This window comes from Benincasa hispida, chromosome 11 (assembly GCF_009727055.1).
Source record: "Benincasa hispida cultivar B227 chromosome 11, ASM972705v1, whole genome shotgun sequence".
Taxonomy (NCBI): Eukaryota; Viridiplantae; Streptophyta; class Magnoliopsida; order Cucurbitales; family Cucurbitaceae; genus Benincasa; species Benincasa hispida.
Window position 1 is genome coordinate 28,615,054 of NC_052359.1, and position 72,089 is coordinate 28,687,142.

General features: G+C 33.2%; 2 protein-coding genes across 3 annotated transcripts; both read left to right on the top strand.

Moving 5' to 3' along the window:
* Nucleotides 1–27,400: 27,400 nt before the first annotated feature.
* Nucleotides 27,401–34,396, top strand: LOC120090955 (PHD finger protein ALFIN-LIKE 7). Of its 2 annotated transcripts, none has more exons than XM_039048681.1 (5): nt 27,401–27,736; nt 27,918–27,950; nt 30,997–31,225; nt 33,564–33,693; nt 33,781–34,396. In XM_039048681.1, exons 1-5 carry the CDS (start codon nt 27,640–27,642, stop codon nt 34,060–34,062), a joined length of 771 nt encoding a protein of 256 aa, XP_038904609.1. In that variant the 5' UTR covers nt 27,401–27,639; the 3' UTR covers nt 34,063–34,396. The 2 variants fall into 2 exon arrangements, with proteins under 2 accessions (XP_038904609.1, XP_038904611.1); XM_039048683.1 differs by having other exon boundaries at nt 33,784–34,396.
* A 15,329-nt stretch (nt 34,397–49,725) lies between these two features.
* On the top strand, nt 49,726–55,846 carry LOC120090471 (protein STICHEL). The gene is made up of 6 exons (XM_039048165.1): nt 49,726–52,517; nt 52,631–52,850; nt 53,506–54,069; nt 54,416–55,118; nt 55,312–55,393; nt 55,486–55,846. The coding sequence occupies exons 1-6, from the start codon at nt 50,382–50,384 to the stop codon at nt 55,585–55,587; spliced, it is 3,807 nt and encodes a 1,268-aa protein (XP_038904093.1). The 5' UTR covers nt 49,726–50,381; the 3' UTR covers nt 55,588–55,846.
* Nucleotides 55,847–72,089: the final 16,243 nt, after the last annotated feature.

Sequence of the window (72,089 nt, forward strand, 5' to 3'; positions counted from 1 at the left end):
TGTTCAAGTCCCGGAATCAGCCCTTAAGGGAGTAATTTATCTACTTACCCCTGCTTCGAGAAATGAGTGAATTCCGTCTTGTGTAGCTAAGTTCCCAGCTACCCAATCAGACGAATTTCCAAAGTAGTAGGTTTGAGTCGGCGATCTGGCCACTTACACCCATGCAAATCAAAGGACTGCCCTCATAGGCAGGAGTTCCTGACTCACTTAGGATTAAGGTCATGTTTTCTATGGTCATCCTAGTGAAATGAAAGTCTCTGTCATGAATGATATTATATAACGAGATTAAAGATTTCGTGGTCCGGTCTTATACAAACTCCTTTGTATGGAGCATCCCCGCTCGCATGTCTAATACATGAATGCTCAGGATCAGACCATTTGTAGCACTTTACAACACTTGTAACATCTATAAAGAAGGCCACACTCGTAGCGTCACCAGGATAAGGTTTCATCCTTTATCCATATACTACAGACCATTTAGGTTATCACTTAAAGCACAATCCACTTGTATGTCTCCACATACATGCTTAAGTTACAACAACAAACCAAGGATCTTAGTTTATTGGTTTGTGGTTAATGCAACTAAAATATCTCATATTTCATAGACAGTAGTGAATAAAATATCTCATATTATTACATCACATAGAGTTTGTTCATACAGGTGTTCACAAACTACAGGACCCTACGAGATTTAGGGCATTAACCCCAACAATCTCCCACTTGTTCTAAAGCTAGTGGAGTGTTCAAGAAAATTACAAGTACAAAACAATAAACTAGGGCACAAAGGCCCAGTAAAAACATCTTCTACTTGCCCTAGTCCAGCCGCGAACGGTCCCGTAGACCCATGCTCTATAGGTAACCTTCAAACACTATAGCCTTAAGAGCCTTCATAAACGGATCAGCAATGTTGTGCTCCGAAGCTATCTTCGTGACAATCACGTCCCCTTGATGCACAATCTCTCTGATGAGATGGTATTTCTGCTCTATATGCTTGCCACGCTTGTGACTCTAAGGCTCTCTGGAATTCACCACAGCACTACTATTATCATAATAAAGGGTGATGAGCCAAGACATGTCTGGAAAAACTTCTAAATCAGTCAAAAACTTTCTAAGCCAAACGGCCTCCTTAGCAGCTTCATAAGCCGGTACATATTCGGGTTCCATGGTGGAGTCAACGATGCACCCCGGCTTAGTGCTTCGCCAAACTACAGCTCCTCCGTTAAGAATGAACACTAATCCTGAAATGGATTTCCGAGAATCCTTATCAATATGAAAGTCAGAATCTTTGTAGCCTGTAAGGATTAAATCCTTAGAACCATACACAAGCATGTAGTTCTTTGTTCTCCGAATATACTTGAGGATGTTCTTGAGGTGTCTTAGGAAATTGCTCCTTAGACAATGTAACTCAATGCCGAAAAGGTAAAAGACCCATTTTGGAGTTCTGCATCGAGTACTTGATCAACATCTTGTCAATGTACGATGCCTGATAAAGTGCTAGCACTTTGTACTTTTGATCCCGTAAGATTTGTATCCCAATAACAAATTGAGCATCTCCCAAATCTTTCATTTGGAATTAGGTCGCTAGCCAGTTCTTAACTAAAGTTAGTAAACCTATATCATTCCCTGAGTAGGATATCGACTACAAATAACACTAGAAAAATTACTGAACTGTTAATGATTTTCTTGTAGACATAAGGCTCATCAACGTTTTGGTCAAAGAAAGATTTGACCGTAGTATCAAACCTTACGTTCCAAGATCGAGATGTTTGTTTCAGTTCATAAATGGACCGATTCAGCTTACAAACCTTTTGGTCCTAATCTTGGGCTATGAATCCCTCGGGCTGCACCATGTAAATAGTCTTCTCAAGATTACCATTCAGAAAGGCAGTTTTCACATCTATTTGCCACATCTCATAGTCATAATATGAGGCAATGGACAAGAGGATGTGGATAGACTTAAGCATGGCAACAAGCGATAAAGTCTCCTCATAATCAACTCCCTCCACCTAGGTATAACCCTTTGCCACAAGTCTAGCCTTGAAGGTTTGTACCTTTCCATCAGCACCCCATTTCCTCTTGTAGATCCATTTACAACCTATAGGATTAACCCCATCAGGTTGATCTACAAGATCCCAAACTAAGTTGAAGTATATAGACTCTATCTCGAGATCCATGGTTTTGACCCATTCATCTCTGTCAACATCCTCCATTTCCTTCTTGTAAGACAACGGATCCTCAACCTTGCCATTAGCAACCATAGCTAAGATTTCAGTTAAACCCATATAGCGAACAGGTGGGTTTGCAACTCTCCCACTACGTCGAGGTTCCCTCAAATCTGGAGGTGGATTTGACCTACTAGATGAACTTCCATCAACAACTCTTGTTGATGTAGCAGGCTCTTTAACAACTCTTGTTGAAGTTTCAGTAGCTTCTCTGGAAAGTTCACTCAACACAATTTTCCTTCTTGGACTGTGCTCCCTTATATGATCCTCCTCAATGAAGGTAGCATTTATTGACGCAAACACCTTGTTTTCCATAGGATCATAAAAGTAACCCCCTCATGTTCCTTTGGGATAGCCTACAAATCGGCACAACATCGAACGTGGTTCCAGTTTCTTAGGATTAGCCTTAAGCACATGTGATGGGAAACCCCAGATGCGGAAGTGACACAAACTAGCTTTATGCTCGTTCCACAACTCCAAAGGTGTTCTGGCAACACTCTTGGAAGGAACATAGTTGAGGATATAAGTTGTAGTCTCTACTGCAAAACCTCAAAACGAGTCCGGTAAGGAAGCGTAACTCATCATTGACCAAACCATGTCCAACAAAGTTCTGTTTCTCCTCTCCAATATACCATTTTGCTGAGGTGTACCAAGTGCTGATAGTTGGGAAACAATTCCATGTTCTATCAAATAGTTCTTGAACTCAAGAATCCAAAAACTCTCACCCCAATCAGATTGAAGTGTCTTAAATCCATTTATCTAATGCGTTTTCAACTTCAAACCTTGAACTCTTTGAACTTTTCAAAAGGATTATGACTTATGTTGCTAAAAAAAACATACCAGCTCGAAAGAGGATCACAAGTAAAAGTGATTAAATTCTTCGTAGCCTCTGCTAGCTTGCCATTCATCGAACCAAATGTCGAATGCAACTAATCTAGAGGCTCTTTGGCTCGATAACATTTCCCGGTAAAAGGTTTTTATCATCTTGCCTTCAAGGCATGACTCGCACACAGGTAAAGATTTCTTTCTAAACTCGTTTAGAAGTCCAGACTTCACTACCTCTCAATCTATTGAGATTGATGTAACCCTAATCGAAGGTGCCAAACGTGGGCAATTTCCTTAGGAGAACTTTAAGTCGTTTATTTGAGTTACGATAGTTTTAAACATTTCTGTGTTATGACAGGGAATTGTTGCTTACGGTCTTAGCACATATAAATTATTTTCCAATTAAGAGCTGAATCATATCTCAACACCATCTTTCAGAATAAACACTGTTTAACTGAAAAATTGAGACGTGTATTTACATTCAAGCCAAGAACTTTACAGAATAAGTTCCTCTTTTAACTCGGAACTACATACACATCATTTAAATGGATAAACCTATTATGTAAAGTCAACGAAGTTCTCCCTCTGCCATAAGGCTGAGACGACGTGCCCGGTGCCTACTCGCCATTCGTTCATCTCAGCCAGCCTCCAGCTTGCCGCAGGATTAATCCCCTGAAAAGAAAGAACAAACAGATTAGTGGCCCTACGAGTTCTATAATCTTGCAGAATCATCATTCTCCACTAAACAAGTTTCCAAAACCAGATATAAAAAAAAAAAATCACATACTAAGCTTGTTTTGGCCTTGACCTGTACTCTTTGCCTTCATTGCATAGTCAATGCCATCCTTGAATAATGAAGGCCCAAAAGATCCATTTTGGCAAAACTTTGGCTGCAGTGCGTTGTCGCCGAAGTGTCCACCATATGGTGAGTCATGGCATTGTGAACGATTATGCATTGTTGGCAGCATCTGTACACATAATCGAATGTTTGGTCGTGCCTCTTTTATATAGATTTGGCTCATTCCCAATAATAGTGTCTGCAAATCATTCTTGAGCTTCTTCCATTGATGATAGGTGTAATCTTCAGGAAAATTTTCACAAATCAAATAATTAACGATGTCCGCATACCAAGACAATTCTTCTATGTAGAGCAACTGCTCATCCGGGAACATGGCACTCACCTCAGATTCAATGCGGTTAACCTCAGGATTTTCCAATCTAGACAAGTGATCCGTAACTTGATTCTCTGTCCCCTTCCGATCAATTATTTTAATATCGAATTCTTGAAGGAGGAGAACCCATCTGATCAATCTCGGATTTGCGTCTTTTTTTATCATTAAATATTTGATTGTCGAGTGATCGGTGTGAATGAGCACCTTTGTTCCCAACAGATATGCCCTAAATTTCTCCAACGCAAAAATCATAGCCAGCAGTTCTTTTTTAGTGGTGGTATAATTTATTTGAGTAGGGTTTAGAGTTTTACTCGCATATGTGATGGGGTGCAAAATAGTTTTCTTCTTTTGCGCTAATGCAACCCCCATCACATACCCGCTTGCATCGCACATGATTTCAAATGGCATTGTCAAATCCGGCACAATTAGTACGAGCACGATAATCAGCGCATCTTTTAATACTCTGAATGCGTTGAGGCAGTTGTTGTCAAACTCAAATTTTCTGCCCGCCTCTAACAACGCACTCAGTGGTCGTGCAGTTTTAGAAAAGTCCTTGACGAATTGTCTGTAAAATTTAGCGTGCCCCAAGAAGCTTTGCACAGCCTTCACGCTGGTTGGAGGTGAGAGTTTTTCAATTGCTTCAATATTTGCTTTGTCCACCTCTAACCCTTCTCGGGAGATTTTGTGTCCCAACACTATACCCTCCTTAACCATGAAATGACACTTTTCCCAATTGAGCACCAGATTTGTCTCTTCACATCTTTTCAGAATCTTTTCCAAGTTGGCTAAGCAGACATCATAAGTGTTCCTATAAACGGAGAAGTCATCCATAAATATTTCCACAGAGTCCTTGAGATAATCTGAAAATATCACCATCATGCACCTTTGGAACGTGTTTGGCGCATTGCAGAGGCCAAACGGCATGTGGTGAAGAGCAAACGTCCCATATGGGCAGGTGAATGTGGTCTTGTCTTGGTCTTCAGGAGCTATCATGATTTGATTGTACCCGCCATATCCATCCATGAAGCAATAAAAATTGTTCCTTGCTAATCTGTCTAGCTTTTGATCGATGAATGGTAAGGGGAAGTGATCTTTCTTTGTGGCCGCAATCAATTTGCGGTAGTCCATACATATGCGTCATCTAGTGATGGTTCTTTACAGTATTAATTCATTGTTCTCATTTGGGACTACCGTCATTTCGCCCTTCTTCGGCACACATTGCACGGGGTGGGACCTCACGTGTTATCTTGCAATGGTATAGATAAATGCCCGTCATTCTAGCCATTTGATATCTCCTTCTTGACGACTCTTCATCGTCAGGGCTTGAGTCTGCGAGTTGATTTTCAATTGTTGGCTTTTGTGGTCGTCCTTTCAAGACGAATGTGCTTGCATGCCCAATTACGCGGGGGCTAATCCATCTTGATTGTCAGCGAGCGCTTCCAGCCAATTGCTTCGTATATTGTTTCTTTGAGAATGCTCATCAATCGCATTCTTCTGATCTTCGTTTGAGTCGCAGAGGAAACATTATCACGGAAGCTTCTCATTCTGCCCTAGAAATGGATACTTCAAATGGTGTGGTAGGTTTCTTTTAATTCAATGTTGGTTGGTTCCACTTGAGGAAGGTTGCGTTGTTATTGTTCTTTCTTCCATCTGGCTCTACTTCTTGCGTTGTTGATCATCTTCTTCTTTCCTTGTTGTGTTTTTGTTGCGATCGCATTGCAGATGGCAACAAACGGATGCGATGGCATCCTCTTCTTCCATACTCTTTCATCTAGACTTCTTTTTCATCGATATATTCAACGGTCATCATCAGAATTCTTGCAGGTCTTTTTCATCCGGGAATTTCCATGTTGGATACGATATTATTGTTAAATTGGCTTCTGTCCGTTTATGCTCTAATGTTGATTTCTCCCTTGTGCATTATCAATTTGTATGCACGACCCGTAATAAAAAAGGTTCGCCTCAAAAATGATGGGGCACATCTTTGTCAAGCCTTCATTAGTCTAGGTATGATGAAGTCAGCTGGCATAAATAAATTTTATCAATTCGTGATCAGCACATCCTTCACTCTTACCTCTAGTTATGAACCAGAAACCTGTCAGCCAATTGGAGAGTCATGTGTATGTGGGGCATGAGTTGCCCAACATTTTAATTGTCTAAAAATTGACAACGGCATCAAATTTATGTTGGCCCCACAAGTCACACAAGGCTTGCCCAATATATAGTCCTCCTATGGAACAAGGAATAGTGAAGCTCCCAGGATCGCTCATCTTCGATGGGATAATGGATTTGGAACTTTGCGTTAATGCCATCGTGGAAAATTTTCCAGTGCCTCTTTTCTTAGTTACCATGTCCTTTAGAAACTTGTCATAGGCAGGCATTTCCTCAATCGCTTCACTGAAAGGAATGTTGACATGTAATTGCTTTAACATAGATACAAAGCATTGGTATTGTACCTCTTCATTTTTCTTCTTTCTTAGCCTATGAGGGAAAGGTGGTAACTCTACTTTCAAGGTTCCCGTTTCATTTGACTTTGAGGTCGATGCAACCTCAGGTTCCACTGCTTCATTTTCTCTTTCTTCTTCTTGTGTTATCGCAATCTCAGGCTCAAATGCGATGGAAGTTATTCTACTATGCTCCTTCTTTTCCCCTCCACAGTCTTTCCACTACGCAATATCACAACCTGACATTGCTTCTTACCTGATCCCCCTAAGTTGCGTGGAAGTTTGGTAGAGCTTGACAATGCCCCTTGCAGTCTACTTTCTAGCTCACTTGCAATCTGGCCCATTTTCAATTCGAGGTTGCAGATGGACATAGCCTGACTTTGAAGCACTGTCTCGTTTTTCTCTATATATTGCTTCAACAGGCTTTCCAGAGAAGAAGATTGCGGTGGTTGTTGTGAGCTACTTGTTTGATTGCTCTGTTGACCGTTGTTGCGTTGGAAGAATCCTGGTGGCCCTTCTTTTTGCTCCACAGATTGAAATTTTTGTTGTTGATTCTTCCAAGCAAAATTGGGGTGGTTTCTCCACCCGGGGTTGTAAGTATTTGAAAAAGGGTTATTCTTTATAAAATATATAGACTGTGGATTTTGCAGGCAATCTTCCATCACATGCCCATCACCGCAAGTCGTACACCTTGCGGTGTTTTGACTGATTGCGTTGATTTGCCCACCTTGCGGTGTTGGGCTGCTGATCGCCATTCCTTGAATCAAATTCATCATTGCGGTCATTTGGTTTTGTAAAGAAACAATGGCACCGTTATTTTCATCAGAATCTTTAAGTCTTAATCTCTAGTCACTCCCCTCCAGTCTTCATAGTTCTTAGAGATGCGGTCCAGGATATTCTTCGTCTCATCGTAAGTTTTGTCAAGCAGACTATCAGCAGCTGCCGCATTGGCAGCGGTCTGCAAAGCGAGATTCAAACCGTGATAGAAAATTTTCATTTGAAGACAATCTGGTAGCCCATTATGCGGACAATCTCGGACCAATCTTTTAAACTTCACTCAAGAATCACTGAGCGATTCGTCCATATCTTGTTCAAAATTTGTAATAAGCTTTCTGCATCTTGCGTTCTCGGTAGGTGGAAAATACTTTTTTATGAATTTCTCCACTACCTGCTCCCAATAAGTAATCTCTTCTGGTTCGAGCGAATAAGCCCATTTCCAAGCCTGATCACAGAGAGAAAATGGGAACAACGTTAGTTGAACTTCTTCAGCAGAGATGTTCGGGAACACAAAAGTATTACAGATTTCAATAAAACTTCGGAGGTGGGCATGCGGGTCCTTGCCACGCCTTCGTCCGAATTGACCTGGAGTCTGGATCATCTGCAGCATCACCGGTTTCATCTCGAATCTGCTTCTGTCGAGGGTAGGCCTCATGATTCCCGGAGAGAAATCATAGAGGTTTGGTGATGCATAGTCCCTAAAGGGCCTATTGCGATTGTTTGCCAACAGAATCAGATTCGCCATGACATTATTATCATTTGTTGCTCCTCCTCCAAGTTGCTCCGACATCTCTTCTTTATCGGATTGTGGTTGCTGTTGGCGGTCTCTCAATCTTCGTCTAAAAGTCCTCTCAATCTCCGAGTCATAATTCGCCAGAGATTGAGAGTCCTGCAAAGAAGTAAAAAAAAAAAATTACCATTAACAAACTATTTTGCCGTAGTCCCCGGCAACGGTGCCAAAAACTTGATGCGTTATTTTATTAAGTGGAAATATGCGTGATATGCACTGATGGATTGCATTGTTCATTCAAGTTTCTCCAGCAGAATTCAAGTGTAAATTCCTCTGAGTTTCCTAGTAAGTCCAGGGTCGAACACAGGGACTTGTGAAAATAGATTGCGTTGATAATTTTTTTATGAAAACTTTGCGGTAGCCGGGAAAATAAATAAAGTGTTTGGTTGTTAATTTCATTGATTAAAAGAAATAACAAATGCGGCAGAGTTTGAAAAGAGTTGATAAATGGGAAATGCGACGAATATGTGGTGAACGGATTGAGAAAGATTTCGGCTAACACTCCCTAGAATGCGTTCATGCTTTGCGATCATGCAACATGCATACAACAGTAAACCACCTCTCGGTGCGAATACCACGGCTTCTAAGGCTAGAACGCATGCGATAATTATGCGATAAGTCTACAGGGTTTACAGATAAACCTCCATCTCTATTTATGCGATGACAACATGACATTCACATAAATATGCGACCACATAATATCATTCTCATTCCTAGGATGCATGCGATGCAAGTTGACAAATAGAGCTTATCTCTAAGTCCTTATCTCTTGTTTATGCAAGCCTAATCTTGCTCTGTCGAGTCCAGATTCTAACCTAGCTCTCTCGAGACATTAGGTTCTTTCTTTAGACTCTCTCTCGAGTAACTCTAAAGGGTAATTTGCACAGCATAAAACAAGACAATCGCAAGCAATGAACTTCCTAGGTCATGTTAGCTTAGTTCTTCTCAACCCATTCAACTAGTTTAGCTACTCATGCATATTAAGAGAGTAAGCAGATGTAGAAATAGGACTTCCATTGAATAGATACGAAGATGAAGTACAAATAATAATGCAAGTATAATAAAGAGTCTGGTAGCAAATTCTTACTGCCAGGCGTTTAGACTGTTTCTACTCGTGCTCTAAAGATATTCTTGCTCTCGCGAGAGTCAGCCCGCTCTCTGCCCTTATGCCCAAAGGTTCTCTCTCGAGTTGCCCTGGGCGATCTCTGGCGCCACCATTCTTCTCGTGCTCTGATAACTTGTAGAAATACAAGTTATTTATACTGCTTTATCTAGATATTGCGGCCAAAAGATAGTGAATATGCGTCAATTGTATGAAAATTAGCTCAGAATTACAATAATTATGAATTATCGCAATTACACCCACTAACATCTTTAAGATGGAAGAAAAGGAGATTTTACTCTATTTTGCAGGAAACCTAGTCACCGCTTGCGCTCAAGGCTAAAAAAGAACTGATCAACGCATCTCTATCACAATGCGCCCGTCAATCAACAATGAAGAGATGATTAACGCAATGACGACGCAATGCGACAGTCGATCCAAAGCTGACTTTCAACCGAATGCGATAATAAAAACAAACACCGCATGCGAACTCACGATCAAAAGATGCAGTTGAGCAACGCAAAAGCGGAGGATTGAGACATGTGTACAACTAACGGTTGTGCAGAATTGACGGTTTGATTGCATAACAGAAGGAATAATATCCCTCCATCTTCGAAATTTTCATAACAACAATTGAGGACCACAAGGCCGGAGTCAAAGATTCTCACCTATAAATACCCCATAGATTTCAGAGAAAAATATGCTACTGGATACGGAGTAATTGCTGCTAAAGTGTTGAGAGAAAAGGTTGAGTTGGGTGCTTAACTGAAGAAATCCGGGAAGAAGACGAGACAAGGCCGAGGGGTGAGTCTCAGTTCTATTCTGCTGAATACCCGCCGAGAAGCTCCGTGCTGAGAACCCTGTTACCGGTTGAGCAAGCCTGAGAGGGAAGCTCATCCATCCAATCTGGCAAGAAGATCTCCACCCGAATCGGTGCCAAGTTGTTGGCGCTTGTTTGTATTTGTTCTATCTCTTTTCATCATTGTATTTTACTTTCTTTATCTCTTCATTCACACACCATGTATCAAACGCTTAATAGACATATTGAATGTTTCGATTGCTTTCATATTCCATTTTCTGTCTACTTTCGTTCCTCCGTGAATCACTTTCTCCATGATGTCTTCTTAATCCCCTGGTAGTTAATATGAATTAAACGAGTACTTAACTTATGTTAAAGAGATAACTGCGTTTAGCTAAAGCATGTTAGACGGCATCTTCACTTGCGAGAGTAGAAGTGAAGATGCCATTCTGATCTATTGAGAGAAGGTTAGAATAATTCGTTAACTAAAGCGAGTAGTACCTCCAGACATGGAAGCAACCTTACATTCATTACATTCGTCTCTGATTCACCACAGACATGTGGGAGCGCGGTCGATCACTGAAAGGTGTACACCAAGAGAAAAGCGGAACTGTACTTATAACTTCAACGCAATTAAGAAACTTGCGCTATTTATATTAGTTATCTTTCTCTTTCTGTTTGTACATAAGAATTTTCGCTGCATTCCATGCTCTTTGCATAACCTTCACAGCCAGCCTGGACCCCAGCATCTTGTATCATGAAGCTTGTATCTTGTATCATCTAGCTTAGGTTTACTGTACTTGTTTTATTATCGTATTTTACTGCTTTTCTTTACTTTACCGCAATTTTATATACTTGTACAAAACACTCTTTAAAGATTGAAAAACCTGGTCGCATATACCACGAACATACCACAATAACCTCAAACAGTCCCTGTGTTCGACCTCGGATCACACCGAGAAACTTGCGGTGGAATTACACTTGGTTTCAATGTAAGGAAACTTGTGACAACGCAAGGCATACTACAAGAATATTCATAAATAACGCATATCTAGAAGTAGTATCGCATATTTGTCCACATGCTTAAAGAATAAAATTTGCATAACAAGTTTATGGTGCCATTGCCGGGGAACTGGTAACGGAGACATGGACTTGTTCATTCATTCATATCCATATTTGTATCAGCGCATTGTTTAAGAATAAAATTTGCGTAACATGCTCTGCCTTAAAAATGAAAGAAAAACTATGAACAGAAAATGGTGAGCTGGTTATATCGTGAACTTGTCAACCGATCAACTTTTCTGAAGAATACACTTGGTATTTATAGGGCATCAATGGTGAAAGGTGGCTTCTCTCTCCCGGTTGTACAGATGGGATAGCTTTAATTCTTGATTGACGCACCAAATGATTGTTGCCGATAAAGCTGAATGTACTTTATGACCGTTATCGGCTGTCAACTTAATTTGGATTCGACTATCGTCAGCTTTCTATCACATCGCTCTTAATTGGCCTTTCACCCAGATGCACCCACCATGTTGCGCTGACCAAGCTGCGGCGATCCTTCTTGGGCGAATGTTTGTGAGCACGATCAACACAAAGTCTTTGCGATAAGTTGCGCTCGACCGATATTTTCCTATGATCGCAATCTTCCATTGCGTTAACGCATATCTAACACAAAAAATACAAAATCAATAGTTCTAATGCGCTTGAATGCATGCGACTACAATATTATAGAATTTATGCCTAATGGACGCAATTTTAACATATTTCATCAACGCCAATCCAACATTGTTTAAGAACTTAGCACTATGATAACATGCATTTCTGCCCATTATCATTTATCGCTCATACGTATCTCGAACGTTTCGAGTAGTTGTAGGAGGTGGAATAGGAGAACACTCCTTCTGTAAGGACAATTGGAGGTCATCGATGATAAAGATTTGAGTTCTTCCAACTAGCGTAGTTGTCGCCAGTTAGTTTTTCCGGGATGCCATAATTTAAAAGTTGCTGAAAACAAGAACAACTTAATAAGTCTACTTGCATTACCACTTTTAAACACCAATTTTAGGGTTTAGCAAAATAGTTCTATTGTACCTAAGTGAAAAGACATTTATTTTGCAATGATGCCCAGCGAGGCAGGAAAAAAGTCACCACTGGGTGATCAATGGCCCTTCATTGGATGAGACATTCTCAACCATTAGACAGAAACAACTCTTGTAACTGATTTTAACAGTCACCACTTTTCGGTCCAGAATTTATTAACAACCTAATAATTTCGTCTTAAGTGTAACCCTCATTTTAGGCCATAGATGTCCCGCCTAATGTGCATGTAGGGAAAAAGTAGATTAGGACAAGAGACTAAAGCAACCTTATCCTTTCAAGAGATCAGGTAAAGAGTAACCCTCATTTTGAGGTTTTGCAGTAGAACTACAGCTTATATCCCTCAACTGTGTTCCTTTCAAGAGTGTTGCCAGAACACCTTTGAGTTACTTTTATGATCCTAAGAAACAAGGTGTTTGTGTCGACAAATACACCTTCCTTGAGGAGCGATCATATAAGGAGCACAGTCCGAGAAGTAACATGTGCTGATGAATGAACTTTCAAAGAATATACTGACACTTCAACAAAGGTGTTGAAGAGCCTGCTACATCAACAAGAGTTGTTGATGGACGTTCTATTTAGTAGGTCAAATCCACCTCAAGAATTGAGGGCACCTCGACGTAGTGGAGGGGTTTCGAACCCACCGTTTTCTATATGGGTTTATGAAAGCCAGCTATGGTAGCCGATGGTGCGGTTGCGGATCCATTGTCTTACAAAAAGGCAATGGAGGATGTTGATAGAGATGAATGGGTTAAAGCCATGGATCTCGAGACGGAGTCTATGTACTTGAACTCAATATGGGTTCTTGTATATCAACCTGATGGGGTTACGCCTATAGATTGTAAATGGATCTACAAGAGGAAACTGGGTGTTGATGGGAAGGTGAAAACCTTCAAGGCTAGACTTGTGGCAAAGGGTTATACCTAGGTGGAGGGAGTTGACTATGAGGAGACTTTCTCGCCTGCTGCCATGCTTAAGTCTATTTGCATCCTCTTGCCCATTGCCTCATATTATGACTATGAGATATGGCAAATGGATGTCAAGACTACCTTTCTGAATGGTAATCTTGAGGAGACCATTTACATGTTGCAGCCCGAGGGATTCATAGCCCAAGGTCAGGAGCAAAAGGTTTGCAAGCTAAATCGATCTATTTATGGACTGAAACAGGCAACTCGATCTTGGAACATAAGGTTTGATACCGATCAAATCTTATGGCTTTTACCAAAACGTTGATGAACCTTGTGTCTACAAGAAGATCATCAACAGTTTAGGAGTTTTCCTAGTGTTATATATAGACAATATCCTACTCATTGGGAATGATGTAGGTTTATTGACTTCAGTTAAGAACTGGCTAGCAACCAAATTCCAAATGAAAGATTTAAGAAAGGCTCAGTTTGTTCTTGGAATTCAAATATTTCGGGATCGATGGAACAAAGTGCTAGCACTGTCTCAAGCATCGTACATTGACAAGATGTTGATCAAGTTACATTGTCTAAGAAGCAAAGTTCTAAGATACCTCAAGATGTTGAGGAAATTAGATGGGTCTCCTATGCATCTGTCATTAGCAGTTTGATGTACGCGATGTTATGTACTAAACCTAACATTTGCTAAACTTTGGGGATAGTCAGTAGATATCAGTTTAATCCAGGACAGAGTAACTGGACTGCCGTTAAGAACATCCTCAAGTATCTTTAGAGAATGAGGGACTACATGTTTGTCTATGGTTCTAAGGATTTAATCCTTACAGGATACACGGACTCTGATTTTCAAACTGATAAGGATTCTCGGAAATCCACTTCAGGATCAGTGTTCACTCTTAGTGGAGGAGTTGTAGTGTGGCGAAGCACTAAACAGGGATGCATCGCTGACTCCACCATGGAGGTCAAATATGTAGCGGCTTGTGAAGCTGCTAAGGAGGTCGTTTGGCTCAAGAAGTTCCTGACTGATCTGGAAGTTGTTCCAAACATGTCTAGGCTCATCACCCTTTATTGTGATAATAGTGATAACCTAAATGGTCTGTAGTATATAGATAAAGGAGGGAAACCTTATCCTGGTGACGCTACGAGTGTGGTCCACTTTGTAGATGTTACAAGTTTTGTAAAGTGCTACAAATGGTTTGATCCTGACCATTCATGTATTAGACATGCGAGCAGGGATGCTTTATACAAAGGAGTTTGTATAAGATCGGACCACGAAATCTTTAGTCTCGTTATATAATGTCGTTCATGACAGAGACTTTCATTTCACTAGAATGACCATAGGTCAAATGACCTTAATCCTGAGTGAGTTGGAAACTCCTGCCTATGAGGGCGATCCTTTGATTTACATGGGTGCGAGTGACCAGATCGCTAACTCAAACCTACCACTTTGGGGATTCGTCTGATTGGAGAGCTGGGATTTCAACTACACAAGATGGATTCACTCCTTCCTTAAAGAAGGAGTAAGTAGATAATGCTCCATTAAGGGTTGATTCTGGGACTTGAACGATGTGGCGTCACACCTTCTCTTGGCTCGAGAAGTGTTTACTCATAGTAGGACTATGATGTATTGTTCATTAGAGGAATCGGTGGTACTTAAGGAGTTAGATGTAACTATAGGGGGAAAATGTTAAATTGGCTCAGCTGTACTTACGAGCGATTTGTGAAGGGTCATCGTACTGTAGATTGGTTATATCCAATGGACATAGAAATATATCTGTAGCGTGAAGAGTGCAGTTTTCAGTCTTTAGTGGAATGCCTGACAGTTAACGGATGGTGGATATCGTGATTAAAGAGTTTAGTCGATTATTCACGTATCGTTGGAACTTCAAGCTACAGGTCCATAAGGTCCCCTTGGTAGCTCAATGGATTCATGATGAGGATTAGTTTTTGGGTTAGTTTGAAGTGTTCGAATTAACAAGAGAAAATTTGATTATATATGATATAATAAAAGCTTCAATTATATGTGATATAATTGATTTGATGTATTAGATACATTAATTGGAGGAATTAATATTAAATGCCATAAAAGAGAAGAAGAAGAACTATAGTTTATATTTCATGAGATGTGATATTAAAACTATAGGATATGAAAATAATAATTATTCATGATTAAATCAATTATGAGATAATTGATTTAGGTTTTTTTCCTAATAACCAACTTAGTGGGAAGTTGTAATCAGTTATGGTAACTGATGGATAAAATGAAAATCGATTTCATTTTTTCATAATCGAACGCGCATTAAAGAAAAAGCTATACGATAACTTGAGGGTGTAGATCGTGCATCGAGTTTTTCTATACGATAGTCACTCACTACTAAACAATCGAGTACCCAAGTCTATAAAATAGACTCTTGTCTTCTCCCACTTACTCGATCGTCTACACGACCATTCAATTCCTCCTTCCCTATACCAAATCCATACAGAGCCCACAACTCTTAGATTCTCACACCAAGAATACCAAGGTAACCTCGTGGTGGTGTTTGCTTGCTGTTCGAGGGTCGAGGGTCGAGTGTTACTCGTTGCTGTTCGCGAATATTGCTGAGGCGTTGCGTTCGTGCTATTGAGCATTCGTGCTGTTGAACGTTCGTGTTGTTGGATTGAGGAAGTACGAGAAGAAAAGGTTCTTCAAGGGTATGTTCACTCGATCTTCTGTATTTTCTTCTTGAAACATGCTGTAATTCAAAATTTATGCATAACTATTGCAATTTGATTGTAAATGTGCATGTTCTTTCAAAATGGGGTTTGGAACAATCTGCTTCCGCTCATTGGTTCTCTTTGATAAGAGTTCTTTCATCATCATCGACTGGTGAAGAGAAAAAAGACTGAGAAGATTGCAATCGCATGTGCCCAAGCATAAAAGAAGCTTATTTACTTGTTTTGTGCAAGAAAAATGCATTGGCGCAAGTAAATTGTGATCCAAGATATTAGGTGTCTGCACGCATTGAAAGAATGCGATCGCAAAGTCATACGATCGTATGCGCTCGTGAGAAGTTGCTCAAGAAGGTGGCCGCATAAAGACGATGCATCAAGGTGAAAGCATAATAAATCATGATGGGACGAAAATTTGATGACGGTCAAATCCGAATTTAGTTGACAAGCCATTAACGACACACTGTAGCAAGTATACCTGTCTCTTATACACATCTAGATGTGTATAAGAGACAGGTCGTATCCGAATTTAGTTGACAAGCCATTAACGACACACTGTAGCAAGTATACTCAACTTTCGGTGACCATTAATCGGCGCATCAAAGCAGGAGATTTAATAACCGCCCATCATTGCAATCATTAGAGAGAAAAGCTTCTTCACCTTGAGCTCTATAAATACCGAAGGCCACCATCATTAAAGGAGTTTGCCACAAGAAGTTAGATCATATACAAAAATAGATAGTCGTTAGTCTGTTCATAGTTATTCTTATACTTAGAAGACGGAGACGAGCGAAGAGAAGAAGACGCCGAGATATCATTCCTGGACAGCTCGAAAGATTGTCGGGAATCACTACAAAAGGAAGAGAGGACTAACACTTGCGAAAACAAGGATATTCTTCTGGGCAGAGTTGGAGTGAAAGATAGTGTAAAAGGCAATGGCAAACAAAACATTGCTACCGTCCTTCTTATCTCTACTCTATATTGTTATTCTATATTCTACATTTAATTTATAAACAATGGAAATTTCATTTCAACTTATGTTCAATCTCTCCATACTTCGCATGAGTAGCTAAATATCTGAACGGGTTAAGAAGTACTTAGCTAGCATGAACTAAGATTTAGACTTTATGCGATCATCTTGTCTTATGTATGCGTCATTCACCCTTTAGAGATACTTGAGAGAGTATTCTAAAGAAAGAATCTAAACTTGAGAGAGTCCGATTAGAATCTAGGCTTGACAAAGTCGGATTAGAACCGTATAAGCAAGAGATAGAAACTTAGACATAAGTTCTGTTTCCTATTATGCATCGCATGCACCCTCGAAATAGGATATGATAGTATGCGGTCACCTTGTGTATGTGTACATCATTCATCATTGCATAGACAAGAATAAAGGCTTAGACATAAGTCTCGTCGACATTATCGTATACATCGCATGCGTCCTAGAAATAGGAACTATAACATTTGCATTGAGAGATGACATGTTGTTGTGTATGTGTAGCATGATCGCATAACTTGAACGCAATCTTAGGAAGTGTTAGCTAAATCCCTTCTCAACCTGTTCATCGCATACTCATTGTAACTTTTGATTTCATCAACTCTTTACTCGAATCCGTCGCATAGGAAATATACTTAACAAAACACCATCAACTTATTTGTTTTTTCCACTGCAAAGGAATCAAATTTATTGTCGCATAATAGCTCAGTAGTCCCTATGTTCGACCCTGGACTTATCAAGAAACCTAGTGAGATTTATACTTGGGTTTTACTTGGAAAACTTGCATGTGTAACGCATAACTTATCACCGAAAATATACACCATAATCACACCACATTTACAACGCATCAAGTTTTTGGCGTCGTTGCTGAGGACTATGGTAGTACATATTGCGCTAACAGTAACCTTTTGATTTTCTTTGCAGCTTTCGACCTCTATGCACTGCCATTCCTTTGGTAAGGGAAGAAGCAGGTGTCATTGAAATCTGTAATACTTTTGTGTTCCCAAACATCTCAGCTGAAGAAGTTCGACTAACGTTGTTCCCATTTTCGTTATGCGACTAAGCAAGAAAATGGGCATATTCTCTCGAACCAGAAGAGATAACGTCGTGGGAACAAGTTGTAGAAAAGTTTATGAAGAAATACTTCCCTTTTACCGAGAACGTAAGAAGAAGGAAGTTGATTACAAATTTTGAACAGGAAATTGACGAATCGCTCAGCGACGCCTGGGCAAGGTTTAAGAGATTGGTGCGAGATTGTCCGCACAATGGATTACCTGACTGTCTCCAGATGGAGATATTTTATCACGGTTTGAACCCTGCATCGTAGACAGTGGCCAATGCGACAGCAGCTTATGGTCTACTTGATAAAACATATGATGAGGCTAAAAATATTATTGATCGCATATTAAAGAATCACGAAGAATGGAGGGAAAGTGATCAACGACTAAAAATTTGAGAAGGTGATGTAAACAATGGGGCCATTGCATCTCTATAAAATCAAATGAATGCGATGATCAATCTATTATAGGGCATCGCAATCAACAGCCCTGGAATGCAAAAAAGGTAAGTCAACGCAATTGATCAGATGAGCATGAGTTGTGCCACTTGTGGAGAAGCACATTCGATGGAAGAATGTCCGAGGAACCCACAATCAGTATACTTCGTAAAGAACAATCCTTTCTCTAACACTTACAACCCCGGGTGGAGAAATCACCACAATTTCGCATGGAAAAATAATCAACAACANAATTTCGCATGGAAAAATAATCAACAACAGAGTTATCAACCTATGGCGCAAAAAGAAGAACCGCTAGGATTTTTCCCGTGAACAAATGGTAAACCACAACATCAAGCCAGTAGCTCGCAAGCGCCACCATCTTCCTCCCTAGAGAACCTATTAAAGCAGTACATAGAAAAGAACGAGACGGTGTTCCAAAATCAGGCGACTTTTATCCGCAATCTCGAAATCTAAATAGAACAGATTGCGGGCGAGCTGAAAAATAGACTGCAAGGAACGTTGCCAATCGGGAATAATGGTGAAACCTTAAGGAGAAGAGATGGAAGGAAACATAGCAAAATAATTGAGCAATAATCAGAGTAAGCAAAACGAATGAGACCAAAATAATCTTTGGGTTAAGTTAGATTTGGGCTCTAACTAAAATAGTTGGGGCTCTAACTAAAATAGTTGGAGCCCCAAACGTTAGCCCACCCGCCCAACTCTAAATAGGGGGCCCAAACGCCCCCTTAAAATTGTCTAGTGGACTTATTAATGGCTTTTTTTCTTTCCTTTTTTGATAAATGGTTTTAAATTGTATGTTGTTGACCAGAAAATTTGTTTGGTTTTTTCCTAATGACAACAAAAATTATTCTGCCATCCTAAATTAATTTGTATAACTTATTAATATTATAATAATAAATAGATGCCTATTACTTAGTGTCCCAAAAGCCATGTGTCACTCTTCATGTTGTCCATGTAAGTCCACATCCTACTTGTCACTTTACCTATAAATAATGGCATTTGGTGGATCTTAAAATCACATATACATTGGTGAGAATTCCACTTCAAAATTCCACTAATTTTCATATTATCCAATTTTATAATTTTAGTTATTTTATCTATTTATTATTATTGTATTATATTTTCTCCATATCTATGTTCTCATTGTACTCCACAAATTCACAATATGATCAGCACAAGCTCCTATCGTTTCCCCGTTAAAGGTAGGTCCTAAAGGTATGTCGGTTTTTCCCTTTTTGTTATAATTAATAAATTAAATATTGTTTTACATATTTGATATATATTAAATTTATTATATAAATATAATATTTTCTAATAGTGTTACTATGAAAAATATTACAAAATTAGAATTTGTAGGATTTGATATTAATGGTAATAATTATTTGTCATTGGTGCTTTATGTCAAAATACACCTAGATGCCATAAAAATATGATCATTAAAAAACAAATTTTCTTTCAAAAGCTCGTTGTAAATGGATGCACTTGAGGCTCCAAAATTTTAAACCAATATGTTAGAGAAGACATTTTTCTACATTATGTCAGCCAACTAGAGCAACAACATTCTCTAGAGTGAATGTTATAAAATTTAAATCGTGGATGAAAAGTCATGAATCTCGACCAGCTGGAACAACAACATTCCCTGAAGTGAATACTGTGAATTTTAATAATCGTGACCGAGATCGAGGGCATGGTTGAGGTCATGACCATGGTAAAGGAAGAAATAATTATTATTTTAGTGGTGGTCATTCTAACCATTCAAATTTCAAAAGAACCACACAAAATGATGACCACAAAGGAAAAGATCTACAAGATAAGAATTCAAAAAGTGTTGAAAATAAATGCTTCCGATGCAGAATGACTAGGCATTGGTCACGTACCTGTCATACGTCAAAACACTTAGTTGATCTCTATCAAGCCTCGCTAAAGGAAAAAGAGAAAAACATGGAAGCAAATTTTGCATACCGGAATAATGACATATTTGACCCATCTCATATGACAAATTTGGATGTGGCGGACTTCTTTGAATCTCCTGAAGAGAAAATCGGCAGAATTGATGGAACATCAAGTGTTTCATTTAACTTTGAAAATATCTAGACTTAATGTTATTTTTTTTCATGTCCATTTTTTTTCCCTCTTAGTAGATGTTAACCTTTGTATATTCCAAATGTTGTTTTTCTTATTGTAATTAATTTCTTTTAATAAAGAAATCTGGATCATTTTCATATGTTGGGTGACTAAAAAATGAGTAAAGAAGATTTATGTCTGGCAGACAGTACAACTACACATACAACACTTACAAGTAGAAAATATTTTTCTAAATTGACAATGCTGAAGCAAAAGTCATTGCGATATCAGGTTCTATAAACCTGATTGAAGGCTTTGGAAAAGTAAATATTATTTTTCTTAGAGGAACAAAATTTATAATTGACAGTGTATTGTTCTCTAGTCAATCAAAGAGAAATCTACTAGGTTTTAAAGATATATGTTGCAATTGTTATCATATTGAGACTGATAGTAAGAATAATGTGGAATATCTATATATCATATTCACTGTCTCAAATGAAAAATGTATATTGGAAGAGTTGCCTACTTTATCTTCTATATTATATTATACTCATATACGAGTGATTGAAACATATGCAACAATGAACCTGAAGTTTATGAATCCAGACATATCTACAATTTGACATGATCAATTGGGTCATCCAGGATCTGTAATGATGAGGAGAATTATTGAGAATTCAAATAGACACCCATTGAAGAACTAGAAGATTCTTCAATCTAATGAATTATCATGTGATACCTGCTCTCAAGGCAAATTGATAAGACCATCAACAACTAAAGTGGGGGACTGAATCACCTACATTTTTAGAACAAAATAATGGTGATATATGAGGACCATTAACCCACCAAGTGGACCATTTAGATATTTATTGTATTAATAAATACATCTAGTAGATGGTCACACGTGGGCTTATTATCAAGTTGAAATCTTGCATTTGCAATATTACTTGCTCAAATGATGAAGTTAAGAGCACAATTTCCTAATTATACAAGACCATTCATCTTGATAATGATGGTTACATCCCAAGCTTTTGATAGTTATTATATGTCAATTGGGATAAATGTTGAATATCCCATAGCTCATGTTCATACACAAAATGGTTTAGCAGAATCATTCATAAAACGTTTGTAGTTAATTGCTAGACCGTTGCTTATGAGAGCTAAGCTTCCTCCATCTGTATGGGGACATGCTATTTTGCATACAACGTCACTTGTACACATTAGACCAGTATCTTATCATAAGTACTCGCCATTATAATTAGCTTATGGCCATGAGCCAATTATTTTCCATCTGAGAATTTTTGGATGTGCAATATATATTTCAATTGCTCCACTACAATGTACTAAATAGGTTCTCAAAGAAGGTTAGGAATATATGTTGGATATACTTCCCCATCAATTATTAAATATCTTGAACCCTTAAGGGGTGATGTATTTACTATACGGTTTGTTGATTGTCATTTTAATAAGACAAAATTTTCAACATTAAGGGGAGAAATTAAGAAGTTGGAAAAAGAAATTACATGCAATGCATCATTATTGTCTCATTTAGATTCCCAAACAGATCAACGTGAAATTGAAATTCAAAAGATAATTCATTTCAAAATATAGCAAATCAATTACCAAATGCATTTATAGATGCAAACAAAGTAACTAAATCACATATACCAACTGCAAATGTTCCATCGAAAATTGATATTCCAACACAGCAAATTGTCATTAATGAGTCTGGAACACCCCAGAAGCATGGTAGACTAGTGGGTTTCAAAGATAAAAATCCTCGAAAACGAAAAATAATTAATAGTCTAAAAGACTTGGTTAAGGATGTAAATACCCATGAAGAAATCCTTGATATGACTAGCGAGGAAAGTGAAAGACCTAAAGATAATAATGAGATTTCAATAAACTATGTCATGATAGGAAAAAGATGGAACCGAACTAATGTAGTTATTGACAACTTTTTTGCGTATAATGTTGTTCTTGATATTATATTTGAAAATGGGGATCCTGAATCAAAATCTGTTGAAGAATGTTGACATAGAAAAAATTGGCTTCAGTAGAAGAAAACAATCGAGGCAGAATTAAACTCACTTTCATAATGTAAGGTTTTTTGACCAGTAGTCCGAACACCAGAAGGTGTCAAATCTGTGAGATACAAATGGGTATTTGTAAGAAAAAGAAATGAAAATTACGAGGTCACAAGATATAAAGTAAGACTCACATAGTTTTTCATAAAGACCTAGTATTGATAATGAGGAAATGTATTCTCTGGTGGTGGATGCAATTACACTAAGATATTTAATTGGCCTTACTGTGTATGAAGATTTGGACATGCATCTTATGGATGTAGTCACAACATATTTTATATGGATCTATTGATAATGATATATATATAAGAATCCCATAAGGATTTAAGGTACCTTAAACATATAAATCAAATTCTCGAGTATTATATTCAATAAAGTTAGGGAGATCATTATAAGGATTGAAAGAATCAGGACGAATGTGGTATAATCGCCTGAGTGGATAAAGAAGGATATTACAACAATCAAATATGTCTATGTGTTTTTATAAAGAAATCACAGTCAGAATTTGCTATTATTTATAACTGTATATGTTGATGATTTAAATATAATTGGAATTCTTGAAGAGCTTTCAAAGGCAATAGAATATCTTAAAAAAGAATTTTAGATAAAAGAATTCGCAAAAAAATTTTTTTTACCTTGGCTTGCAAATTGAGCATTTAGCAAATAAGATATTTGTTTATCAATCAACTTATACAAAAAAAAAGTTTTGAAAAGATTTTATATAGACAAAGCACGTCCATTGAATATTTCAATGGATGTTTGTTCATTGGATATAAAGAAATATATACTTTGACCTCGTAATGATAATGAATAACTTATTGGCCCTAAAGTACCATATCTTAGTGCAATTGGTGCACTTATGTATCTTGCTAATAATACAAGACCATATATTGCATTTTCAATAAATTTATTAGCTAGATATAATTTTTCTCCTACAAAAAGACATTAGAACGGAATTAAGCATATACTCCATTATCTCCGAGGAACAATTGATATGGGTTTGTTTTATTCAAATAAATCAAATTTTGATCTAGTTGGTTATGCAGATTCTAGATATTTATTTGATCCACACAAAGCTATATCTCAAACAAGTTATCTGTTCACATGTAGAGGAACTGCTATATCATGGTGATCGGTGAAATATACCATAACAACCACTTCCTCAAATCATACTGAAATTCTTGCAATTCACGAGACTAGTCGAAAATGTGTATGGCTAAGGTCAATGGCTCAACACATTCGTGAAACGTGTGACTTGTCTTATAATAAAAATCCTCCAACAATATTATACGAAAACAACACAGCTTGCATAGCCCAAATCAAATGATGATATATTAAAGGAGATAGAACAAAGTTATTTCACCGAAGCTTTTCTACACTCATGATCTTGAAGAAAATGGCGACATTATTGTGCAATGAATTTGTTCGAAGGATAACCTGGCAAACTTATTTACAAAGGAATTACCAACCGCAACTTTTGAGAAATTGGTGCATAACATTGGAATGCGACGACTCAGAGATCTTAAGTGATGTTTTCTGAGGAGGAGTAAATTTTTTGTATTCTTTTAGGAGTATATATTTTATGAAATATGTAATATTTTCCCTTCACTAGGGTTCTTTTCCCATTGGATTTTTCCTAGTAAGACTTTAACGAGACATATTTCATATATATATGAGCATCTAAGGAGAGTATTATGAATATTATAATAATAAATAGATGGTCATTGCTTAGTATCCCAAAAGTCATGTGTCACCCTTCATGTTATCCATGTGCCTTATAATTATTCATGCTTGGTGCCCATGTATGTTCACATCCTACTTGCCACTTTGCCTATAAATAGTGGCATTTGGTGGATCTTAAAATCACACATACATTGGCGAGAATTCCACTTCAAAATTTCACTAATTTTCATATTATCCAATTTTATAATTTTAGTTATATTATATTTATTATTATTATATAGATATATTATTATATTATATTTTCTCCATATTTGTATTCCCGTTGTGTTCCACAAATTCACAATACTTCTTTCTTTTTCCCTATTGATACATGTAGATATTTTTAACATGATAAACCTTCTTTATTTTCATCTACATATAATAACTCTTTTAAAATCATCAAACACGAGAAAGTGAAAAAAAATTGCATGACTTATTTGAGTAAGGAAAACATGTAATGCTAGATTTTTCATTTATTAAAAAACAAGTAAAATAACTGATAAAAAAATGTATAGTACAATAGAATGAAATCATAAACAACATACCTAAGCAAGAGTTAGGTACAAAATAACATTAAACAAAATAAAGTATTATATTCAACAAACAAAAAAGTAAGCATCGTATAAATTTATTACGCGTTAAAAGGAGAATAATGCTTCGACACAAACGTTCCAATCTACGTGGTCACAAAATGAAGTAAGAATAAGAACATAAATTAAAGAAGGTAAACTTGCAAACATAAAGGCAGTACAAATAATTTTAAACCAAACTCAAATCAGGTTAGATACTAAAACACAATAGCTCGAAAATATTTAAACCAAAATAAAATCATATATGAAGTAAGAGAATGAAAACCAAATCAAAAGTAATGAAAATGGGGATCGAAAATTACATAGATGAAAAAATAACCATCATCATCACCCTCAAGAGTAAGGAACTAACTTCTCGGAAAGAAGCCTTCCCCTACCAAACTCCTATCCATCATAAGATCTCCTCCTACCAAGCTCTTCACGATGGCAAAAGATATGAATTTTGGTCGTCAGAGCGATAAGGGAGAACTTCTACCTTCCCTTTGTGTAAGGGTTCCATAGATTAGGGTTTCACAGAAGAGGGAAGTAGATCGAACGACATTCATGGTGAAAACACACGTGTAGATTAAGGTTTCAGAGAGGATAAGATGAAAGGGGAAGAAGATTTGAAGAAAACGAGTCATTATGAGAAGAGAAGACTGATGAGGAAAGAGAGAGAGAGTGATTAATGCTAGAGGACGTGAAACTGGGGATTGATTTCAAAATTGTGGGAATTGGAATGATACATCCAATAAGAAATGGGAAAGAGTTTGGATTACAAACCGGGTTGGATTACAAGCCAACAAACACATGGGCTTGTAAGCCCATTCCATTGCAAACCAATCTCATTCCAAGTGTCCAAATATACCCTTATATCATTGCATATTTATTCACTTACTCATTTTTACTTATGATCTTAAACATAAAACCTAGTATACCTTTTAATGGATATCGTTTGTTGCAATTTGATAAAAGTTTGTAATTATAAATACGTTCTGAGTTCCACTTTTGGAGTACTCCACATTTATTTAACGACGGTGTTGCACAGAGGAGCTGACTTATGTCCAAGGAATTTGCAGTCTAGTAACCATTAAAGACAAGGCTATATTGAAAATAGAGATATATAATATTTGTTCATTAAAAATAAATTATATTGAAAATTGCCCATTTAAACAAAGTTTTTTTTTTCAAAAAAAGTTATTCTATTTGGTTTAACTGTGTGTGCGCGTACGTACGCGTGCATATGTTTTCTATTTTTTATTATAAACAACGACCGTAACACTGGAAAAAGTACAAGGGAGTTTATGTTCATGGAATTCGAGACCTAAGACCCAAAGGAATCCGTAACTTCCCTTACAAGTGACTACATTTCAAAACGGAAAGTCATCATCAAACCGTCCAGTTAACTCGAAGGCCCCACAAATGACTTACCATGTCCAAGTTGGAGAAATGAAGATGATGGCCGGTCCTTTCGTACCCAACCATGATAAATTATCACCCTTCTTAGAGAAGGAGTCTCGACGTACTCCGAACGAGCTGGATAAAATAGCAAAATAGTAACTTCTATTGGTTTTGTCCAATTCTTAGTAAATAAAATAGGAATGTTTGGCCAAAGTAAACTTAATTGACATAACTTTCTTTCGTGCAATTGTTGTACTAGAAAAAAAATATAAAACTAGGGGTATTTAGGGGTTGTATTGAAGCACTTCTTAAACCCAATTCAATTCTTTGAGTGGTGAGTTTCTTAACCTAAATGATCCTTATTAAATAATGAACTCAACCTACCATGAATTTTTGGTTTAGTTTGGTTCGGTTCAAGTTTCTACGACCATTTATTTAAATCGTATTTTTTTTCTAAAAAGAAGTAAAACGTTGAATGTAAAGAAGTTATTTAATTATTTTCATACATTTAATTAGACTAACCAATCAATTCCAATTTTCTTTATAAATTACTGAACAAGTTATTTGTAGCCAATATGAACATAACTCAATTGATATGATCTTGTATAATCAACTTCAAGGTATGAGATTCAATCTCCTCGCATGTTGTAAAATAAAAAAGTTCTTAGAGAATAAATTATATATAAAAATTATAAAATAAAGTAAAACTAAAATAAATATACATGTATATAAATTATCGTAACTAAAAAATATAAAATTTAAAATCGATAATAAGTTTGTTGAGCTAGTTTAGTTCAGGTGAATTCAACTAATAAATTTTCATTCATTTGAATTTAATCCAATCTAAATAAATTGATAAACTCAAGTTAATGAATTTTTCAAATCATCGAGCTTTTTGAACGAGCTCCATCAATCTAAGTTGAAGCAAGGAATATTTTTAAAGGACAAAAGTGAGCTTAGGTAATTTATGTACTAAAAAGAGAGTATTTTAAAATAAAACTGAAAAAGGAATATTTGAAATATTTTAATGCTGTACCAAATAGCAAAGAATTAGCCTGTCTCTCTCTCTTTTTCTTTTAAAAAAATTTATAATTCTATAATAATAATAATAAGAAAAATAAATAAAAAAACAAAAAACATTAGCCATCAAATTTCAACCGGTTGTATTGTATCCGTCAGTAAATTGAAAATAAACTGACATTCTCTCTCTCCCTTCTCTCTCTCTTTTCTCGAAGTCATTACATTGAAAAACCAACAAACCCTAAAAGTGTCCGTTCAATTTTCTTCTTCTTCTTTGCTTCAACTACTCCTTACATAGCTTAATTTCATCCCTTCCTCTCCACAAATTTTGCAGTTTCACTATTCAAATTCATACTGAAATCCCTAATCCTCTCACTGGGCGGCTCATTTTTGTGAGATTATGGAGGGAATGCCGCACCCAATACCCCGTACAGTGGAGGAGGTCTACGGCGACTTCAAGGGCAGGCGTGCCGGCTTGATCAAAGCCCTCACCACTGGTCTATTCTTCATCTTTTTTCTTCTTCCTGCTTCCGCTATTTTTTTCTCTGTACAGTTGTTCTTACTATGCTTGTGTTGTTCCTGTTAGATGTAGGTTGACTGTGCAGTTGTTTCTGTACGAATTCCTGCACTTTAATCCTTTTGTTTTTTCTTTTTGAGTGTTTTTTTTTTTTTTTGCAGATGTCGAGAAGTTTTACCAGCAGTGCGATCCTGGTGGGTTTTCTTTTTCTTTTTTGGTTCTCGCGATACCTGTTGATATCTGAAATATTCGAATTTATTGGTCGCTGGTCGCTGTTTTTAGTTCTTCCGTATGTTTTTGGTCTCGAATTCTGTTTTTTCAATGGGTCTAAATTCTCTTCTTCCCTCGGATGAATTATGATAGGGGTGTCTTCATGAAACAGTCTTATCCATAAGCTTTGCTGCTGAATTGGCTTTATATGTTTTTCTCAAGTTGTTGGTCGCTCCCCAGCTCTCTAAATCGAAAAATAAAACTGGGGGTGGGGGTGGGGGTGGCGGTGTGGTGGTGGTGTCGCAAGTCTATCCGGAATGAGATTTCACCTTTGCGTGGGTTGTAACCACGATGTTTTCTTTTTATTTGAAAGTCTAAATTCAGTTTATTGAAAAAATTTAGGGACCGGGGGGACGTGGTAGAACTGGAGATATATGTGCGTCTGGACATAACATGATAAATGCTTCGACTCACTGGATAAATTTGATATTAGTGTATATTCAGTAACAAGCAAATCGGGTGGTCGGGGGGGCAACTCATGGTCACAAATTTTGAAGGTCATAAATAGGAGGTTGGAGAGTGAAAAATATTCCATATATGTCCTTCTGTTTGGTTGGTTTTTGATATTGTCATTGCTTTACACTAGCTCTTTTAGATTTTAATTATGTTCACTTGGTCACATTCTGGATGTTGATATACACTATTTTAACCACTATTCCAATGACTGAGTTGGGCGAAGTGTGCACGTTGGGTGTTATTGTATTGGAATTCTTTCTCTCTCTCTCTCTCTCTCTATCTTTCTCTCTCTCTCTCTCCCTGTTTCCTCAAGGGTTTTTTGATAGGAAACAAGCTAAAGGGAGCTGATCGGTGTGTTTACAGAAAATTATTCGAATGGGTAATCAATGAGGTTAAGCTGTAATTACAAAAAGGGTGGTCAATTTACACCAAGAGATGGATAAGTAGTAGAGGAGATGAAAGCCTCAAAAGCTTGCTGTTTGTTGGGGAAACTAGAGTTCCTCTTCAACCAGAGTCCTTAAGAAAGGCTGAATCAAGTTAAGCTATGGCATCTTTTCTCCCTCTTGAAAGGATGGACAATGAGCACAGTAGAGAGGAGGGTCCAAATGTCATTTGGGAGAGCCAAAATCCAGCTAAAGGATGAAACACTGAATTCCTAGGAAGATCTTGTCTTGCAGCACATGGGCTGAAAAGGTGGAAAGGATTCTGGGGTGCTCTTGCACATAATATAACAATTTGGAGATAAGTTGATCGTTGGAAATCTTCTCTGCAACCAATTGTGGGTGTTTAAGCATGAATGACTTAATTCCCATAAAAAGAATTTGATTTTTTAAGGAAACTTTCCATCCCATGTGGCTTGATAAAGTTTTTCTTTCCCGATAGATTCTAGTTGTTGCAAAAAAGAGAGGGATTTGGTTGTGAATAAAACCTTTCTTTTCTAGAGTCCATGAGGCCAAATCCAATAATCTTCATTCTCAGTGGGCCTAAAGTGATTGAAGGTATTGGAGAGCCTTGCCCATTCACCTATTTCAATTTTGGCGAGACTTCTTCTTTGTCAAAGTTTCCATGAAGCAAGTTTGATATTCCACAAGTCACCAATGGATGCTTATTTTTAAGAGAGATGAAAAATAAGGAGGGAAAATCATCTTTGAGGGTTGTTTTCCCCAACCAAACATCAAGCAAAAACCATGTCTTATTATCCCCTTTTCTGACTTCATCCACTTGTTCGATTACCTGTTGTATACTTTGTCCACTTGGTGTAAATTGACCAAACACTTTCATGATTACAATCTTGCTTCTCTTATTACACAGTGGTGTAGTATTATGTAACCTCTCATACGGCTGTGCCCTTTTGTAATTTCATCCCATCAATGAAATCATTCATATGTTTCTCATAAAAAATGAAAAAAAAAAAAAAAAAGTGTCTTATCCCCCTTTCCAGCATTATAAGAGATGCGGCTGAAAACAACTTCTTTAAGCTTGTCCATGTACTCCATGGGCCCTTAACAGTTTAAAATCAATGGGAGAGAAGCCATACTTTGATGAGATAACTTTCCACTTTAGTGCTGATTTTGCAGATTGATAACGCAAATCTACTTGGCCGAGAGGGATTTATTCTTTTGTCTATGGCCAATAATCCCTGATCCACCTTCTTGTATTGGAAGCTTCACTTTGTCCCATCCAAGGAGGTGATGACTGGACTTATCCTTTCTGCCCTTCTAAAGAAAATTACGATACAATCTTTCAATCAAAGCTGATACCTTGGAGGAGATGGGGAAAAGGGACAAGTAATATATGGGGAGGTTGGATAATGTAGCTTCAATAAAAGTATAATGATTTCTCTTTGAAATATGGGAATGGCCACAGTAAATCAGCATTTTCCACCTTTTTAACAGTGGGAGCCCCAAAGGATGTCGTGTTGGGTTTACCATTGAGATAAAGACCCAAATATGAAGCCTTTGGGGCTCATTAACGACTTCCCTTTATGGTGTTTTTACTCTCTTACTTAGGTACCCTTGTCACTTGTAGTTGTATATATTATCTCTTTAGTGAACGAAATACCAGATTTTGATTCTCTCAAAACCTGTAGGGTTTTATATTAGTATTTAGGAGTGGAATACTGCATCAACCTTAACTTGATTTGTTATGCAAAGTTGTTGTCTAATATTTTAAAATTTCAAATCATGATATGTGCAACTTCTACTTTTTCACCCAATGAGATTATTTCACTCTATATGACTTGGGCGGGCAGTTGAAAGTGGTCCTTCAATATTGATTTTTTGAACTAGGAACCTTGACTGGCGTGTTGCGGAGGGACTGAACTAGGAACCTTGTTGGTTGGTTATGTTGTCCTTGATTACATGTATAGGGGCTGAACTAGGAATGCCTTGTCATATATGTCACAATTTTTTTTAAATTACTCTTGGTGCTTTCTAGCTGATAGTTTCTGACAGAGTAATACAAATGTTCTTGAGTTTAAGAAAGTATCTGAGACAATTCTTGTCATACTTATAGAGAAGGAGAACCTGTGTCTCTATGGACTTCCAAATGAAACGTGGGAAGTTAACTTGCCTGTTGAGGAGGTGCCTCCTGAGCTCCCGGAACCAGCATTAGGTATAAACTTTGCAAGGGATGGGATGCAGGAGAAAGACTGGTTATCCCTGGTTGCAGTTCACAGTGACTCATGGTTGCTTGCTGTTGCATTTTATTTTGGTGCTCGTTTTGGGTTTGGGAAGACTGAAAGGTATGCAACTCCAACTGTACTTTTTGGTGCCTATGACATTTTCAGCTTTAATACTACTGTTTTTCCATTTTTTATAATTTGATTCTATGCATTATCATTGATGTATGATTGGAAAATAAATGAATTTAGATCTGCTTCACAATATACCTCTTCCTCCTTTTCATATAGTGATAATAATTTGAAAAATTATTGTGAATGGAGATAGGGAATGAGGTTTAGTAGTTGTTCTAGCATGTTGTGTTTGAAGATATTTAGAAAAATATGAAGGAAAAAAACAAGTGTAGTAGAGGGGCTTGAACAACACTTTATACTCGTTAGGCTTGAAAAATTTTGTATGCTAAGTTACTCCGTTATTTATTCATTTACTTTAGGACTGTGTTCATGTTTTGGGGGGAGGGGGGATTTAATTTTGGCTTTAAATTTGAAACATTTGTTTTTACATTTGTATCAAAGAAAGCTCTTACAAAATTACCAAAAGCGTGCTACTTCACAAGATCTAGCAGTCAATAGATATTTGCATAAGAGAATTACTTCAGACTTGAGTGTGAACTTTGTTTCAAGTTGAATATATTCCTTTTTTTCGTTTTCCATTGTTTCAAGTCAAATTGTGGTTTGAATGGTTTGGATCATTATTTCTTTGACCTCAAATCCTCTATTATCCTTGGCTCTTCAGGACTAAGATGGGAATTTACTTAGTTTTAGAATTGAAAATATGGAGATAACTTTAAGTGATCCTCAAGTTTTGGCAATTATATATATACATATAGGTTCTAGGATTTTCCTCTTAGAAAGAAAGCTTTACTATCTGGCAAAAATCTATCTCACAAATAGTTAGTAAGTATGGATATTTTTAACAATGAGTCAACTTATAGTCCTTTTTTCTTGTCTTTTATTATTATTTTCTTCAGAAAACCTTTACACCCTTGTAGACTCTGCTGTACTGTTCAATTTTGTCACTTACTGTAAGTACATATTAAGATGTGAATTACACATGACAAACCATTAGTTATCAATAGTTAATAATTTATCTATAAAGGTGAGCGTGGCATATTCAATTCATTCTTGAGTTTCCTATTACGTTGTATCTCTTATGAAAATAGCTTGAACTGAAATCAATTCTAGCTTGAGAATCATTGAAATGTATATGTTCAGGATTTTTTCCCCTCATAATATAAAAATGTAAACTCTTTAAACATACATGTCTTTTTAGTGTCCATCTTGTATTTTCACAAGTAATTTGTCACCATGTCTGTGTCCATATACTTTGGAAAATTACCTATCTGTCGAAATATTAACTTATTTTATTGTTTTCAGTTTTAGTCCATTTAAAATGTTTAGCTTTCTTCAATGGATTCTTAATAAGTCAAGTTTAAGCTATTCCTTGGCGAGCATCTACCTTTTTTTTCCCTTTTCCTTTTTCCTTTCTTTTTAAGAAGATCTGAATGGTGCTACAAGAAGGAAATGGAATTACACGATAAGGTCTGGTATCCTTTTGTACTGTGCACCTCTCTTCTTAGACTGCAAGTGTTGAGAAAGAGGAAAATTTTGTAATTTCCTAATGAACCTGAAGGTTTACTTATTTATTTATTTTTATTTTATTTTATTTTATGTGGTGGTACAGTCAAAATCATTTTCCCCTCTTGTTCAGGCTAATAGGCAATAGCTGAGTGAAAGAAGCCCTATGGATAATTTTGACCTTTCTTGTTTTCATTGCTTGAACCTGTTGGTTCTCAAATTATGGCAGTTTTTATTCATGAATTTATTTCTGCATGCCTTATTCCTTGGCAGGAATAATTTGAGAGTGGAGTTATAACTTGTAGGCACATTAGTCCCATGTTCTTACGGATATCCGGAAGCAGGATTATTGTGGTGTCTTTGAGCATGTTATGATTTAGACCTCACTTTTGCCATGTCTTATTTGTTTGGATTACTCCTTGATCTACTATAGTCCTGCTTAAGTAGCATAATAAGCCATTTATGATTTAGTTGCATTTCTGTTCAATGTCTTCTGGGATAGTAAATCACCGCACGGGGATACTTAAAAACAGATCGATCCCATTCATCACATGGGGATACTGTGGTGAATGAAGTGCATGTGCGTGGGTGTATTTAGGAAATATGGTAAATATCCAGCAGTTCCTCCGTTAATGGAGGAAATGTAGTCATTGGTTCTGAATATAACTTCATTTATTTGGGATGACGTTATCATTTTGTAATTTCATTTATCGAAGAAATGATTCTGTTCCCTATTTTTTTAAAAAAAAAAGATGAATGCCAATAATATGTTTTGGCCATGGTATGAGACAGACACGACTCACATTGAAATTGAACATTTCAGGAAGAGGCTATTCCAGATGATCAACGATCTCCCAAGTGTATTTGAAGTTGTGACTGGAAATGGTAAGCAGTCGAAAGAACAGTCTGCCACACATAACAATGGCAGTAAAAGCAAGTCGAGTGGAAAGATGGTAAGCAATTTCTGAAATTCATGATTAATTCAGCAAAGTTCTTCTATTGTTTTGCTGCAACCTCTTGCTGTTCTTGCTGTCTTATAGCAGTCCCGGCAATTGGAGTCCCATAGCAAGGGAGTGAAAATGTCTCCACCACCAAAAGAGGATGAAGATAGCGGGGATGACGAGGAGGAAGAAGAAGATGATGAACAGGGTGCAACATGTGGGGCTTGTGGGGACAACTACGGCAATGACGAATTCTGGATTTGTTGTGATGTGTGTGAAAGATGGTTCCATGGAAAATGTGTGAAGATTACACCTGCAAAGGCGGAGCATATCAAGCAATACAAGTGTCCAAGTTGCAGTAACAAGAGAGCAAGGGTTTGAATTTAGGATCTGAAAGTTGGAGATAGTTGCAGGGAAGGTAAACAAAGAAAAAGTAAAAAAAGAAGAAGAAGAAAGCAGGCACGACTCCGAGACTTGTGTTATTACAATTATAAAGCTAAATATGGTTGTTAAAAATCAGTTGACAAATTTGGTGAATTGGGATGGAATTTCAAGTTTTCCTACTTGTGTTATTCTTCTGTCTAATTCTAGAATTAGTGGTTTTCTCTATGAATCCCTCCCATTGATCTTTAAACAAATGTTATGAATATTTGTCATCCACCTCCCAAATTAAGCTGACTCATCCATTCACTTAGCTTAACACACTGTTTGGTTAGAACCAACTTGTTCTTTATGTTCTTTATGTTCTTTTTCCTATTAAATGCTATTGAAAGTAGATTAATGCTGTGTATGGCAGGGCCAGGAGGACCTGGAATGAAAGTGATTTGTTCTGCCTTTATGCTTGTTGGTTGAAGGCTAAGGTTGAAATTTCTATTTATGTATAGAACGAGTCCATTTAGATGAGTGATGAGTAATTGGAGAAGAAAATTGGTTGAGTTTGTGAGTGGAGGAAAGTTAGATGTGAATGTGTTTTTGTTTTGTATTATTGTTTTGTTTTTATGAGAGGGAATAGAGATTATGATTATTCATTTGGAAATGTCTCTCAACTGTTTGTTTTTGTAAGGTTTAACGTTATCTAACAAACGTAAGAAGACAATGAAGAATGTCAAGTCTTGGTTGTTTGAATGCTTTGTCTGTGGTGAGGCTTTTCCACATTTATTTCTGTATCTAACAAACTTCAGGCACAAACCCTGTGTTGTCTTCTGTCTATGCTTCTTATTGTCTATCACATGACTTTATCCTTTCTTTATCTCTCCCCCCCTCCCTCTCACAGTCACTTTCACATTGAAATAGTAAATAACTCTTCTATCAGGGCTTCTTCAGATGGATCTTAAGCAATTGGGAGAGTATTCGGTATCGTTTAATGGGACGGGAATGAAAATCAATTGAGATGAAATTTTGTGGGTTTAGATATATTTTATTTACGTTGTGTTTACGAAAACTTGTTTATTAAGGGTCTGTTTGAATTATGACTTTTTAAGTGTTTATATATGTATATATATATATATTTATTGTACTTTCTTAGAAAGTCAATCCAAACCTACCATAAATTAAAAGAGAACTTGTATTGCTTAATGGGATTAAGAATGGGAAGGAGAATGAAAATCAATTGGGGTGAAATTTTGTGGGTTTGTGATATATATTTTATATTATTGTTGTATTTAATAAAACTAGTATGTAATTTGCCAACATAAATAGCAATTTAACTGGTTAAAATATTGTATCTTCAGTCAAAAGTTCTAGGTTTTTAGAATTCTCATCTCCACCTATTGAACTTAAAATAAAAATATTTTGCAATTAATGAATATGAGTCTACAAATTTAGAAATTAGGATGTGGATGAGAGAGAATAATAATCCTAATTCACTTTATATAAGTAATTGTGACCATAAATCCTCTTCTTCATACAAAATAAGTTTATTATATTTTGAAAAGCAACACTTGCCTTAAAATGTTAGTAGGCAGAAATATTTTAAAATCTTTTGAAAATGAATCAACAAATTAATAGGAAGAAGAATAAACATGAAAGCAATTGAAAGATACAAATATATGAGAAAGAGAAGAGCATAAAGTCTTGCTTTTGTCATGTTTAGGTGAATGGATACATAATTGATTAAATCCTATAATTATTTCATTGAGGTGTTAGTCCAACAGCTAAATGTCATCCTAACACTTGATTTTCAAACATATATTAAATTGTTTGCATGTCATCCCATGACTTTTTTTGGTTTAAATTATGATTATTAATCCCTAAAGTTTACCTTATTTTCAGTTTGATCCATAAAAATTATATTAAAAAAAAATTACATTGACTTTAGTTTGTGTTTCATCAACCATCATTCTAATATTATATTCTCCTATTTAAGAAATTTGAGAGAAATTAGGTCCAAATTCTTTCTAAGATTAAAACAAAGAAGACATCTTTAAGTTCATTATGTTTCATTGTTATTCCATAATAACATGCATCATGTTCTATACTATTAATTAACAATTTAAGAGAACAAAATAACTGTTTAAATACTATTCCAGACCTTATACTTTTGGTTTTGATTCATTTTTATCTTTATAGTACTTTCAAAATGTTTATTTTGGTTCCTATACTTTCAAAATGTTCATTTTCTGCACTATACTTTCAAATGTGCATATTGGTCATTGTACTTCCAAAATGTTCATTTTGATCCTTAAACTTTAAAAAAAAATGGTCATTTTAAATTTCTCACGGGGATCGGGGTGGGAATTCCTTGCGAGGAATTTTTTCCTGTTACTTTTTTTCTTTTTTATTATTATTTTTTTTGTAAAAGGTCAATTAATTTAAATCACTAATGTGAGAAAATTTTAATTAAATAATTAACTTTATCACTAAATTATTTATTATGGTTAGTTTTACATGATAATTTGAATTTAAAAATAAATTACTCAAATTTTAGCCTAAAAAACGTAATTAACTTTTTTTAGTAGAAAGAAATAAATATAAATCAAATTATTCATATATATAATCTAGATTTAAATATTCAATTTAAACATATTCATTATCTCCAAATAAATAATCAAATTTGAAATTTAAATGTAATATTTATATAATAATAATTATAATAACATAACATTAGATAATTATATTAAATAAATATGTAGAAACTAATCGGAGCGGGGATGAGAGATGGGAGGGGGAAATGCATTTCCCGTTCTTGTTTAGCTCACGAGGAATTTTTTTCCCTACTCTCTCCGATTTCTCGCCTAATCGGAATTTCACCTCCATTTTTAGAAAGTATAGAAATCAAAATAAATATTTTAAAAGTAATAGATTGAAATGAATTAAAGGTAAAATATAGGGTTTGGGCACATAAATCAAAATCGCATTTTAAACAAAAATAAAAGAGAGCATAAATTGGTTTGACCAAGAAATCACATGCAATGTGGTGTGGAAACAATAAAGAGAGTGAGAGAGAGAGAATTTCAATTAATGGATGCATAATGCAAATAATTTAAAATTGATGAGATTGGATTCTCTCCTTTTTTGAGGAAGGTTTGGTTTGGTATGAGCATATGAGAGAAATAAGAAGAAGAAGATAGAGAGATGAGCCAAACAAATAGAGATTAATCATATAATAAAATATACATATAAAAAATAGATTTGAATAAGGCCAAATCAACCCCATTTCTTGATGCCTAATTCATTGGGATACGACAATGTTAATGCATCCAGATTTGCTCCCTCTGATTATGACTCTCTACTCTCTAACCTTTCAATCATTCTATTATTATCTCTCTCCTCCTTCTCTATCTTCCCCTAATTTTATCATTATCATTAACCTAAATCAAACTCCCTTTAATTCTGAAAAATAATATTTTTATATTTGATAATACCTCAAATGTGCTATTTTAGTACCTCTAATCTCACTTGTATATGATAATTAATGTGCTTAAATGTCTATATTTGTAGTATCTCGAGCAATTCATGCGTTCTAGAGCATTACGAGCTGTTCAGGATTAATTCAGAGCAATTAGGAGCTAATTAGAGCAATTGAACTTTAGGGAAAGAAGAAATGACGAAAATGCCTCAAGAGGTCTAGCGTCATGCCATTGTGACGTTCTAACCCATGTTTTTAAATAATTTTTAAATATAATCTAATTTCTGAATCTGCTACCAAACACATATATGGAAAGATAAAATACAACTCTATTTTTATTAAACATTTATTTTCAAATTTCTGTTTTCAGGTTCTCCCTACTAAACATGTCTTTAGGTTTAAATCTTATTTTGATCTTTCTTAACTATTATTCAAAGACTTATTTTTAAAAATTTGAGACTTATACAAAAGTAAGAGATTATTAAGTACACGAAATTATTTGACACAAACCTTAAAGTCTGAACTAAACTTGTAATTTAACCTATCATATTTTACGTCATAGAAACTTTTGCTAATATGAACCTAATCTAAATGCATCTACTATTTTTTTTTTTTTTTTTTCAAAATTTGGAGCTTCAAATTTCTATCTTTACATTTTGTAATAATGAAAAGAAATTAGAGAAAATGTTTCCCACACTACCAATAGGTGTTGTATTTACTTGCTCTATCTACAATAGGTGGTGTAACCACTATGAGATGTAATTAGTTATTATTATTATTATTTTGTTTTAAAGTTAATAACTAAATTAGGCACTAAAAACAAAAACTATGTATGTCATTCTCTTGACGGTGTCAAAAAGTCATTTTAAAAATTAAAAAAAAAAAATCATAATCGTTTTTTGTGTTTGGTAAAACCACTTTTAAAAACACATTATTAATTTCACGTCTAAGTAGTATTTACTAGGTGTTAAATTCTCCTAAAATCAGGAAGAACTTTTAATTAGTATTTAATTTTCAACTCTATATTTTAAAAATAATATTTTATATATTTATCTATTTTTCACATAATCAAATTTATTTTTTATTTTTCGTGAATTAAATGCGTCGATTTTTTTTAAAGTATATCACATTGATTTTTTTTTAAAAATAAAGTTATTACCCCTAATATTTAAAAACTAATTTATAACAACATAATTTATCATACTAAACAATCATTTAAAATTTAAAATTACAAACAAAATTTAAAAATTAGATTATAAGCCTATTTTATTTATTATTTCAATGATAAGATGTTTTTGTATTTATTTACCAAACACCCTAAACTATTTTTTCAAAACTTAAACAGAAATCTACCAAACACTATTCTATTTATTTTCATAATTGATTTTTCTAAAAGTACATCTACCAGCAATTACTTCAAAAGTTATAGTAATCTCAAACGAAGCTAAAGACTAAACAAACTGGACCTAAGATTATGACGTTATGTCATAAAAAAGATGGAATTGTATATTTAGTCTAGTTTTTTTTTAAAATCATTAAATATTTTTGGGTATGGATATGAGCCATATAGGAAGACTTGAACTTAAAAATATGATAGCAAAATAATCCATAAAACAAAGAGAATAATAATGGAGGATTGAGTTTTCAAAAGAAAATAGTACCTATGTATGGGTCACCTTTTACCCTCTTTGATTGCATACTTTAAAAATGTCACAAAAAACTAAGACAATTTTGTGATCTTAATTTGATGGTGTGTTTAATCAAGGAAGGAAATTAAAATCAGTCAATGATAAGCACTAGTATAAACTGGCAATAATGACATTCTATAGTTAGAAAGGGTTTTGCATTAGTACACTAATTTAGGTGTTTAGGATGACGGTGAGTTGGTTATTATGATTTGTGTTTATTCTAGTTTGTGGATTATAATAGTCTGTATTTAAGATACGTACTATTTTAGTTTGAGTTAAAATAGTTTGTGTTTAGGGTGCATATTATTTTAGTAAAAAATACAGTAACAAAAAGGAAGAAAATAATTAGTAAGAAATAGTAAACACGGTAATGAATAAGAATTTGAAATAGTAATACTGTAGTTAATTGTAAGTTACAATATATTATAATAGTTGGAAATACCAACTACTATAATTGGAGTCCCAAACGTGCGGTGAACTATTATCCACTCCATCTCCTTAAAGTTGAGTGCTGAAACACCTCCTGAAAAACAAACGTGCATTTTCCTAATTTTTCTTTTATTTGTTTAGATAAATAATACTATAACACTCTATTGTTATTATTTTCTAAATATATAAATTTTGTAATGAATAATTTTAAATTATATTCAATTTCTCTCTTAAAAAAATATCGACAATTTTGATTATCTAGAAATATTAACGTGGATTGCACATATGACTATTGTATTGTAATTTTTTTGGTTAAATTATAAAAAATGTCCATGAATTTTATATTTTGTGTTAAAAATATCCTTGAAGTTTCAAAAGTTTAAAAAATATCCTTAAATTTTCAGAAAGAGTTTAAACATGTCATTTATGTTAGTTTTGGATGGAAATCGTTAAATTTTGTTTAAAAAATACCCTTGAATTTTTAAAATGTTTAAAAATTAACCTTGACTTAATAAAAATTAAAAAATACATCAACTGATAGTATTTGAACAAAAACGATTAATTCCTCTTGACAAAAATGACTTAATTTTTTTTTTAAAAAAAAAAAAACTAAAAGATGGTGATCAATTTGTTTGAGGTTTTCTTAAGTTTGAAAGGAACCAATTTTAAAATAAATTATATAAATATCCTCATTTTATTCATATGTTTATTCTCATATTTCTCTTAATTTTTCAATTCTTAGCTTACCAATTTTCTAAACAACTAAAATAAAAACAAAAGTTTTGAGTTAAAACATAAAATACCACAAAATTTCACAAAATTCCAAAATCAAAATTTCCACTTGAAACATACCAAAACGATAAATAGTCAAATTAAAAAAAAATATCAGCCTAAATCATGTTGGTTCTTAGGAATTTAATATTTATTTTAGTTATTAGATAGGTTATCAAGCAAAAGAAGTTATCAGAACATTTCAGATGCAATTTGGACCTAAATGGAGCAATTAGCAAGCAACGGAGGCAAAATGGTGAAGTCGAGCAAGGGAGGCACGACGTTGCTTAAATGCTATGACACTTGTGCCTCGTATCATTCACAGAAGTGTCGCAGTGCTGCTTTGCGGCGCCACAACACTCTCTATTTGATACGCGTGCATGAAGAGATATTCCTTTCAAATTGCTCTCCAAGGCGCTTCGTGAGGAGGCTTTCAACATCGCAACGTTTTGGTATGTTTTTGTTGTTGAGAAAATTGGTGTAAGATAATAATTGGAAAATTAAGAGAAATATGATAGTACGTATATGGGGAAAAAAATGAGAGTATGTATATAATATTTTTAAATTGGTTCTTTTTAAACATAAGAAAACTTTAAACAAATTGATTGGTAGAAGCATTTTTTAATTTTTTTTAATTTTTAAAACCATTTTTATCATGTGGAATTAACAGTTTTTGTTCAAATACTAATAGTTAAAGTATTTTTTAAACAAAATTTTAACAATTTTCATCCAAAACTAATGGCAAGGATATTTTTGTGAACTCTTTTTGAAAGTTTAAGGATAGTTATGAAACATTTGAAACTTCGGGAACATTTTTTTACATAAAGTGTAAAGTTCAGGGACATTTTTTATAATTAACCTGATTTTTTTAGTATAATTATTTTAAATGATAAAACTGTTGAAAATATTTTCAGATATAACAAAATGTCATTGTCTATCTATGATAGATAGTGATAGACACTGATAGACATCTATCAATGATATATGATAATAGTCTATTAGTATTTATTATCAATAGATAGTAACATTTTGTTATATTTATAAATAAATTTTTTATTTTGCTATATTTGAAAATAGTCATTTTTTTAATCTAAATGTTAATTTAAACAATCTTTTGTTTGTTTATTTTAGATAAGTTTTGTGTTTATGTATTGATACATAAATTAACATTAGTAATATATAAAAGAAATTGATGGCAAAACTTAATGAAATATTGCAACTTTCTATATTCTGCAAACTATTTTAAAAATAGAATAATGTTCGTAGATTTTCAAACTATGGAACTATTATAAGTTTTATTTCAAAATTTCATTTAAAAAAAAAAAACATTATACAAATCTTTTTTTAAAAAAAAATATAAGAATATTTAAACATAATAAATATGCAATAATATTCCTTTAAAATTGTAGAGTAAATTAAACAAACCCCTAGTTTTGTTTTTGTTTTTTTTTTTTTTTTCTTTTTCCAACAAAGGTTTATACTTATATCAGACCACCCTTAATAATTCTAAAAAAAGAGCTTCAATAATATTTTTTCAATAATAAATATTAATTTTAATAAGGTGCAAACAAGAAGGAAAAAAAATCTTGTATTACGATAAATATTAAAAAATAGGTAATGCAGAAGTATCTCTTTATTCACAACAATGAATTCTCAACTCACCTCAAAGTTATATTTTCTTCATACTTTCCAACAATATATTTGTAAATAACACTTGCTTTTGAAACTTTAATTATCTTGAAAATGTTTCACATATTAGTATATTCTTTATCCCACCTACAAATTTACGATAATATATTTAATTGAACAAATTAAATAAGTGTTATTTAATTAATTACAAAAATATATATATATATTAGAAAAAAGTGAAAATGATATTTAAATTGAGGGAATCGAGATGGGAATAAGGGTGAGAATAGATAAGAGATAAACATCCCTTGTTTGGTACAAGTTTTATAGCTTTAGGTATAATAAACGATTTCCATGCATCTATTACACCCATGAATCATACCCATAAAAAGAGTAGATTTTCTTCCTACACACTCTCTCATCTTTATTCTTTTATTTTATATATTATTAAAATTAATTAAATTTAAATTTAATTATTATATGAAATATAAATTTTATATTTTATAAAAATTATATTAAATTTATATATTATGGTATATATATAATAAATAATTTAGGAAAATTTTTACCAATAGAAAAAATGTGATTTACAAAAATAACAAAAAAAAAAAAAAAAACTAATAGACACGGATAGATTTCTTTCAATTTCTTGATAGACTTCTATCCACCTCTATCAAATAAGATTAAATTTGCTATATGGGAAATATATATATATATATATATATTTTTGAAAATCTCCCAATAATTTAATATATACTTAGTTTTTTATTTTAGTATACTAAATTAGTATATATACATATATATGCCTAGGCTTATTTTTCAATAAATTGTAGAGAATCGATGTAATAAAATTATGTAGTTAGTTGATATAATATAAATTATTTTTTAATAATTATAATTAGTTTATCATTGATTTATTTAGAATTTAATAATTGTTTTATAAATTAATACATCATAATTATATAATTTCATCAAATGATCCCGTCAAATTATGCCATCAATAACTTTAATTATAAACTACTCATGTTACCAATACTTATATTAATTAATATTATTATTTGATTAATAATTATTTTTTTATCAATTAAATCTATTAATAAGTTCTCCTTTTTATTTTTGTTTTTTATACTTTCCAACCATTTTTGTTAGTAACACTTGCCAATTATTTTGAGTATTTTAGATCACATATTTACAAATAAAATATTCTACACTACACCTGCAAATTTTCAACAATATATTTACTTTAGCAAACTTAAAAGTAAACAAATTATTATAATTTTCCACGTCACCCTCTGTAAATTTAGGAATTAAATAAAAACAATATAATAACAATCTAAAAATGAATTAAAGGAAATATTTAAAATTACGAAATTAGAGTTTGAACATAATAGTCTTAAAATGATCGTTCAACTATGCAATTTTTAAAAATAGCATGATATAATATGATAACTTTTCCTATCAATCAAACTTTATATATATATAATTTATATAATATATATATAATTATATATTATATATATATATATATATATCAAAACGAGCATAATTCAATGATATCCGCTATATAATTAACGATTAAGAGATTTGTGATTTGATTTCCTTCGATCCCACTTTAAAAAAGCTTGTAAAGTTTGTGTGTGCGTGCTATGTGCGTAGCGTGTATAGAACTAAACATTTATCTTGTTATTTTATTATATAGATTTAAATTTTCACTTTTGTAAGATGTAATATTACGAAAAATATGTTTAATTAACTCAGAATCACTACTTTTAAAAATAATAAGGGGTTATTTGACCGAAAGTCCACCGATGGAATGAAGATAAAAGATTTGATTTTTTGTTTTTGTTTTTTTATATAGATTTAAATTTTCCCTCTCATAAGATGTAATATTACCAAAAAAAAAAAAAAAAAAAAAAAAAAAAAAAAAAACAACAATGTGTTTAATTAATTGGGAATCACTCATTTTGAAAATAGTAAGGGGTTATTTGATCGAAAATCCAACCATGGAATGAAGATAAAAGATTTTATTTTTTGTTTTTGTTTTTCTTTAAGATTAGATTTTGTGTTTAAGTTTTTTTCAAAATATGTAATTGTTTGACAAAAATTCCAAAGATGAAATAAAAAAAAATTGATTTTTTCTTTTTGTTGAAAGATCATATTTTTTATTCAAATTTGTTTCAAAATATATAAAATCTAAAATTGTTTCGACAGAAAATCCAATTATAGAATGAAGATTTGATTTGTTTTTGTTAAAATATTAGATTTTGTATTCAAGTTTGTTTCAAACTAGATTAAGTTTTTTTAGATGGTGTATTTTCATTTTCTTCTAATTATATTTTTTAATTTTTACTTTTTATTTCCTAGTAATTAGATTATATATAAATATATATATCATGCCAATTTAGATTATCTATTTTTATTATTTTGTTTTGTAAAATAGCTTCTATAAAAATTTGTTGTGAACTAATTTACGTATTTTTAATATTTATACATTATTGAAAAAGTATCGATAGGATAGTTTTTAACTAAAATTTTATTATTCTTTGAAACATTTAGAAGGTAAATTTAGTATTCATATTGTTAATGTTTTGAAGCTTATTTATGAAAAATATATTTATATTATTTGTAGATATGGATCATCGTATCTTGGCATTGATGAATAATATCGTGACAATATTAATTTGTGATATATAACAAAATATTAAATTAATAAAGATAAATTTGTTGAAAAAAATAACATATAAAAATAAATTTAAATTAATAAAAAAACATGTTATATATATTTGAATTATATTAAATTAATGAAAAAATTACTTAAATAGTCGTATAAGCATTATTGGAAGACTACATAAATTTAAAACATTCTCATGTATAAATCCTACAAAACAACCACAATTATCAATAATTCTCAATCATCCATAAAACATATTCCTACGAAACAAACATGACTCTTTAAAATCCCGAACCTCTGTAATTCTAGCTATCTATAATTTTAGACATCTAAAGATTTTGGTAATCTACATTCCCAAAAAAACAAACGGCCTCATAAGGGTTACTTGGGGTATTAGGCTGAGTTCTAAAGTTTAGGGTTAACATGTTGGAGATAAGAAGTTTGTGTTTAAAGTACACTACCACGAAGATGAAGCTATTCGATGAGTGTACAAAAGAGAGAAAGATGAAAAGATAAAATTATTTGATAAATGTATAAATTTTATAGTAAAATACTATTAATATTGGTAAAATTAAGTTATTTAAAATCAATTTATGAAGTAGGTGGACCAAACATTTCATAACCATTCACTAAAATAAATAAATCAATATAGATTTTTATCTATATAGTTTGACTAAAGTAGTACATGGTACATGGAACTTGATAAGTAATTGTTGTTATTATTATTAATATTATTTCTTACTTTGAGATAATTGAAATATTGAAATAGGTACATATAAGTTAAAAGTTATTGGCGTGTGTGTATTAATTATTTTAAAGTAGTTTACCTATAATAGTGGGAATGAAAAAGAAAAGGAATTTATCCAATAATAATAATAATTAAAAGACGGTTTCCACAAAAAAAAAAAAAAAAGAAAAAAAAAAGAAAAAAAAAAAGAAAAAAGGACGACGATTATAGAAGTAAATAAATGAATAAATGATCTAATTTCAGCTGTATATTTACTAAATTACTTCCAAATGAACCACAAAAGAAACCATTTGTGGAGAAATGGGGTTTTCCTTGAAAAGGTAAAACATTTAAAATTCTACCAATTAATAATTTTTTATTCCTCCACAAAAGTAGTTTTAAAATATGAAGTTAACATTTTTTTCAGAGGGAAAGATTATATTCGTTGAGATGCAAAGTTATTTAGTCTATACTAAAATTAGGAAATCTATATATATGAAATCACGGGTATATAGTGCAATTTTTTATAATATGAACGAGTATGTTTTTCAAGTGGTTATTTTTGTTTAACCCTTCAATTGCACATATATCTTTCTAAAATTTTAACATTCGATCGAGATATTGACTTGAAACTTTCACATGTATTTTACAATTTTTTAGAGGTAACTATTAGCATTGTACTTGAGATAAACAAAATATTCTTACAAACAATCAAATTACAATATATTTTTACATTAGTGAAATATATGAGTGTAATATGTATAAAAAAAAGTAGGTCATCAAAGGGCGTAAGGCTTTTTATGGCATCCTATGTCAAATTATAAGTTAGAGTTTATTATGCATGTATGATGGTGTTGAGAATGTGGAAGTCCTAAATTAGTTAGATAAATTGATGATGGTGTTGAGCTTTTGAATAGGTGGTGGAATGTTTTTCAAAAATTCATTTGCATTTAAACATTTTTTTAATAACTATTTAAAATAAAAATACAAATGTATTTTGTTACATTTTCTCAAAAGTGTTTTTATACACAAGTTTGTTTGGTTTAGCTATATGCTTAAAGTATTTTTGTTAATGTTAAATTACTATATAAGACGACTATTGAAAGAATCGAATTCCTAAGTGAAGTGTGTGAACGTGTGTGCTTTTGAAATTCGTTTTGGGAATGGTGAAAATACAGAGGAAACATATAGAATTGTATAGGATAAATATACGTATAAATAAACATGTTGTACAGAGGAATAGATGGATTAGAGGAATTGACCCTTGAAGACAATTTTTAATGTTTTCCTCTCGAAACTCCCACTTCACGAACTCAACGTACAATGAATTTCTCCCTCAAACAAACACTAACAAATACACAACCACCAAGTCTTCCTTGCTATTCTTTGAAATAAGAATCGAAGGAGTTGTGGGATTTTCGATTTTGGTAAGGGAAAGAGTAAATGAGAGAGGGATTGCTTGATAGAATTTTTGCAGAAGAACTTTTCTTCTACGATGGGATCACTAATCTTCGAATTTCCGGCTCACAAACAAAGCACCTACCTCGGGCCCAGGACTGTTCGCCGCTGCGCATCTTCGCCGACTACCTTTGATGGTTCGTGGTTGAACTAGGCAATAAGGGATATTTGAACTAGAAATGATGAAATGAGAGTTGCATTTATGCTTGTTCGCCGCTAGTTGTTGTTCGTCTTCTTTAGAAAGCCATACACGACTTTCAACATCATCAGTCACTGAAGCACTTTTCAAACTATATGAAACAGCCTCTTTATACTTGAGATTCAGAGTCACGAATATGACATAAAATTTTATGTTACACGTGAGAGGGGAAAGGAGATAACTCCCCTCAATCTTATGTTAACTCCCTTGCTAACTACAAGAGAGTTAACTTTTATATTTATTTTAATATTAAATCAAATCTTATTTAATTAAATTAAATTAATATTGATTAATTCAATTAATTAATATCAATTAACTAAATATTGTATATATAATTAATGTCACATTTGAATAATATTCAAATGTATTCCTCTCATATACTATATTATATGAATCTCATTCACATTAAACTTAACCTATTATTACTATTTGAATCTCATTCAAATACATTATTCTCTCATATGATCTATAGTTTTAATATGAATCGTATTCATACGAATTTAACTTATAGTTTTATACGAATCTCATTCATGTAAATAATATTGGAATCATATTTTAATATTTATTTCTCTCATATATAGTATTAATTATAAATCATTTATAAGCATCTGATACAATTAATTTCATTATTTAATTTGAATAATTTAAATTAATCTAAAATTAATTTATTCTTATTTTTACCCTAGCAAGAGCATCTAATGAACCTATAGATTGGAAGCTCCAATGGTTTGTGATTAATTAATTAAACTATTTAATTAAATTAACCAACATTCATTAACTGTAGGTTACTCCATTAATTAAACTCTTCATACTACATATATATCTTTGTGTTTATGGATATAATCAATCAACAGTAAGTTGACCCTTCACGAATCACTCATAATTACATCTGGGTTAAATTATCGTTTACCCCAATAGTGGACCGTATTCGTAGTGTCACTAGGATAAGGTGTCTAACCTTATGCATCTACTACAGACCATTTACGCTATCACTTAAACATGATCTACTTATATGTCTCTACATACATATTTAAGCTACAGAAGATAACCTTGGATGTTAGTTATTGATTTGTGGGTTAATGCTACTAAATGTCGAATAAAACATTTCATATTTTATCAAATAAATAAAATTGTTTATACATTACAATTACAAACTACAAGATTCACAAGATTTAGGGTATCAACCCTAACAAATTTAGGGCATATATCCCAACAACTATCAAATACTATAAACTAATAATTTTGATTTCGTATTTGGAAATACTTTCATCAGCCAATTTTTTTTTTTCAAGAGTATATAGCCAATTGAGTTGGTCATTAGAGTTGTTGGAGATGTTCGATGGAGTTAGTCAGTAGAGGTGATCGTCGAAGTTGATTGTTAGAGGTGGTAGTTGTGCACAGTTGGACATCAAAGGTGGTTGTTGGAAATGATTTTTTCGGAGGTGGTTGTTGGAAATGATTTTTTCGGAGGTGGTTGTTTGAGTTTAGTCGCTGAAGGTGGTTATTAGAGTATGTCGCTAGAGTGAGGCAACAATAGTTACTGCCATTAGGTGTTGTCGAAGTTGGCCATGGAGATGGTCGTCAGAGCATGTCGCGTGACGATGATTGTCACTAGAGTTGGTCGTCGTCGGTGATTGATAGGTAGAGTCATTGAAAATATTGGAAGGAGGGAGAGACAAAGAAGAGAAAATTGAGTTATTTGATAAATGTACAAACTTCAATAATAAATATTATTGAAGATAATAAAATTGAATTTTTTAACATTGTCTTGTGAAATCGAGAAATTCATTCTTGTTACGCTAACTCATGCAAAGAGACCAATAAATAAAAACACATGCATATATATAAATTCATATGTAAAGTAGGAAACTTTTCTTTTTAGGAACTACGTAAAGTTGGAAATCTGAATTTACAATTCTTTAAAAGAAAAAAAAAAAGACATTGAACTTTATTTTTGTGGTGATAAATAATAAAATGAGAGGTTTCTTTTTTTCTTTTCTTTTTTTTTTTTGAATACATATAATGAGTGGTTAATATACCTCTTTTCATTATGAATTAAAATAGTTTTACTACTATGTACATTAAAAAAATCATCATAGGCACATACACATTCTCATTTTTTTTAATGGCCATTATTTGAACCCTTTGTCTATTGTAACATTTAAAATAAAAAAACAAAAAAAAAAAAAAACTATTTTGAGTTAGAATTTTACATTAATCACGAATTTAATAATATGTTGAAATAAACACGAGAAGTTATAACATTTGAGATTATAATTCTTAAGTATAAACAAATTAAAGTAAATTTAGACATAATATACGAAGAGATTTGTAATTTAGATTCTTTACCTATATTATACTAAAAAAAAGTCTTGAGTCTAATATACAGTTGAGCAAACTTCATCAACTTTTGAAGTAATTTTTAAATTACACAAACATAATTTAGTGTGATGATTTATTATGATCCAAAAAAGAAAGATTGCAAAAATGATGGAAAGAATAGGAAAATGGGGCATTCCAATAAATCCTGAAATTAGAAATAATTACAACATAGAAATGTGCAATGTTCTTGATCCAATCCAATCATATAATATAATTAAAAGGGTCAATTCCTAAATTCACATCTTAATTTGGTTTGGGATTTCTTTTATTGCTTTGTCAAATCAATAATTGAATTGAATTGAAATTGTTTCTCCTCCTTTTTCATTTCCCCCCTACTTTGCTCCTTTTTGTATCAATCAAAATCAATGGCGGATGGCAAAGGAAAAAGGGAAATGGCAGTTCTTTATTGACTCAAATTTTGGCTTAAATCACAAATCAAACGCCATTGTTGCAGACAAAGAACTAGAGAGAGAAATCAATCAACCCCACCGTGTTTGGAGGGAGTTTCCATCTTCGATTTCTTCAAATTTTTTTAGTTTCTCGAAATTTATGTTCAGAGGCTCATTCTTGAAGCGCCAAGCTCAAAACCCTAAAACTCAGAGCAACATTTTCCTTCCCACTCTCTCTGTTCTTGTATATCTCTGTCAGATCTCTGTTATTTTCAAGTTATTTTCTTCCGTATATCATTTGGGTTACTGATCGTATTCTTATTTGTATAAGCATTTTGTGTTGGTTTCTGTTTTTGTTTGATTCTTTTCTTCTTCTGTTGTTGTTATTCTACTACTTCTTAACATGTTTGATTGATGAAGTGAGAATGTGAGAGTGATCATGCCATTGTAAATGGTTCCGAGTTCGTTCTGCTGCTAATCTGTGCTTCGAGTTCAACGAACTGAGTGGTAATGGCGGAAGTTCGAGTTTCTGATCCTAGTAAGCTCCACTTGAAAAAGGAGCTTACTCAAATCCGGAAGGCTGCTCGTGTTTTGAGGGATCCTGGTACTACATCGTCTTGGAAGTCTCCGCTTAGCTCCTCTAGATCTGTAATGGCTGCTGCAACTGCAGTAGCGGCCGGAGCCGGAGGGTCTTCTTCTTTGAACAAGAACTTGGAATGTGAAACCAGGAGGTATAGTGGTCAATCCCAACTGGACGCCATTGTTCCTCTACGAAACGAAAATCGGAATCCTAAGGACAAGAAGATATATCTCTACAACTGGAAGAGCCATAAATCATCAAGCGAAAAGAGTGCAACTCTTCAGAACGAAGATCGTGATGGCAACGACGATGCTAACGATGGGTCTTACTCAGTTCCAGGGGTCAGTCTTGATGGTAGCTTGAGTGACGCTCGAAATGGAGGCGACTCGAAGAGCGATACCTACTTGGGAGATCTCTGTTCTTCAATGGTTTTCAGGTGCGGTGATGCAAATCTCGTTTCATACAGTGGACCGTCGGCCAAACGGGCTTCTGCATTCAAGAAGAAGAGTAAGAAGCATTGTTCCCATTTAGATGTTTTGTCTAGACATCAACAAAAGGGTCCTCTTCTGGGTAGGAAAATGCTTGAGGGCCATCCTTCGTTGTCTATTAATTTCAGCCAGGATGACTCGATCGAGCAGTCTGATGATACCGAAGATTACTCTAATTCAGAGGATTTCAGACGATATTCTGCGGCGTCTCCTTTACTATTGAAGCTGAAGCACAAAAGTTTCCACCCGTCTTCTAAGTTACTGAGAAACAGTCGAAAAGAGGACTCTTCTTATTCTTATAGCACCCCAGCATTATCTACTAGTTCTTATAATAGGTATGTTAATCGCAATCCAAGTACTGTTGGGTCTTGGGATGGCACCACAACTTCGATTAATGATGCGGATGACGAAGTGGATGGTCGGTTAGATTTTCCTGGTCGTCAGGGTTGTGGTATTCCGTGCTATTGGTCAAAGAGGACACCAAAGCATAGAGGAATTTGTGGAAGCTGTTGCTCTCCTTCACTTTCTGATACCTTGAGAAGGAAGGGAAGTAGCATTTTGTTTGGTAGTCAGTCAATTTATTCTAGGCGCAAATCAATAAATTCCAGTAAACGAAGATTTGCTTCAGGGAGTGCTCGAGGGGTCCTCCCATTGCTTACTAACAGTGCAGATGGGGGAGTTGGTTCGTCAATTGGAACTGGGAGGAGCGATGATGAATTGTCTACTAACTTTGGGGAGCTTGATTTGGAGGCTTTGAGTAGATTAGATGGAAGAAGATGGTCATCTAGTTGTAGGAGCCACGAAGGGCTAGAAATTGTTGCTTTGAATGGGGAAGTAGAGGAGGGAGGTACGCCAGAAAGTACTAGAAGTTTCAGTCAGAAGTATAGGCCAATGTTCTTCAATGAACTTATAGGGCAGAATATAGTGGTGCAGTCACTTATAAATGCTATTTCAAGGGGTCGTATTGCTCCTGTTTATCTTTTCCAAGGTCCCCGGGGTACTGGAAAAACAGCAGCAGCAAGGATTTTTGCTGCTGCATTGAATTGCTTGGCTCCTGAGGAAAATAAGCCATGTGGGTACTGCAGAGAATGCACTGATTTCATGGCTGGCAAACAAAAGGATCTCTTGGAAGTTGATGGAACAAACAAGAAGGGAATAGATAGAATTAGATACCAATTAAAAAAGCTATCATCTGGGCAATCTTCTGCCTTCTTGAGATACAAAGTTTTTCTCATTGATGAGTGTCATCTGTTGCCCTCGAAGGCATGGCTCGCATTTCTCAAATTTTTTGAAGAACCTCCCCAACGTGTTGTCTTCATATTTATAACTACTGATCTTGACAGTGTACCCCGTACCATTCAATCAAGGTGTCAGAAGTACCTATTTAACAAAATAAAAGATTGTGACATGGTGGAAAGACTGAAAAGAATTTCTGCAGAAGAAAACCTTGATGTTGATTTGGATGCTTTGGACTTGATAGCTATGAATGCTGATGGTTCACTTAGAGACGCTGAAACTATGTTGGAACAGTTGAGTTTGTTAGGGAAAAGGATAACGACGTCTCTGGTTAATGAACTGGTGAGCTCAGTCCCGCTTCTTTGCTTTCGCATTCATGTTACCAGATTCGGTTTGATTCTTTTTGTTGTTTAAAATAGTGCGTCATATTTATCGTGTTCTTTCTTCTTTCATAGGTTGGCATCGTTTCTGATGAAAAATTGCTTGAGCTTTTAGCATTAGCAATGTCATCAAATACTGCCGAAACAGTTAAAAGAGCAAGAGAGTTGATGGACTCTGGGGTTGATCCGCTAGTTTTGATGTCTCAACTTGCCAGCCTGATTATGGACATTATTGCTGGAACATACAACATTATTGATACTAAGGACAATGCCTCAATATTTGGTGGACGCAGTTGTGAGTATGAATCTCTTTAATTTTCAATTTACAGCAACCAATCTTATACACCATTTTCTGGTGTCGCCAAATCAGAATTGTATGTCCTAATGTTCTGATGTCACGGGTCATAAAGCTTGTACACAAGGATCCTACTTTTTAGATTGTCCTTGTATTTTCACACCATTGAATGGTCGATCAGTTTTTAACATGAATTTCCCTTTCTTTCCGATAATCAAGATTGCTTATTCAACTTATAGCCTCTTGGTGGTGTCATACTTGCAATCAGTTCTTTTGTAATTATCCAATTGTGTTGATTCATAACAATTGGAAAAAGTTCTTTTGGGAGGGGGTTCTCTCTTCCCCATGCCTCTAGGTTTTTCGTTTGGCTTATGCACGTTTCATATTAGAAAAATGAAGATTGCTTTATTCATCCGTAAATGCTATTGGCGTAGGATTTTTTCACATATTTATATGATTATTAACTGTTCAATGATCGTTTAAATTAGATCAGCCCTATTACTGAAGATGACGTCCTAAGAAGTGAAACAAATTTCCTTCTTGCTAATATTGATCTAGGAAATTAGGTACCACAGACGTTGTGGAGATTTTTCTATTTTTTAATTTTTTTTTAGTGACTTGTGAATTGACGTTGTATCTTTGGGCTTCCCTTCAGTGACCGAAACAGAAGTGGAAAGATTAAAGCATGCTCTGAAGTTTCTTTCAGAGGCTGAAAAGCAGTTGAGAGTTTCCAGTGAGCGTTCAACCTGGTTCACAGCAACTCTGTTGCAACTTGGTTCCATTTCTTCTCCAGATTTCACTCAAACAGGCAGCAGTAGAAGACAGAGCTGCAAGACAACTGATGATGATCCATCAAGTACCTCAAATGGGACAATTGCCTACAAACAAAAGTCATTTGCTCAACTTATGCCTCCAAAGTCAGGTTCGCCTGCATCTTTGTGCAACCTGAAAAATGGTAATTATAATAATCAAGCGGATCTATTGCCAATGGTTGATAATTTAAGTTACAACTCCAAGCCCGCACATAAACAGTTCATCGAGGGTAAAGACTTGTCTTTTTCACGTGAAGATGCAACTCTTAGAAATATGGTTTTCAGATGCAAAAACTCAGAAAAGTTGGATAGCATCTGGGTGCATTGTATTGAAAGATGCCACTCAAAGACGTTGAGGCAGCTATTGTATGCTCATGGAAAGCTTCTGTCCATCTCAGAATCTGAAGGTAACGGCCAGATACTCATTGTAATTATGCTCATTTTCTTTGTGAATTTGAGGTCTTGCAAAGTTATCATTAGACCAAAGTCCACTTTTAAAGGCTGAAAGTATCTATTGATACGGCGTGAGGTCTCTCTGGTATTTCACCAGCATGCCACTTTAGATTATTATCTGCGGTCTTCTGGAATTGAACCTTTCCGTTCTCTCATTTGATTGGCAGTTATAATTAGTGCTGCTTTACTAGAACTGAAAGCTTAAAATTGATTGCCTTCTGAAAATTTTGCTTTTAACTGTACTATTTTTAGTCTTTATCTTGTTCCTTTATACCGCTGCTGATTTCCTTCTGCTTGCAGGTACCCTTAATGCTTACGTTGCCTTTGAGGATGTAGATATCAAATCCAGGGCTGAAAGATTTTTGAGCAGTATCACAAATTCTATGGAAATGGTTCTTAGATGCAATGTAGAAGTTAGAATCATTTTGTTACCAGATGGTGAGACTTCTATTAATGGTATGCCTGCAGCCAAATTGTCCGAAGGTGTAGAACCCGATAAAGAAAGGAAGACTTTCAATCTTAATGCAATGGAGGGCTATTCTAACCGCTCTTTGATGATGGATGCAACATATCAATCAACCTCTGATTCATCGCAGCTACCAACTGAAAGCAACAATCAAAATGATGGTTCAAGGGATAGGAGACAAGAGATCCCAATGCAGAGAATAGAATCAATTATTCGTGAACAACGGTTGGAAACTGCCTGGTTACAGGCAATGGAAAAAGGCACACCTGGATCTTTGAGTCGTTTGAAACCTGAGAAGAATCAAGTCCTGCCCCAAGATGGTTCATACTATAAAGATCAAATGGAAGACATGAATTCAACAGGGGACTCCTCTCGGAAATGGGAAGATGAACTAAACCGTGAACTTAAAGTGCTGAAGGTCAGTGATGATATAATTGCCCAGAAGGAGCAAGTCACCAGACGAGCGGACCGCTATGCCATCTCCCCAAGTATACTGCACGATGGCAGCATGGTGGGAAGTTCAAACAAGGATAACCTGTGAGTTTCTCTATATTATTATAGAATGATTAAATTTTCATGCCTTGAATTTCATTATATTTTTTTTCTTGCTAAGAGTTTAGGATGAACAAATGTAAATTATGATTTTTTTCATGAATATTTGCATTGGAGTATCGTCCAAGTTTATCATAAGTGATCACTACTCTTAATTTTAAGAACATTTATGCCCCAGGGGATATGAGTCAAGTTCAGCAGCTGGCGGGTGCAGTGGATTGTTCTGCTGGAATAACAGTAAACCCCCTAAAAGGGGAAAGGTACTTTTCATAATCCAGTTTTCCTTGTAAACATTTGCTTTGATATTGAGTTGGAAGTCATGGATGAATGAGTTTCTGTTGGTGATGAGCAGGTAAGAGCGAACCATGTTCGGTCGCGCAACGGAAGATTTTCACTATTTGGAGAGTGTGGGAAGTCGAGGAACTCAGGGAGCCGATTTAGAAGACAAACATGATTGTAATATCTCTTCCAAGTCTCAGTTATACTGGTTTTTTGTCTGTAATTTTGTGTTCTTTAGTACCATTCTTTATATGGTCATGGATGGAGGGAAGTAGTTAATGTAAAGTTCTCATTAATGTGGGTGAAGTTGTTATGTCTATAAGCCTCATCCTGATTTAATTGAACCAATAAATGGTTAGTAATGAACATTGGAATGTCTAATTGGGGGAAGCTTTGGCTCCAAATACAATTCAAGTCCATTTTCATTTTTCAATTTCCATGTCCTTTTTTGACTTATTTGTAAAGAATCCCAATCTATCACTATCTTAAAAGTTTGTATACTCTTTCTGTTTGGTTAGAAATAGAAATTTTAAAAATCTAGAACTCCACCTTTAAAGAATGGCCTTTTACTTTTTTAGAAACTATACTTCTCAAAAGTAAATTTTTTGCCTCTTGGGGGAAAAATGTTGGGCAACTACAATTGTGCTCATAAAAGTTTTGACCTTTTAAATAAAAAAGATTGAATCGATCTTTTTGGGAAGAATATTTAACAAACAAAAACAAAAATGATTTTTTTAATATTTTATCTCATTTGAAAAATTGGTAGATTTTTTCCATACAAAGCCATGTGAAATCTTTCACACAACTGGCAAGAACCAGAAGCAATTTTGTCCTTATGAAGAAGCAAATCTACTATCTTAGATTTTTTTTCAGGCCATTTTCTGAAAATGTTTTTATAAGCTATTTTTGTAAATAAAAAAAAATATTTATTTATTGTACTTTGAGGAAGCAATCATTTGGAGAAAGATGTAGCAACCGCCAACCAGCAAATATATTTTCACAAAAAAGAAAAAGAATTTTGTAGTAAATATGATCATTCTTGTTGAAACAAATTCGGAGCAAGAACTTAACATCACCATTGAGAAAGGAAAAAGTAATTAATACTAACCATGGTTACTTTTATGCTAAAATGAGCATAGCTCAACAACATAAAGTTTGCATCATCAACTTTGAGATCAGAAGCTCGATTTCTACACTTCACATAATAATAATAATAATAATAATAATATTAACAAGAAGAAGAAGGTCAAATATCAATTTTTACCCGTAAACTTTGGGCGTTGTATCAATTTAAACCCTAAATTAATAGTTGCATCAATTTAAACTCTGAACTTTGGAGTTAGTAACAATTTAAACCTCAAACTAATAATATTATCAATTTAAAACTGTACTTTCATAAGTATATCAATTTAAACTCCGAACTTTGGAGTTAGTAACAATTTAAACCTCAAATTAATAATTGTATCAATTTAAAACTGTACTTTCATAAGTATATCAATTTAAACTCCGAAGTTTCATAAGTATATCAATTTAAACCCTAAATTTTCATAAACATATCCAAATAAAACGAGAGTTTAAATTGACACACTTGTGAAATTTTCAGGTTTAAATTGATACACTTATGAAAGTTCAGAGTTTAAATTGATACAATTGTTAGTTTAGAGTTTAAATTGATACAACCTCCAAACTTCATGAGTGTAAATTGATATTTGCCCCAAATAATAATAATAATAATAGTAAGAAGAGTTGTTTTCAAATATATAAAAATGAACTAAAATATTTTTAAATATAGCAAAATGTTACTGTCTATTAGTGATAGACACTAATAATCACTGATAGACAGTGATATTTTGCTATATTTGAAAATATAGACATTGGTAGCACTGATATATAGCGACATTTTGTTATATTTGAAAATATTTTCAGCAGTTTTTTCATTTAAAACAAATTTTCTAATAATACTAATAAATCAATAGTCTTTCTTAAGAAATTGATTATTTTCAAATTGAACCGCATTGTAAAAAGTAATTAAATTACAACTTTAGTCTCTAAACATTTAAAGAATATGCCATTTTTCTTAAACTTTAAAAAGTATTTAACCGTCCCTAAATTTTCAAATTTGTGTTTAATAGATTTATAAACTTTAAAAATATCTAATAACTCTCTGAACTATCATTTTTGTGTCTAATAAATCTATGAATTTTAAAAAATGTCAAATAGATCAAAGTACCTATTCCACACAATTGAAAATGTAAATGCAAATTTCTCTTGCAAACATAAAATTGAAAATTTAAAGATATATTAAACACTTTTTAGTGTTTAGAAACTTATTAAACAAAAATGTGAGAGTTTATTGGTCTATTACACTTTTTAAATTTCAAGGATCAAATAGATATGAACTTAAAAGTTCAGAGACTAAATTTATAATTTAGTTTAGATTGAATCATATGTAATTTGCCTCAACGGAGTAGATTCAACACCGATGCCTTAAAGCATTGTTGCTTTTAGGTTAAGCTACCCAACTTTCAATAGTCAAGTCCATGACCTAATTCTTGAACTTATTCATTTGATCAAAATTTGGTTCGATCTTAGAATCGTGGTTGGGACAGCTTATTGAATTAGTACATTAAGTACTACTTATTTAAGGAAATTAGACGGTATAGCAAAGTTGGACGTTTGTTTTGGAAGAATGTCAAAAACTTCAAATAGTTGACTTAGTATATATATTATTAGGTTTCCTCAGTGTTCAATCCCCGCCTGTGTCCCAAGTTCAGCCTTCACTGGCAGTTAATTTTTCTTTTCTTCTTAAATATTTTCCCTTTTCAGGGGTCTGGTTTATAATTACAATGGATAACATTTTAAGACTAATAATTAAGTATATACTAATATTTTTAAAGAATTATAAATATAACAAAATTTATCAATGATAAATTTTAAAAGTTGATCTAATTTTTGCTATATTTACCAATTTTGTATTATGCTATATTTACAAATTAATTGGTTGCTATATTTGTAGCTGCCTAATTTTTATTTTATATATATGTTATTGTATCTTTCATTTGTTAAAAATGGCAGAAACTTAATTCTATTTAAATTTGAATTTTTGTGTATTTTGCTTTTCTAAGTTTTTATTTTTTTTAATATAATTTAATTATATACATTTAGATATTATTTTAAAAATTATTTTTAAATATAGGAAAATGAGTCAACTTATTCACAAATATGGTAAAATGTTAGTGACAGACACTGATAGAGATCTATCGGTGTCTATCACCGACATTGATAGTGTATATCATCGATAAACAGTGACATTTTACTATATTTGAAAATACTTCCAGCAATTTCATCTTTTAGAACAATTACCCTTACTTTAATTAATTAATTAATTAATATTATTTTTATTACTTTTTTACATTTCAAAATTTTATTTCTATTTTAATTTTTTTCACATATATACACGTATACAGTTACATAAATATTGTTTAATCTTTAGTAAATTAGTTTACGAAAATCAATTGTGTAGAAAACTTAGTTCTATTTTTTAAAACATTGATATATATTTTAAGTCTCATTCTAGTTGAATAATCTTGTAAAGGCTTGTTATGATTTTGTAACTAATTTTACTTGATCTAGATATTATGGACCCGTTTGGACCCGTTTGGATTAATCAGAGAAAAAAAGTTTTTCAAACAATACATTATTTAATCTTTTTTGATAAAAAAATTATTTAAAATACTCTTTAAAAGTATGTCAAAAGCTATTTGAGTGGTTGCTAAACATTTCAATTTTTTCTAAAATAACTTATTTTCAAAATTAAACACTTAAAAAGTTAAACCAGACACACCCTATATATCAATTGCCAAAGTGAATTTTTAAGTCGTTGGTAATGGCATGACCTTCGACCTAAGAGGTCGGAGGTCAATCCCTCATCCTGCAGTTGCCCTATTAAAAACTAGGGTTGGTTGCACAAATAACAACCAGGTCTAAAATAATAAAAGATGTAACACAAGGATAAACATATTAGGGATATGACACAAAATTTAGGGCTAGACATCACTAATAGTAGCTATCAGTGATAGCCATATTGGTAAAAGATGCAGCCCACCGTTTGACGTGCGCTTCTTGTTCTGATTTTCTCAAATTGAAAGCTATAACTAATAGCTGCTATCAACAATAGCTTTCGAGCTATCAATGATAGCTTTCAATTTGAGAAATATTATTACACCCTTGAAATATTAGCTTTCAATTTGCTATAAGTTATCAGTGGCTATCATTGATATGTTTTCATCAATTAGAATCAACCTTGGAATATTAACACTTAAGGCTACTAGTGACTATCAATGATAGACTTTTATAAGTAGATCAACTTTGAAAGGAAACTTCAACTTTCAGAGATTAACATTTAAAGCTATAAGTGATAGAAGTCTATCAATGAGAGGTTTATAAGTGACTATCACTGATATCTACCTAAGCCTTATCACCAATATCATTCATTTAATTGATAGATATATATCTAAGTCATATCACTAATATACAGATATCACTGATAGCTTGCTATCACCAATAACTTTTATCAGTAGCTATTACTGATAGACTTTCATTAAATGGAACCGGTTTTGAAAAATTAACACTTAAAACTATCAATGACTATCAATGATAGACTTTCATCAATATCAATCAATTTTGAAAGATTGACATTTTGAGCTATCAATGATAGAAAGATATCAGTGACTATTAGTCATAGACTTTTAGTGGTTATCAACTTTGAAAGATTAAGTTATCTGCGATATAAAACTATCAGTGGCTATTACTAATAGATTTTTATCAGTGACTAACAACTTTGAAAGATTAATACTCAAAGCTATCCGTGGCAATCACTCTATCTATCATGACTATAATTTAGACTTCTATAAGTGACTATCAACTTTAAAAGGAAACCATCAACTTTCAAAGATTAACACGTAAAGCTATAAGTGATAGAAGTTTATCAATTATGAGAAGTCTATAAGTGAGTATCATTGATATCTGCCTAAGTCATATAATTGATATCATTAGTATCATCGATATCATTGATATCTACCTAAGTTATAACATTGATATCATTGATATCATCAATATATGAATATTCACCTAAGTTCTATCACCGATATCACTGATATCACTTATATCGTGGTTGGTACAACTTCTATCACGATAATACTCCATCAGAGATAACTTCTACCATTCATTTTTATCATTAAATAACATGCTACTGTTGATAGCTTCTATAACTGATAACATGCTATTAATAATAACTTCTAGGCATCCCACTTACACTTTAGTTCAAGATTCAACTATTAATTAAATCTACTAAGTTGACTATCAATGATATTAATTTTGAAAGAAAATCATCAAAGATTATGCCAACAATGATAGAAAATATTAATGGCTATTAGTGATAGACTTTCATTAGTGACTATCAATTTTGAAAGATTGACACTTAAAGCTATCAATGGCTAATATTGAGAAACTTTTATCATAACTATCAATGATAGACTTTTATCACTAATAGACTTCTATCACTGATATCTACCTAAGTTTGATATCACTGATACACACTACAAGAAAAACGGGAACTCCCGACGCCATTTTAATGCGTCGGGAGTTAGGTCGTCGGGAGAGATGATCTCTTCCAACGAAGTAAATGACCGTCGGGCGGCGTCGGGAGAGGGGTCTGGTTTAAACCAGACCCCTTCTTCTTCCTCACTCCCCCAAAATTTTTTATCTCTACCTCTAAAAAAACCCTACCCCCCTCCTCCGTCGTCCCCCTTCACACCCGCTGCCCCATTTTCCTTCTTCCCTTCACGCCTCCGCCACTCCCCCTATCGCCGCCCCTCTTCACGCCTGCACCGCTGCCTCCCTTCCCCCTTTGCGCCACCGTCCGCCGCTGCCTTCCCCCTTCATTGCTTGCAAATTTGTTGTTTATTTTCAAGCTTTCACCAAGGTTCGTGCACATCCATTTCATTTATTTTCTCTTATTTTGTATCTTAATTTAAACCATTGTTTTTAATTTCTAGCATGTTGGTAATGTTTAATTTTTAGCATGTTACTAATGTTGGTAATTAAGGTTGCTTAATGTTTAATTTCTAGCATGTTGGTAATCTAATGTAAATTATGAATTATGGATTGTGGATGTTATTGTGGATTGAGTTTTTTTTCCCTTTTAATTCTTAAGGTTATGGATTACTTAATTTACTATAATGTATGTTACAATTTCTGCAATTTGGTGGATTATTGTGAATTGGTAGATTATCACTCCCCCAAAATTATGGTTTAAACCAGACCCCTTCTTCTTCCCCACTTTTTTAAAATATTGTACTTAACACATTTAATATTTTAAAAAGGTTTAAAGAATCTACTAGACATAAAACTAAATTTTGTGTCTAATAACAAATTGAACTTTAAATTTTATGTCCAATAACAAATTGAACTTTAAATTTTATGTCCAATAGGTTTGTAAATGAAGATGTTGAATAGATGAAAGGCCTATATTAGACACAAAATTGAAAGCTTGGAGACGTACTAAATAAAACATTTGAAAGTTGTTAAGATAATTTAAGTGGTCTAGGGACCTATGTGTTTATTTTTCCTTAAGAAATGAAAATTATGGAACTCAATGCTTAATAATACTTTGTACTTTGTCCTCTAATCCAAGTTCGTACTAAATTATGGAGATGTACTAAATTTCAATGTTTTTGTTTTAGTATAGAATGCTGTTCGAAGATGAGCTGGGACAATTGTTGAAGATGCTGTGTTGGAGAAGTGTTCTAGATGTTGTTTTCATTTTACTTCTTTTATGTATTTCTAATATGAATGTTTATCGACTTCATTTGGATATTGTAATTTCTAGTATCGACTTTGTTTGGATATTGTAATTTTTTATTTGTTATAAAATGGACTTCATTTTCGTTTATGTGAATCTTTATTTGGTATAATATGTTTCACAGACTTTCAGATCAAATTTTAAAAAATTATAAACGATATATTAAATTTTAATACTCCCCACGCATATAGGATCCCCCGACGCACTCTAAAACGGCGTCGGGAATTATGGTGGAACTATGGCGTCAAGAGTTATGAGAGAACTCTCAACGCCGATGCGGCATCGAAAGTTAGGGGGAACTTCCGATGAATTTAGCTCGTTGGGAGTTCTTGGATTTACCGACGCCGTATAATAGGCGTCGAGAGGTCCAGGAACCCCCGACGCATCGTAGTGCATCAGGAGTTCCCCCCAACTCCCGACATCGTTCAAAAGTTCGTCAGGAGATCCTCTCCCGACGAATTTCTCCCGATGACCGTTTATGGGTCGGGAGATCCTCTCTCGACAAATTTTCCACACTTTTCCGACGAAATATGACGTGGGAGAAGTCAGAATTCTTGTAGTGACATGAATATGACTGATGTCTGTCTAAGTTCTATCACTGATATTATTGATAATTGAAATCACCAATACACAAATATTATTGATATTCTTGGGGTTGATGCCCTAAATCTCGTAGGGTCATATAGTTTGTAAACACCTGTATAAATAAACGTTTTGTGATATAATAATATAAGATTTTTTATTCACTTCAGTCTTTGAAATATGAGATATTTTAGTTGCATTAACCACAAACTAATAAACTAAGATCCTTAGTTGTCGTTGTAGCTTAAGCATGTATGTAGAGACATACAAGTGGATCATGCTTTAAATGATAACCTAAATGGTCTATAGTATATGGATAAATGAGGGAAACCTTATCCTGGTGATGCTACGAGTGTGGCCCACTTTGTAGATGTTACAAGTGTTGTAGAGTGCTACAAATGGTTTGATCCTGACCATTTATGTATTAGACATACGAGCGGGGATGCTCTATACAAAGAAGTTTGTATAAGACCGAATCACGAAATGTTTAGTCTTGTTATATAACACCGTTCATGACAGAGACTTTCAAATCATTAGGATGACCATAGGTAACATGACCTTAATCCTGAGTGAGTTGGGAACTCCTACCTATGAGGGTGGTCCTTTGATTTGCATGGGTGTGAGTGGCTAGATCGCTNCATAGGTAACATGACCTTAATCCTGAGTGAGTTGGGAACTCCTACCTATGAGGGTGGTCCTTTGATTTGCATGGGTGTGAGTGGCTAGATCGCTGACTAAAACCTACCACTTTGGGGATTCGTCTGATTGGGGAGTTGGGAACTCAGCTACACAAGACGAAATTCACTCATTCCCCGAAATAGGGGTAAGTAGATAGATTGCTCCCTCAAGGGCTGATTTCGAGGCTTGAACAATGTGGCGCCACACCTTCTCTTGGCCCGAGAAGTGATTACTCATAGTAGGACTATGATGTATTGTTCATTAGAAGAATCAGTGGTACTTAAGAAGTTAGATGTAACTATAGGGGCAAAATGGTAAATTGTCCTAGCTATACTTACGAGCAATCTGTGAAGGGTCATGTACTGTTTATTGGTTATATCCAATGGACACGGAAATATATCTGAAGTGCGAAGAGTGCAGATGTTGGTCTTTAGTGGAGTGCTCGATAGTTAACGGGTGGTGGATATCGTGATTAAAGAGTTTAATCAGTCATTCACGTATCGTTAGAGCTTCAAGCTATAGGTCCATAAGGTCCCCTTGGTAACTCAATAGATTCATGTTGAGAATCAGTTTTTCGGTTAGTTTGAAATGTTCAAATTAACAAGTGAAAATTTGATTATATATGATATAATTAAATTAATTAAATTATATGTGATATAATTGATTTGATGTATTTGATACATTAATTGGAGAAATTAATATAAATATGATTTATATTAAATGTCATAAATGAGAAAAAGAACTATAGTTTAAATATTACATATGATGTGATATTAAAACTATAGGTTATAAATATAATATGATAAATTAGTTATTATATTTATTTATAATAAAAACAATTATGAGATAATTATGGTTAATTATTTTTCTCTATTAATCGATTGAGTGGGAGTTTTTATCAATTTTAATAACTGATGGATAAAAAGGAAAATCGTTTCAATTTTTCAAAGAGGCAACATATTCGATCGCGTAAAAGAAAATAACTGTACGATAGCCTTTGAGAGAGTGAACAATCAAATGTCGAGTTTGTTAGACGATCACTCCTCGTTACTCAACGATCGAGTATCCAAATAGTCTATACGATAGACTTTCACATTCTCCCACTTACTCGATTGTTTAGTCAGTCGTATAGTTCCTCCTTCCCTCTACCAAATCCATATAGAGCCCACACCTCTTGGATTCTCACACCGAGAATATCAAGGTAGCCTCTTGGTGGTGTCGAGTTTGCTGTTTGAGGGTCGAAGATTGAGTCTTACTCAATTGTGTTCGAGGATCTGACAGTTCGTGTTATTCACCAGTTGTTCATTGCGTTCATGCACTTGATCGAGTTTGCTTGGACGTTTGGCTAGTGTTGATCGAGAGAATACTCGAAGAATAGTTCTTCAAAGGTATGTCACTCAATTCTTTTTTTTTTTTAGCTTAAAAGCATATTGTAATTTACTCAATGATGTATAATTGTTATTGTTTGATTGTAAATGTGTTGTTCTTTCACAATGGGTTTGGAACGATCTGCTTCCACTCAACAGTTCTCTTGTTTAAGAGTTCCTTCAGATATCTATCTAAGTTATTGTTGGGATGTATACCCTAAAACCTCGTAGTTAATATGTTATTTGAAATAATGGTTGATTATTTTATATATGCAATTATCCATTAACGAAAAATTCAAGATTATTTTATGAAACTTGAACGGTATGTGGTAGACGTACAGGTGGATCATGTTCAAGTAATAACCTAAATGACCTATAGTATATGGATAAGGTTGGGTGTCTTATCCTGGTAAAATTACAGATACGACCCACTTTGTAATTGTTATAAGAGTTGTAAAGTGTTACAAACAATTTGATTCCAATCATTCATGTGGAGACATGCAAGTAGAGATATCCTATATAAAGAGTTTGTATAAGACTAGACCGCAAAATGATTAATCTCTCTTTATAACACCGTTGATTAAAGAGATTAATTTCATAAGATGACCATAGGTAACTCAACCTTAATCCTGAATGAGTTATGAATTCCTGTCTATGAGGACAGTCCTTGTAGGATCAGTATGGCAACCCCAGAGAGGGTGAATAGGGTTTTTTAAAACTAATTAAAGTTTTTTACTACAGTGAACCCAATTAAGCATACTAACAAAATTTTTTGCTAATAAGTAATTTAATCAATAATATTATACATATACATCCACTTAAAAAAGATTAACAAATTGGTAACATTAATAATTTCAAGCACCTAGTTTAATTTTCACAATAGAATTGGTAAAGTATATGTAAATATCAATTCAAAAAATTTAAATAGATAAATATGAGCAATTGATTTCAAGAATTAAAAATTGCAATTAATTTCTTGCAATGAAATATAAAAACCAAAATTAATTGCAAAAATAAATTAGAAGAGGGATAGAGAAATTGACACCGGTAATTTTGTAGTGGTTCAACATAACTGACCTATGTCTACTTTCCAAGCTCCTTTTGGGTAAGTCACTTTGAACTTTACTCTTTCCATGGCTTAGAGTTGAACCGTTATAACGTTCCTTTTATAGGCACAAGAACAAACCCGATCCTTTCCGCGGTTGAGGATCAAATCATTACACAACTTTTTTCGAAATCAAGAGCAACTTTTACAAAAGTTTGGAAATGTTAAAGAACACTCTTACAACTCTCTTAGTAGAATGGACTTGTAATTGTTAAGCTCACACAAATCAATCTTCCTAATACATAAATCTCTTTCAAGAATTAGATTAAAAGAAAGAATAGTGAAGCTTAGACAGAGCAACAATGGTAGTTTTTAGGATTGTAAAAATGTATAATTATTGTTAAAAAATTGTAGAAGATGAAGTGTTTAAAAAGAGAGGAAAAAGGTAAAAACCAAATTCAATTTGGACCTTTAGATTTTGAAAAAGAAAAATTAATGGTAGAGATTTTTTCTTTTTCAATCAACTAGCCGTTAGACACAAACAAAATAATAATAATAAATTCATTTTCTTCTTAAAAACCTAACAAAAAACAAAATACACTGTGTCCAAAACTAGCCATTAGTCATAAACATTAAATAATATTATATTCATTTTCCTTTTAAATTTATTTTCTTTTAAAAACTGTTTCAAAAATCAAAAGTCCATCATGTGTCATTCCTTCTATGCTCCAAGTGGCACCTTTCAACTTGTCCACTTTGATTAAAAAATCTATCATGTCATCCGCTCGAGATTTTTTCGGCTATATCTTCTTCATTTGAGCTCCGATTTGAGTGATTCAAATTGCGTTGAAACCTTTATTTCGAGTTCTATGCAATAGACTATTAAAAATACTAAAATTGTTAGTGAATAAATTCATTTGTTATCATCAAAATATTATTTGATTAATTAATTAAAATTAATTAGTTTGAGATTATGGGACAAAAAGCCAACAGTTCTTTGATTTGTATGGGTGAGAGTGGCAACTCGCCGACTCAATAAGCCTATCGTTTTAGAGATACAAGTCTAAGTAAGGAATCGGGAACATAACTATACAAGATGAAATTTACTCATTCCTGTCTTTAGGGTAAGTAAATAAATTTGTCCCTTAAGTGCTGACTTCAGTTCTTGAACAATAGTAGCCCCTCCCTCTCATTGGCCCTAGAGGATTTTGTTTATGATAGAACCATAAACAGTTTGTTCATTAGAGGATCAATGAGACTTAAAAAGTTAGATGTAATTATAGGGGTAAAACGGTTATTTGAGCTAGTTGTAATTACGAGCGATTCATGAAAGGTCGACTTACTGTTGATTGGTTATATCTGTGGACACATAAATATATCTACAGTGCGAAGAGTGCAGTTGTGGAACTTTAGTGGAATGACTTGCAGTTAATGAATGTTGATTATTTTTAATTAAAAATTTCAATTAATTAATCTTGTATCGTTAGAGCTTCTAATCTGTAGGTCCATTAGGCCCGTTGCTAGCTCACTAAGGGTAAAACAAGAATCATATAATTTTGGAATAATTTGAATTATTCAAATTATATGAGAGAATTAATTGTATGAGATACAATTAATATAATGAATATAGATACATTATGGTATAAAATTAATTTTGAATGAGATTCAAAATTATACTTTATTATATGAGAGAATAATATATTTGAATAAGATTCAAATATGAAATAATGTGAATGAGATTCATATTATAACTATTGGTTAAATGTAATATGAATAAATTTCATATTAAAACTATATGTTAAAACTAATATGAACGTGATTCATATTAAAATTACAGGTTATATGAGAGAAATAAATATTTGAATGAAATTGAAATATTATTTATATGAATGAGATTTATATAAAACTATAGATTAAAATTAACATGAATGAGATTCATATTAGAACTATAGGTTATGTGAGAGGATATTATTTGAATATGATTCAAATGAAATTAAATATATGATAATTAATTAATATTTATTTGATAATATATGTTAATTTTGATATATGTATATATATGAGAATAACTCCCAAAGAAGTTATTCTATGTATTGGTGGAGTGGAGTTGTAACTCCTCCAACCAACTCTTTCACATTCTCACATTAAGAAAAATTGGGTAGAAATTTGATGAAGTATTTGTTTGAGTGAACATGCAAAATATGGAAGCTAACATAATCATTAAGCACTCTAATTACATTAATTTGAGTAACAAGCATGCAAACCCATAGTTTTTCATATAGTAGGGTTTCAGCTTACTACCTTTGTAGATTTCTTCCAATTCCTTGCAAGCTCTACGAATTTGACCTTCAATTTCTTCAGTAGATCACCAAGAGTATCTTCTCTACTATTCTCAGCCTTGAATTGAGTGATAGAACTCCAAATTGAAAAGGAATTTGGACGAATTGAAGAGATAGAGAGAGAGAAAAAAACTCAGCCAGTTTTTCTAGAATTTCAATTTGCATGTCCTTAATTCTGATCAATATTCAAGTATTTAATCAACTTAAACATGCAAAATTGATTAATTAGCCATTTGACACTTCAAATAGCATTAAGATAGTGGGCTTTGGTATTCAAAATTGGATAAATCTACTATGGATTTATAACATAATTTTTAATTTTTAATTTTAATTGAAAAATAATTTTTCAATTTTATTTACTCTAATTCTAAAACATAATTAAATTAAATATAATACAAATTCAAATTTGAAATTTAATTTTAAAATTGAAATTTATTTAATTTATTAAATAATTAATCAAACAAATTTAATTAATTAAATAATAATAATTTAATATCAAATATTAAATTGATAAAACACCTAATTCATGCATGAATCTCTATTCATGTAATCAATATTTAAATCATTTTTTAAATACATTGAATTCTCCAAATACGTTTAATTTCAATAAGTTTAAACATTAATTATATCATATATAATCATCCAAACCCTAAATTGAATTTGAACATTTCAAATTCACTCAATATTCTAACCCAAGGTTTAATCTTTTACGAGCTAGTAGAGGGACCTTATGGACCTACCGATCATGAGCTCCAACGATTTGAGATTAATTGGCTAAACTCTTTAAATCGAATTAATTAATATTCTTTAGCTGCTGAGTAGTTGCACTCTCCTCACTATAGATATATTTTTGTCCACTTGATTTAACCTTAATTAGTAAGTTGATCCTTCACTGGTCATTCGTATTTATAACTTGGTCAAAAAATTTGTTTTAACCTTGTAAATACATCTTGCTCCTTAAGTTTCCACTGATCCTCTATTGAACAATTGGTTTATAGTTAAACTAATAAACCAAATTCCTCTCTGTCATGAGAGGGCGTGACCTATTTGTTTAAAACCAGAAATCAGTATTAAAGGAACAACCTATTTGTTAAACCTAAAACGGGTAGGAGTGAATTTCTTATTGCAAGACTATTCCCAGCTATTTATCCGGTTTTATCCCAAAAATGGGAGGTTTATTGAGCGGTGATGTTAAACCACTATCACCTATGCAGATCAAAGGATAATCCCGAATAAACAGGAGTTCGTAATTAGCTCAGGATTAAGATCGAGTTACCTTAGGTCATAAATTTGAAATAGTCAATTTTAACAGTAAACAGTTGTTATAAAGAAAAGTGACTATTTCATGGTTTGGTCTTATGCAAACGTCTTTTGCATAGGATGCCCCCACTCACATGTCACTACATGAACGATTACAGGATCACATCGTTTGTATCAATATACAAATTGGGCCGCATCCATAATTTCTCCAAGATGAGGTATCCAATCTCATCCATATACTTATAGACCTTTTTGACTATATACTAAAACTTGATTCACTTTATGTATCTACATACAATTAAAGTATTAATATTATAGCCATGAGTTCTTTTATTGGATTTTATAACAGAATACAATTTCAATAACACTTTTATTGAATGAAATCTCAATAATACTTTTATTGCAAAATAGAATATGTTTAAAAATTACGAACGGCGAGTTTTAAGACATTCCCAATAGTATCTCTTTGCATTTTTCTTTCTAACACATCAAGAAATTCTTTCTCGAAGTTTTTACAGAAAAGAAGTTCTCTGTTCAAATCTTTCCCATTCCAAAAGTGAGATCCCACCATCTCAACTCTTGTTGAAGAATAGCAAGGTTTCCAATTAGTAGTGTCTATTGTTTGTAGTTGTTCGTGTTCTTGGAAGTAGCTTCGAGTTCGAGGGAGAATTTCACAGTATGAAGTGTTCGTGACGTGGAGAGGATTCCCAAGAAGAAAGTATTCAAAAGATAAGTTCTTCTCTTTCCCTAATAGCATGTTGTAGAATTAATATTTATCTTGTACATGTTCTCTCTCTCTCTCTCTCTATATATATATATATTATGTTTTTCATGTTTTCCAAAACAAATTTCATTGGCACACGCGTTCACGCATTTTTACTGAAGATTTTGATTCTTTCAGTTATCTCACTGATTCACATAGTTTGTCAATGATAGGAACCCTATCATCGAGACACTAAGTCTATCACTGATATCACATGCTATCAGTGATAGAAGTTTATTACTGTTAGATGTCATACTTTTAAAGTCCTAAAAAAATGGGCTCGTTTGTAATGTTCCCTTTCTCATTTTGTTTCTAAAAAAAGATGTCAAATTTTAGAAATTGAGGAAAAAAAAAGTTTTCTCCAGTTTCTTAATTTGACACCTAGCTTTCTCAAATTTTTTTAAGAAATTAATTGTTAATTAAAAATTAAAAGCAAGCAATAAAAAAATTAACAATGAAAGAAATTGAGGATATAAAATCAAAATTAACCATGAAAAAAGGAAAAAAAAAGTAAAAGTAAAAGTAAAAGTGAGCAATAAAAAAATTGAAAGCCAAATAAAAAAAAAGAAAAAAAAAATGAATGGAGAACACACAGCAGGAGAGGAGAAGAAATAGGGAAAAAAAGGTGCAAATTTGGAAATTGAAAAAAATTTAAAAGGTGGTTGGTCAACATTTTCTATATATGCAATTATTTTTAAATGATGCTGTGTTGATAGATTTTTTTTCTTATTTTACTTCCTATTATAAATTTTCAAAAATATATATTATATATCAATTATTTAAAATTAAATTGATATAAATGTTAAGTCACAAATTATGCCCTATTTTTAAATTTGTATCTATAATAAGTCTATAAAATTTTAATTGTGTCTAGTAATTTCTTTAAAAATGTCTAACACCATACACTTTCAATTTTGTTTCTATTATTTTTGACGATCAAAGTTTTTAGAAATTAATCCTATTAAATCTTAATTTTGTATCTAATTGATTTTGAAAATTTATTTTTGTAACTACTAGGATCCATTGATTTGGATGAAAACAAATGTCTAAAAGAACCTATAATATACACAAGGTTAAATTTTATTATATTATAGCATTTAATTAGACACAATATCGAAAATGTAGGAATTTATTAGACATTTTTAAAAATTCATGGATCATATATAGACACAAATCTAAAAGATTATCAACTAAACTTAAATGAAATTATCACTCCTTACCATAAAATTCAAGATCCGCCACTAGCATTTACTACAACCGTTGGCTATTTAGTTAAAAAAATAAAATAAAATACCAGTCACGTTCAGGATATATCCACTAACTCAATATGGTACATTAGGGTACAATCCGAGAGTTAAAACTATGGAATAGTTTTTTTTTTATCACTTGTTAAGATATACATACCATACCATTGATAAGTTTTAAATTATTTTCAGTCTTTTTATTGATAATGATGAACATAGATAAGATCTATCAATTAGTTTATCAATGGTTCACCTTGACATTGATTTTACCCACAGCTACAATAGAGAGACTCGACGGTATAATCAAATAGGAGATCAATGAATGAATGATTGTCTTATAACATATATTGAAAAATAATTATTTGATAAGTTAGATAATTAAGTTATCATGGATTAGTTTCAAAACAAGAATGTTCGTATATAATTGTAATATGTATTAAATTAATTAATAAAACTATGTATACTTTTTGTGACGTTTCTTTATAGATTTATTTCATCACATTTGTATGTATAGTGCCCTTACATAAAATTATTGGA

Excerpts from the sequence above, each read along its gene's own strand:
- LOC120090955 (XM_039048681.1), top strand. The coding sequence starts at position 27,640 with ATGGAGGGAATGCCGCACCCAATACCCCGTACAGTGGAGGAGGTCTAC. Across the intron at positions 27,737-27,917 it reads GATCAAAGCCCTCACCACTG|ATGTCGAGAAGTTTTACCAG; the intron begins GTCTATTCTTCA and ends TTTTTTTTGCAG. Across the intron at positions 33,694-33,780 it reads GCAAGTCGAGTGGAAAGATG|CAGTCCCGGCAATTGGAGTC; the intron begins GTAAGCAATTTC and ends GCTGTCTTATAG.
- LOC120090471 (XM_039048165.1), top strand. The coding sequence starts at position 50,382 with ATGGCGGAAGTTCGAGTTTCTGATCCTAGTAAGCTCCACTTGAAAAAG. Across the intron at positions 54,070-54,415 it reads GTCCATCTCAGAATCTGAAG|GTACCCTTAATGCTTACGTT; the intron begins GTAACGGCCAGA and ends TTCTGCTTGCAG. Across the intron at positions 55,394-55,485 it reads AACCCCCTAAAAGGGGAAAG|GTAAGAGCGAACCATGTTCG; the intron begins GTACTTTTCATA and ends GGTGATGAGCAG.